The 72,089-nt window shown below is 27.2% G+C and overlaps 3 protein-coding genes across 3 annotated transcripts in view; 2 read left to right on the top strand and 1 right to left on the bottom strand.

Moving 5' to 3' along the window:
* LOC145829666 (uncharacterized) overlaps positions 1 to 2,107 on the top strand; it is a 4,128-nt gene extending 2,021 nt beyond the window's left edge. The window contains exons 4-5 of the mRNA XM_082937520.1: positions 462 to 576; positions 1,129 to 2,107. Coding sequence (XP_082793646.1) covers positions 462 to 576; positions 1,129 to 1,145 — 132 coding nt within the window. The 3' untranslated portion in view covers positions 1,146 to 2,107. The remainder of the gene's footprint in view (positions 1 to 461; positions 577 to 1,128) is intronic.
* Positions 2,108 to 23,118: 21,011 nt separating this feature from the next.
* LOC145828764 (periostin-like) lies at positions 23,119 to 33,168 on the bottom strand. Its single transcript, XM_082936515.1, has 13 exons — positions 32,807 to 33,168; positions 30,689 to 30,808; positions 28,836 to 28,948; positions 27,947 to 28,159; positions 27,382 to 27,485; positions 25,762 to 25,966; positions 25,408 to 25,587; positions 25,113 to 25,271; positions 24,855 to 24,994; positions 24,089 to 24,394; positions 23,829 to 23,930; positions 23,629 to 23,767; positions 23,119 to 23,395 (listed from the first exon to the last, which is right to left on the bottom strand). The coding sequence occupies exons 1-13, from the start codon at positions 33,166 to 33,168 to the stop codon at positions 23,157 to 23,159; spliced, it is 2,382 nt and encodes a 793-aa protein (XP_082792641.1). The 3' UTR covers positions 23,119 to 23,156.
* A 10,205-nt stretch (positions 33,169 to 43,373) lies between these two features.
* Positions 43,374 to 69,230, top strand: LOC145849826 (uncharacterized). Its single transcript, XM_082954900.1, has 19 exons — positions 43,374 to 43,533; positions 46,334 to 46,657; positions 47,693 to 47,832; positions 51,174 to 51,291; positions 52,098 to 52,176; positions 53,999 to 54,209; positions 56,503 to 56,603; positions 57,066 to 57,184; positions 57,765 to 57,912; positions 58,814 to 58,984; positions 60,520 to 60,701; positions 62,703 to 62,949; positions 63,072 to 63,154; positions 63,588 to 64,708; positions 65,159 to 65,265; positions 66,897 to 66,989; positions 67,054 to 67,473; positions 67,747 to 67,984; positions 68,617 to 69,230. The coding sequence occupies exons 1-19, from the start codon at positions 43,437 to 43,439 to the stop codon at positions 68,716 to 68,718; spliced, it is 4,101 nt and encodes a 1,366-aa protein (XP_082811026.1). The 5' UTR covers positions 43,374 to 43,436; the 3' UTR covers positions 68,719 to 69,230.
* Positions 69,231 to 72,089: the final 2,859 nt, after the last annotated feature.

Below are 72,089 nucleotides of genomic sequence, written 5' to 3'. Positions count from 1 at the left end.
ATGTCAAAAAACTAATAACATAGTTTTTATCAAAAAGCATATTTCATTTTTCCTATTTGTTATTTTTTTAAATGCTCATTTTGTTCAAAACCGAATATCTTGTTTAGATAGCTAAACTATTGACTAACAACAAAAAGTAAAATTTCATTATATAAATACGTGTTTGATGATATCGAAAAAAGACTTGCAAAAAAATATTTTTTTACAAACTAAAAGCAAAAGTTAGTACACTGTATATGTTTTTAAGGTGATAATTTGCAAATATTTCCCTTATACTTGATTTAACTTTTCTATACACGAAGAGCCGTCACAAAAAAAGGCTGTAAGTAAAAATAAAAAGAGTACTCAAAAATTAATAACATTTTATAAAAAACCTTTTTCTGTTAAAAGTTATCTTCATTGATAAAAATAAAACTACACATGACATTTAATTAAAACTACCAATTTATTTTTTATTTCAGCCAGCAGCAGGTCCGGGTTATCCACCTTCAGCTCCACCTAGCGGCCATTACCCTCCCAACAGTTACCCTGGTTACGGACCCCCTCCGCGTGGTTACGGACCCCCGAGACCCCAAGGTTTGTTTAGAATTAATTGTTGAATTTAATTGTTGGTATTTACAACTGTACATGATCAAAATTTTAAACAAAACATTTATTTTATATGTTAAAAATAATAATACATTTGTTTCTTTATTTCACAAAACTCAGCAGTCAGCACCGACTAAAACAGCGGTTTTAAAACCTTTTTTTCATGTTTTACCCCTTTCTGGAAGGTTATTACAAATTAACCCCCAATATATAAAACAGTGTTCAGTTTTGAGGAAAAAAAGATTTTTTGAACTTAGTTCTTTTGAAGTTTATAAAATCGTAAAATTTATAGAGTTTATTTAACTTTTAAACAATACATTTAAAAACTAACTTTTAAATTAATAAGATAACTAATGAAAATTTATTTACATAAAGTGTAATATAGAAAATTTACCCCCTAATACATGGGAAATTACCCCAGGTTAAGAATCGCTGGTCTAAAACAACTAAAATTAAAGTTGAAAAAAAAAAAAAAGTCTATCAAAAAATATTTTTAAAACTTTAATAATAAGCATTCAAAAGCTAAACATCATTTTACAGGTCCACCATACTACTAACTACAAGTACATGTCGGCGATAAAAATGAACATATGCCATATTTTATCAAATTTTTGCAATTTTAAATATAATTTTTTGATTTGTAAATTTTTATGATGAATAGTCTAAGTTACACCTTGTTTTCATAAATAATAATAAAAACTTTTAAAAATATATATGACATGTAATTTCGGGTTTCGAGTGCAATAAATGCTTTAACTTAAAATAGTTGAGCTAATACTTGTTAATATATTTTATAATGTGTTTCCACTTTTTTCACTTTTCAAATGCAAAATCTTGCAATTCGTTTTGGATTTTCTTGTACATATTTTAGCCTGCTGTATTCTTTTTAAACTTGGAATTTAAAGCCACATCTTAGAAGATATTGAACTTTTGTAAATACTTAAATAGCTTCTATATTTTTATACTAGTTTAAGTCTCTTAAAACTCTGTAAATTGTTTATGTGCATATATATATCTTTTTTTTAAACTACTATAACATCTCTATATTTTCTATATGTGTTTAATTTTTTACTTCGCAACTTTTTTGGGTCTCAGTGCAATAAATGCTACAACTTTAAATAGTTGAGCTAATACTTGTAAATAACTTTAAACTTGTGTAAATTGTTTTTTTATTTTTTCAATGGGTCTACTTTTTAAGAGTTGTTCATGTCGATAAAGAATTTTGCTAAAAAAGCAAGATTTCTTTTTGTAAATATTTTAAATTATGTATTTTGTGCTTCCATATTTTCACGTTGTGTTTTATTTTTCAATGTCAATTTTTCTTTCATTTTTTTTGTTAACTTTTATTTTCAATAAAATTATTAGCATAAATTTTTTAACTCTTTAATCTATCAGTTCTATTTTCTACAAAAAACAGCAAGTTATATTGCATTTTTATATCTTACTTTTGTTTTAGCTGAAAAGTTTTTTACTAAAAGTTGATTTTATCTTCAGAAGCCTTTTAAACTCATATTTGTGAAAGAACATTACAAACTGTACAAATTGTAAATAGCTTTTTTGTGTTTAATTTTGAGCGTTTTTTTTTTGTGCGATTACGATTGATTATAAACTTATTTCCAATAATGAACTTCGTTTAGTTATAATAAAGTTGATTTTTACTTGCTTCTCTTCTGACTAATTAATTATATACATGATAGGAAAGTTATACTAACAAACTTAAGCTATAATTATTATGCACAATAATAAGTTTTCTACATGATTTTTATATGTATTGTTTATTGACGATAAAAAAGGGCTCAAAAAGTTTGGTCTAAACTCCTGATGTACGAAAAAATCTTTCGGTTATCGATTCGTACACCACATGCTTTTACAATTTCTTTAAAGTAAAAAAAATATATTATATATTCTGAATCTTAAATCTTAATAAATAAAACAATCGAGAAAATGAACGAATAGCAAAGAAAATATTAAAGGAAAATTAACTAAGTTGTGTGTTTTCTTCAGAATGTTTTATTCATAATGTCCTCAAAAACTTGTTTAATAAGATAAAAATTGAAATAAAGTCTAATCTAAGCCTAAAACTTAAAAGAATAAGCATAGAAGTAGAGAACTTTTTTAGACTTAAAAAACAAACTTTAAATAAATTTATAAAACGAAATAAACAATACTAAAAGCAGACATGAAAATACTTTGAAAATGATCACAACATTTTAAATAAGGTAAAATTTTTATAAGCTGAAATACTTTTACCTTGAATTTTATCAGCAAATTATGCTAAAAGTTATTTTTTAGTTAATTGAAATATTTAAAGCATTTTATAATTTAATGAATAAATATAAATTATTATGTAGTTTTAGTTACTTTAAAAAAAGTGAATTTAACCATAAACTTTATTTAACTTCTTTAAATAATAATTTAAAAATAAATACTATAACATTTAAACACTATGCACTTAATGAGAAAAATACCAAAAAGTTGCTTTTAAAAATGTTTATCATTGCAGAATCTTAAAAACTGTGAAGCTAAGAGAGTATTTGAGGCAGATACAAAATAGTTATTTTTTTCTTTTTTTTTTGAATAAATGATATTCTATCTATAGCTTAAACTAAACAAACTTTTTAGAACAAGGTTTAAACAAAAATACGTTTTGCAAGAAAATATCAACTTTCCTATAAAAGCACAAAATTAAACTTTAAATTTTCTCTAATATTAAGAGATAACAGAATTTTAAATAAACAAGCATTTAATATGTTTTAACATTTAGGTAGTACTACTTATCTTTAAATATTAAAGTTATTATAGTAAGGTTTTAAATGTAAAAAAAACTAACTTCTTTTCAGTTGTAACATTTTATGGTAGTTGATAACTTCTTTTAGTGCTTAACTTAAAGTCCTTGTATTTTTTTACACGGATAAACAAGAAGTTTGTTTCAGTTTAATTAATATTACAATTAATACAGCTATTACTTTTGAGAAGCAAATTTTATATAAATTTACTTATGGTTTATTCTGCTACTGATAATTATGATAAATATATATCTCAAGTAAGTATTTATGGAGTTTGTTATCTTAGATTACTTGTTGTATGGTTTGATTAGGTTAATAAAAGACTAAAACTGTTTTAAACAATTTAATTTCAACTCTACACATACTATAAGTTAAACAACTTAACTAAAATGCAAAAAAATTGTCAGCAAGCAAATTTTAGTTTACTTTGGTTATAGTAGAAAAAAAAAACTTGAGCTTCATTTTTAAAGTTTGTTAACGAAATTTAAACAGTTTGGCGCAGCAAACTTTGAGTACAAAAACTTTAGTAAAAGGTGTAATTCTCTAAAGTATTTTAGGCAATAATAATACTTTAAGCTGTGGATATAAGTTTTGTTCATACTTTAAAACTCCTTTTACCAATAAATAATCAAATATTTTTACTAGTTCGATTAAAATCATTGCTTGATTTAGATAGGTGGTTAGTTAGTTTATGTAAACGAAATAATAAAATCATTTTGCTAAGTTTCAAAACAAATGTTAAAATTCAATTTCGGCTACCTACTGCCGATAATTATACCTACTTTCAATAATTGTTATCCATGAGATAACACTGTTTTATTTTCTACAGAAATTGATGGTATAAATAATTTGATTCAAATTATTTAATCAGAATAATATGTTTAGTATATGCTTGCATTTTGTGTGTTTTTCAATTACTTACTCACTCCAATTTTCAAAAAGCTGGAATTCATTTTAAATTGTCGTAATGTAGGGAACCCTATTAGAAATAAATAATACATTAGTATAGCTATTCAAATTTTTTTTTTAATCTTTAATTCAGGGTTGCCACACACTCAGGGAATTTTCAAATTATAGAAAATCTCAGGGAATTTTGACTTTTTTTCAACTCAAAGAAGTTTTAAGTTTTTTTTTTAAATCTCAAGGAATTTTTTTTTATATCTAGAATGAGATTTAGTTAATCCAGTTCAATATTTTGTTATAAAAGTTAATTTTAAATTAATTTTCAATAGCTTATTTAGATAATTTTTAGCCTTGCGGCCAGTTCGTCAATATTTTTACAATTAACATTATAATTTTTAACAAATAATAAAAATTTTAAGGATTTGAAAAAACTCAGGGAAGTTTAAGGTTATTAAGTGAAGTTACTGGTCACTCAGGGAAGACTTTTTTACTCAAAGAGTGGTAACCCTGATAATTGCTTTTGATGAGTTTATATATATTCATAAAAAATATCTTATCAAAGTGATTAATTTCACTAAAACTGCTTATAGTGTAACAATAAATTATATTGCTTATAAATATTAAATTCTTGTTTTTAAGCTGTTATAATAAATATTTAGCTATTTATTATAGTTATTTATTAAAATAAATACTTTTTGATTATTTTAAATCAACTTTTGACTGTAGACCTTGTTTAGTTGAAAAGTAAAATTATTTTCAAATAAACTTAAAGCGCAAAACAAGTACTTCTTTTTGTAGATATATTGCATACAAAAACCAGTGTGTACCTTTATAAAATATAACGTTTATTCACTTAGTTAAAAACGCATTTTTTAGAATAAAATAAAGTAAAACGATGATTAGCTAAAAAAGTGCTAGCTGGTTAGACTTGTTTTAAAATTGAGTTACTAGTTTAATAAGTTTTAGCATTAAAAAAAAGTAAACTTTAAATGTAAACATTATTAACGTATCAATTTAAATGTATAAAAAAGTTATTAAAAGAAAAAAGAAATAATTGAAACAAATTTGAATAATGAATACAAAATTATTTTTTTTAAAGTAGAGGCAGGTAGCTAGATAAAATTAAACAATTTTACACAATTATGTAAAAAAAGCCTTTAAGCAAAATATTTCAAAAATGCTTTTTTTTTTACTAAACTGTATATTTAGTTTAAACTTAAAATCTGCACTTTAAAATATAAAAACCTCAAAATAAAGTTATCTAAGCTGTACTCGTTTAAAATGTTAATTCTACTTAATGTGCTACAAACTAACATACCTCTTTTAAAACATTTGATTGTAACACGTAACTTAATAAAATCAAATGATATGTTACTTAAACAAAAAAATTCTAAATTACTGACAATAATTAACAAAATTACTGATGAAAAGTAGCACCTCAAAATAACAAATTTATTTGTACTATTAAAAAAATTCAAATGTTTAGTGACACCAATAATTATAGTGAGCTGTGATGTATAAACATGCTTTTAAAAAAACTTTATGTTTTAAAATTACTGGTAAAAATTTTAAATATTAAATCAGGCGGTAGCGCTATATTGAAAAAAAAACTTTAATTGAAGAACAGAGTTTTAATTTAGCCCAAAACGTCAGTCTCAGAAACAATGGATAAAAATCCTGTCAACAAAAAGTAAGTTTTTTTTTTCTAACAATGTAATTATAATATTTTAGAGACATCAAAAATTGGAGTGTATAGTATAATAAGCTTGTCTAAATAAAAACTAAAAGTTTTCATACTTTCCAAGGCAACCTGTAATAAATTTAAACATAATTTTAAACACCACAAAAACACAATTGCTTAAACATCAAATTAAAATGGTTCAAGGTAAAAAAATATTATTTTGCTTGAACACCTGCTGAGTAAGTTTGCTGCAAAGTAAGTACGAGAAAGTCAAGAACCAAAAAACTTATTACTATACTTCATCATTATTTTACTTTACTTCATCATTTTCACTCTGAGGAACGAGATCTAAAATATTGTCGCACCTCAGCCTCAGAGGCTTGTTTTCCTGCCTCTTCATGTGCCTGGTCAGCTCGTACTTGCAGCTGAACTGCCTCCCGCACAGCCGACACACAAACACAATGCGCCTCCCCTTGCACTTTCTAGTGTTGCCGCACGATTTGTTGAGGCATACCTGGCACACTTGACCGCCGAAGGAGGCCATGTGCGTGTGCATGTGGTTCACCAGGTTTGAAAGGCGGTTGAACGGTTTGCAGCATAGCAGGCACCTGTTTGAATAAAGTTTCTAAAAGCTGGTATGTTATAATTTTTATGTGTCAATTACTTTCTGTTATTTTTCCTTTCAGAAATGAAGAATTGGGTGATTAGTCATGAAGTTATCATATCAAATTACCAAAATGTATTTTTACAAAATAACTTTAATAGTTTATCAGGTATAATTTATTGAGTTTAATAATTTATTGAACAATGATAAAAAAAGTTTTTTTGTATATATAAAATTTGAATAAAATTCAACAAACCTTGTAATGAAACAAAATTTGAAGAGAACCTTAAGACATTCGAATAATATTAATAATAATTATTATTATTATTATTATGTACTAGTTTTTTTTTTTAATTAAGCAACCGAAACAAAGCTGTTATAGAATACAATACAAAACCTCATTTGTTTCCCAACAAAACTAAAGTTAGAAAAGAAACAAATTATAATCTGACTGAAAACCAATTTATATAAGTAAATATATAACAATTCATCTAACTAAAATGTAAATTATATAACTTATTTCAAATTAATTACCATTCTGTTATTAGAATAAAAATATTATGTTTAAGACATCTGTTAAAATTTTACCTCAAAAAAATATATGAGTTTTCAAATAAATGTATGTCCTAATAAAAAATGTAACAAAAGAATCTAAATTATCAATAGGTTTTGCTTTATTGTAGTTAATAAATATAAAACTGAGCAACTAATGCTTACTTTGTTTTTTGGGCATCACAGTGGTTTTTAAGCATGTGTTCTTTCAAAACTTCAGCAGAGTCAAAGTAGTTCGCAGAACAAGCCAAGCACACATACTTTTTGCTTTTTAATATTGGGACATGTACATTTTTAATGTGATCTAACTTTTGCCCGCCTACATCAATTGATTTTCGTTGAACCTCTTTTTCCGGGCTAACATGGCAATCAGCTCTTGTATTTACCTGAGGTAGGAGGTTCCAATAAAGTTTTGGATAAAGGCTGACACTATCTTCCTTTTTTTGTTTTATGACATACGTTTTGACAAAGTCATGGCTATTATCATTATTATTGCTTGCAATTTTTTTCTTACCAAACAAAATCATATTTCTTGATTTCTATTCTTTTACTTGAAAACTTTTTTGCAGTTAATCTGTAAAATAAATTTAAGTTACAATGTTGATTCATAATTCACTTTACAAAAACTAAACAACCAAAAAATGTCTTAACAAATCTAAATTTTTTTCATCAATGATAGTTATAAAATATATTTGGACAATTTATAAATAGTATTTAAGAAAGTTCTTTGAACAAATAGTTAAAACTTTATTTACTGACTATAGTTTATAATTACAAATATACACAATTAATTGAGCCTAAAAAATAGTTAATCTTAAATTTAAGTTATAATTGATAAGAATTTTTGTACAGATTTGCAACTGTTTTAAGCAAAAAATCCTGACTGGGTGACCAAAAACTAGCCTGAATATGTGGAAAATTAAAAAACATTATAGGCAAATTCTAATTATCTTTTTATTAATCAATTTCCTTTACTTAAAAAATTAAATGCTTTGAGTACAACTTAAATATTTAGCAGAAAAATTGAAATATGGGTTTAAAGCAGAGTTTCCCAAACTTTTTTTGAAATTGCCCCCTTTGAAGAAATTAAAAAGGCTATTGCCACCTCCAACAAGACTACCATTTAATACACCTAAGACCTTTTTTTCTTTTTTTTTTTGCTCTTCATGTGCAACTCAAGAATATCTAGTCTAAGTTTAAACATTACTAATAAAAACACGTAAGACCTTTTTTTGCTCTTCATGTGCAACTCAAGAATATCTAGTCTAAGTTTAAACATTACTAATAAAAACACGTAAGACCTTTTTTTGCTCTTCATGTGCAACTCAAGAATATCTAGTCCTAGTGTAAGTTTCAAAATTTTTAATTTCCCAAATTTCAATATTGCACCCCCCGCCTTTCGCCCCTTTACTAATTATTGCCCCCCAACTTACTAAAACTGCCCACTTTGGGGAAACCCTGGTTTAAAGTCATTAAAACTAGCCTGAGATTTAGGAAAAATATTATACTAGCTTGAGTTTTGCAAAAACTGCAAACAAAGTAGTTTTAAAGTAGTCTGAAAAAGATTTGTATAAGCGTAAGTTTGCCTGAAAAGTCTAAGTGTGTGGTAACCCTGATAGCTAGCCAGACATTTTTTGATATCAGTCTTTGCAAACTTTTCAAAAGTTATAATTCAAATAAAAGTTTATTACACTTATTTTTACTATAGCTAAGTACGAAATTTAATGTCTTTTCAATACAAGTTACCAGTTGTAAAATTACTTCTGTTTTATAACTTTATACAATAAGATATACAAGACACACAACTTCAATAAAACTAGATATATTTCGAGCAATTCTCATCAGTAGAATACAAGGCTAACAAGAGATAAGGTTTTACAAACTTATATAGTAATCAAGAGATTAATAAAAGCAAAAGCAATTGTAACATTTAACAGTAACATTGAAATCATTTTAGTTTACTTACGCTATAATTGATTTGCAGTAAAACTATACATAAATAAAATGAAAACAACACTTATAAAGTATTACAAAAATAAAGAAACAGTATAGTCAAAATTGTTTTGTTTACATAAAACAGGTTTCTTTTACAAAATACAAATGGCTTCTAATTTAATCAAAGTGAAAACATTACTACAAATTTTTATAGTTTCAAATCTATTTAGATCAGGGTTTCCCAAAGTGGGCCAAGTGGCCCCCTTGAGGGCCATTTGAGGAAGCCAGGGGGCCATAAGCCGTAAAGGGGCCAAAGGGGGGGCCATGACTAGAAAAGGGGCCATAAGGGAGCCTTTTCAATTTTTTGCCGTCTTTGAAAATTACGTAAATTTTTGCAACAGCAATTTTAGAATTTTAGTTTTTGGCCCTGGGTTTAGATTTAAAATCCACTTTGTGTAAGTATGTTCTAGAAATAGCTTTAATGCAAAGGTCAGATAACTCAATGTAAAGTTCAATCTATTGCCAATTTTATTTACAGTATATGTTTACATTACAGTTTCAAGCAATTAAATTGAGAAATTTACAGTCTAAAGATGTTGCTTAAAACAATGTTAAACATCAGCTGCTCAGTTTTTAAGTAATTTAAAACAGTTCAATTTTATAAGGTAATGTGAATTATTAGATTATTAACTTATCTTATATAGAGAGATAGTTATTTGTGTATCAAAACTGCAACTCCTACTTGATTCAATATGCCAACCAGGCAATCTCATCAAATGTATATCAAGTATGTTTTCATATATTTATACTCATGTTTTAGCAAACAATATTTTATTAAAACTAATTGTATTTAAAGGTTATTCTGAATTTACAATATGATGAATCAGCCAAAATAAAAGTTGTTTTTTATATTATTTTTTATTTTATTTATTAAAGCTTTATTCTTTGATTAATTTCTAATATGTATGGGTAAAGTGGGATAGGGATAAGGGTATAAAAGTCATATGGTACAAGTCATATGGTGAAATTGAATGTTTTTTAATTACTTCTCAGTTTACTTTACATTACACTTAACATTTTACATACAGGGTTGCCAAATAACTGGTACACTCAGAATAAATCAGGACATTTTAAAACTTTTGAAAATCTAAGAATGACTCAGGACAGCTTAGGATAACTCAGGATTTTTTTCTAACTCAGACTGATTTAAGATAAGTTTAAGTAGAATAATAGACTGAACTATTATTTTGAATTATTTAAAAAAATTTAAGATGCTATTTTTCAAATTATAATACTTTTTGGAAAAGTAAAGTTGCTCTTGTAAACTTATAAATTACCCATGGATGGCTCTTTTTATTCTTCATACAAAGTTGTTTAAAACTTTTCAAGATATGGCTAAAGTAAATTTTAAATTATAGTATTTTTGAAAATAGTTAAAAAAAAGATTTTTATTCAATGCTTTTTTACTATAATATTCTATCATTTACATATGACCCCTACAACCACATTTTAGTTTTTTTCCAGTGTATGTTACATTTTAAAATGTGGTCTCTTAAACATTTTTTTAACTTAAATTCTTCTACTCATGTAACCTGTTCTCAGACAATAATTAATACTTAATAATTGTTAATTACTTCAGTAAATTAAAGTCTCTTATTATGCTAACTTTTATAAATCATTAGTTTTTAAAATTTGCAATTTTGTCAATAATAAAGAATTATAAATGACATTTAATCAGTATAATTAAACTTGTCATAACCGCTTAATTTTTGAATTTGGGCATAAAAAAGTAATAACCTTGAATTGTGACTAAAAGTCATTGGACAGTATCAAAACACCAGAATTAAAAAAAAATCTAAAAATATGTAAAATGGTATTTAGTATTTTAAACATTATTTATTAGGTAGTTTTGCATTATATTAATATTTGACATATATATATTTTTTTAATTTATAAACAAATTTTAACTTATTCTTTATTGAATTTTATTCTTAAATTTATAATTTAAAATACCATTCATTGCTGAATATATTTTATATTTAGCTTTGCTTTTATAGTTGAAAAGTGTTAATTAACTTATTATGCTTTTTTAGTCTTGAACTAGCGAGTTTTATAGTTTTGTACAATTTTATTTATAAAATTTTTTATACAAGTTAATTTATTGGGTAGGGTTTCTTTTAGTGTTTTTTTAATCAATACAAGTTTTATGTTTGCCACACATTTAAGGTACTCAGTAGTCAGGATAATTCAAGCTATTTTAAACTTTTTTTCAATCTTAAGGTGACTCAGTCAATTTGATTTATAAATTAAAAAAAATCAGGCCAACTTATACTAGTTAAGTTTTTTGTAAAAATCTCAACCTAGTGATAATATTTTTAAGTGCACTGGCCAGTTTTTGAATGACTTTTAGTAGGTCCAGTTTCAATTTTTTGATACTTTTATTATTATTGTTAATATTATTATTATTATTATATTGTTTATTGTGCAATGTTGGACTCAGGCATCGAAACCTGAGCCAATTAAACAAGACACTCAATGATAATATTGAAAATAAAATATTTATATTCAACACAAAATAAACATTTTAACTAAATTTGTTCAAAAACTTGATTTGTATTAGTAAAACAATTCAGTTTTAGCCCTGCAGCTAGCTCTTCTAAATGAATTGGATAGTTTTATCCTACTTTTATATTTAGAATTAAGTTTTATTTTAAAGAATTTTTTTAAGTCCACAACTGGTTATTTTGCAGAAAATGAGGTATAAATAAAAATCTTTTTAATGATTTTTAATACTCAGCCTGGCTCTTGAGATTTTTATTTGACTTAGCCTAGTCTAGTTTTAGTTAGCCATAAAGTTAACTTTTTTTTAAATTTTTTTAGTTAATGGTTCTAGATTAGATTTATATTTTTCCAAGTTAAAGATCACAAAATTCAGTTTGTTTTTAAAAGTTATCTATTAAATTTTGATAGGCACTATAGATATGAGCAGAATTTTTATAAATATAATATTAATAAGATCTGTTGAAAAAATTTCAGAATTAAATTTATTAGTAATGAGTAACACACCTAAAAAAGTTAGATTTTACCAACCTGACTACCTCAAGTACGGTTTTGTTAAAGCAGTAGGTGACGATACACGTCCACAGTGTTTGCTTTGTAGTAAAAGTTTGTCAAATGATTCTATGAGACCTTCAAAGCTCAAATATAACCTTAACAAAATGCATTCAGAACACAAAGATAAGGATGAAGCGTTTTTTAGAAAACTCCGCTTTTTTTATTAGCTTAAAATATTTCAATCTGGTTTAAAAAAGTTAGACAAAAGTTACAGCATAGTTGTCTAAAAATTATAAAAATGTTATTATATACAGAGGGATTTGTCATTATATATATAACATTGATTAAAGTATTCTAACCAAGCAAACATTTTTTTTTGATTTTATTACACATTACTTAGTTTACTTGTTGAAATGTAAAAAGTTTTTTTTTTTGATTATTTATTTTCAAGTACAAATTAAATCAGATTTTAATTGTTTTTTGACTTATTCTAAAAATAATTTTTATATTGATTTTATATAATTATAGCACTATTAATATATAAGACCACATAGAATGTTTACTTATAAATTTAAATAGAATTGTTTTTTACAGTTTTAGTTCAGCTTTTATTTAACTAGTATGGTTGCCACACAATCAGACCACCTCAAATGTTTTGAAATAAAAAAATTAACTCAAGCTGGTTTGAACTTGAAAGTTTTATTTCAAATTTTATTATTTGTCACATTTTTTCTTATTTTTATACTTTTAAGCATTATTTTTCAAATTTTGGCTGTTAGTTTTTTTTTCAAATAATGACCAGGTCAGTTTTTTATCAGTCGTGATGATTTTACTTTATTTTCAAGAGTGGCAACCCTGACTTAATTAAGACCAGTTTTTTTCTTGTTAAGTTATCTTAATTAGGTATTTAAAATAGCTAGATTTATAAACTAAGTACAAATTCAAGAGTCTTTAGCAACCGAACTAGCCACATCAACCAGTCTACAGCAACGTAACTAGACAATCCAGCAATCAACACCCTAACAAGCAGTTTGCCTATCCAGAAAATTGTGTCATCTAATTATATAACTCGATTATGTTTTATGTTTGTTAAATAAACTAATCATTTCATTGTCCTGGACAAGACGTTAAACTGTAATCAAGTAGTGTACAACGAGATTACCGAAAGGTTTTTTCAAATACTAGGTCATTGGACAAAGTATTTTTGAGTACTTTTTTTTTTCATTCCATAGAATATTAATTTCTTTGCAACTTTTATGTTACAACCATTAAAAATATCAAAATGTTTTTGATTAACGTTTCATTTTCTAAATTTGATATATAAGGTACGAATTAAATTATTTAATTTGTTGCAACTGACATTTACAAAGACATTTCAAATTAATAAATTGTATTTATTCCAAGTTTTTATTGTGATAGAGTGGCTTTTATTTAAACAACATTTTTGTTACTATGAAAATTATTTATTACAACCAGATGTAATGGCAGCGCTAAAAGCTAATTAAAAATTTGAATGAGTCACCTTAAAAATTCAAAAATATAGTCTTTAAGTAACAGTGGTATTACGCTGAACTTATTAGAATGCACCCATTCGTTTTTAAACGAATAAAAAAATGTGCACAATATAATTTTGTGAAGCCATATTGTAGGGGGGCCATGGCCTTTTAAATTTCCTCGAAGGGGGCCATTAGAAAAAAAGTTTGGAAAACCCTGATTTAGATTATAACTGTTTGAACAAGATGGATTATTAACCAAATGTTCTACAATAGATGAACGTTTAGATACATTTAAAATCTTGACCTGTATATCATCTTTCTTATCTGAAAAGCAAAAATTCTTTACACTCTTTGGTACATGCTTTTTTATCCTTTTCCTTAGATGCCTTGTTGTAAATCCAACATAGCTTGCTTTACAACAGCAGCTGTATTGGTAATTTACCTTACTTTTATTTAAGTTTGATGTTGGATCCGTACCACCTGGTGTTAATAGTGGTTTAGAGGTAAAGAGATTCTAGGGTTTGCTGCATAATAAGTATTTTTTATATCAATTGTCTAATTTTCTTTTCTAACATTTCTAAGCTTTTATTTATGAATGAAATTTTTAAAGTAACTACACATTTTTCAGGTCCTAATGCCTTTATTCTATCCAAATGTTTCAAATGTAAATGAATTGTTTTGTTCACTAACTCTTGTGGGTAACCGCTTTTGTTTAATAGTAACTTGATCTGTTTGATTTCACTTAGTAGCAAATCTAGGGAAGACATTTTATGTGCACAATGACACAAAATTCTAATTAGATTTACTTTTCTCTTTAAACTACAGTTGGATTAAAAGTTCAAATGCTAACCTGTATAAGTTTTTCCCCAAAGTGGGCTCCCTGGGGGCGAAAGTTGGAGAGGCAATTTTTAAAATTTTAAACTTTCACTAGATACTCTTGAGTTGCAGATGAAGAGCAAAAAAAGGTCTTAGGTGTTTTTATTAGTAATTTTGAAACTTACACTAGATATTCTTGAGTTGCAGAAGAACAGAAAAAATAAATAAAAAAAGGTCTTAGGTGTTTTAAATGGTAGTCTTGTTGGAGGGGGCAAAAACCTTTTTTATTTCTTCAAAGGGGGCCTTTTGAAAATAAAAGTTTTGGAAACCCTGCTATACACAGATGTTTAAAATCTAACTTCTTCTTGTTTAACTTGTACATCTAAAAACACAAGTTCGTTATCATTTTCCATTGTGAAATTAATAGTTATAAGAATTATTCAAAAAATAGTTATATTAATCCATAATTTTGTCTCGTCTAACCAACACAAAAAAATCAATATACCTTAGGTACAATAAATCATTTTTGGAAATAGGAATAACTTTTAATTCAATATAACCCATATATATACATTAGCCAATTTTGTTTGAAGGGGGAAACCATGGCTACCCTGTCTTGTTGTGAAGAAACTAAGGAATTAAAACTAAACTTAATGCCAAAAGTTTCAAAGTGTTTTTTAAATTCATTCCGTTAATTGTAGGTTTACTTATCTTATACAATGTACCTGTACAAATTCCAATGACCTCTTCCAACGGTACATTAGTAAAAAGAATTACATCAAACAACGCAATGAACGTGTTATTTGCTTTCATATTTTTAATTTCTCAGCAAACGTAAAAGAATCTATTAAACAATATGCCAAAAAGTGTTTCAAAACCGGTTCAAGACTCAACTTTGCCAATTTATGCTGTGTGAACTTACCATTGATAAAATGGGCCTCAAAGGAATGTTTTCTTTATAAATTTTCTGTAACCCATATACACGTGGGGTAAGTGTTAAAAAAAAGCTACCAACCAAGGGTAAAGGTTAGGGGTAACAGTGGTAGTAAAAAAAATAATTAAAAAGTAAATAAAATTAAAAATTAAAAAAAAATTAAAAAAATGAAATAAATAAAATAAAAAGTAACTTACCAACAGAGAGTAAGGGTTAGGGGTAACAGTGATAGTAAAAAAAAATAAATAAAAAACAAAAATTAAAACTAATAAAAAAATTCAACCTGTGCAAAAATGTCTTTGTGCATAATTGTCTGCTTGTGCAAAAGTGTCTTCGTGCAATTTTATCCCCTCATGGAAAAGTGTTTTTGTGCAAAAGTATCTTTGTGCAATTTTGTCCCCTTGTGAAATTTTGTACTCTTGTGCAAATTTTACAGCTACCCATTTCAGCCAGCATAAGACTATATTTTCCCTATGTAGTCCACCAACTAAAAACCTTGCCCACCCCTAAAATAGATTGTTAATACTTGGTTCCAACTATTTAAAAAAATCCAATTTGAAAATCAAAAATCAGGAGTAAAAATTTTCTTATTAGAAGGCCCTGATATTTAGAAGGTATTGGTTTTTTGAAACTAAGTTTTATATAAAAAAAAATCATTAGCATAAAAAACTCAAAGGCATAGAAAGTTGTTTTTTTCTTTTGCTTATCTTTCTTTTTTTTTATGTAAAGTTTCCTTCACTACAGATATATTTTTCTAAATTAAAAAAAAAATTAAAAAATTTTTAGAAGGATTTAAAAAAACTTTAATGGAGATAGATTTTTAGTTGCAGTTATTGGTTTACACCAGGTTTTCTGCCATGAGCAGTAAAGGAGTCACCAGGGGGTCAAGAGGTCATAATTTGAAACTTAAACTAGATATTTTGGAGTTGCTGATGAAGAGAAAAAAATTAAAAAGTTCTTAAGTGTTTTATATGGTAGTTTTGAAACTTACACTAGATATTCTGGAGTTACTGATGAAGATCAAAAGAAAACAGGTCTTAAGTGTTTTATTTGGTAGTTTTGAAACTTACACTAGATATTCTGGAGTTGCTGATGAGAAGCAAAAAAAAAGGTTTTAAGTGTTTGTTATGGTATTTTTTGAGTAACCTTGGTAGAAGGGGGCCATAGCTTTTTAATTTCTTTAAAGGTTATTAAAAAAAAAGTTAGGGAAACCCTGGTTTACACCTTTCATTAGGAACCTATTGAGTTCACAGACTTTCATATTGCTTATATCTCAAAAGTTTAAGATGAGTTCTTTAAGCAGTTGAACATGTATGAGATAAAATTCTACAAAATTCCCTTAAAAAGTTATTCAATACCTTTAAAAATTATAAAATTTAACTGGTAGCCTAGTTATTTATGCAAAATTAAGATTAAAAGTTATTTACCCATTATTTTCTTAATAAAGTTACCCTACAGCTTCTACAAAAAATGTAGTTTTTAACAATCTGATGTGCAGAGCATATGACTTTCCCTTTATTTATCTACTGTGCACTAAATTTTAAGAGTTAGAGAACCAATGTATTAAGATACAGATCATATACATCATTAACTTACCTTTTAAAGCACTTTATAAGATGATATTTTTGTACTTTATTTGTCAGTTATTTGGAAGAATGTTTGCTCTTAAAAACTTATGCGATTATATTATTTAGTTTTAGTATATCTACAAATTGATAAAAGTAAACTGCTATAAAAATTTACTAAAAGTATATTAGTAGCATTCTAGTTGATCAATATAATAGAAATGTATTTAAAAGGTATGTGTTATTTAAAGTCTTTTAAAAATTTACAAAAATTAAATACAATTGTATATGTACAGGACTGCCACTGGTTTTTGAGAAATTTCTTCCAGCTTTTTGAAGGTATACATTTTTGGGTCTATTTTTAGTTTAAAGTTAAGTTGAAGCTTTAAAACTGTGTTAAGTAGTATAATAACATTAAAAAGATAAATAATGCTACTTTAAATGTGGTATTTAAAAATAAATTTTTGATGAAGACAAAACAATTTTATTACTTAAGATGTTAAAATTTTTAAAATTCTGCGTTTTTTTAGTAATTTTTGTCCAAAATTTTGTTCCCCAGAAAACGTTTATTGTTGCAAGGGGTAGTTTGAGACTGATGTTTTTTACCATAAAAAAAAATCCAGGTTTGTTTCTAACAATCAATAATTAATATCATATATCACTAAAAAGCTGTTATATGTCATTTGATTCCTATTAATGTCAGATATAAATCTATAATTTTTGCACAATGCAACCAATCATAAATAAAACTGGTATGTAAGATGTACCAAAGAATACTTTTATATGATCAAACATATGGAAAGATCATAACAATACTTTAACTAGATTATTTTTAAAGTACTAAACTTCGTATACATTTATATTTATCATAATTAGTTACTCTACAAGTATTCAAAATATTTTTTTTCATATTGCCATACATAATATTTATTACAATAAGTATGCCAAATCACAAACACTTGAAAACACTTGAAAAAATTTAGAATAATGAGAAAGTATACAAAAAACTGAATTTTTAATAATGTTTCAAAACAGTTAAAACAAACTTTATTTAGCAAAGCAAATGCATGGTGTTTTAATCCTAGGAAAGTAGTACTTGTACTGAATAAAATTTCATTTATAAATAAATTTTAAACTTGTTAATTGAATCGATAAAAGCAGCTATTTTTTTAATATTTATATTTTTTTCTACAAATATGCAGCGGACCAACGAAAATTTTTAATAACAAATTTAGAATAAATGATACATAAAATTATGAGTTGATGTTCGCCTCATAGGTTACAAAATTTGTAAGGAATCACGTTTATAAAAGCGAAACTTTCATTATGGAAACTTAAAAGTTAAGTTTGTTAATAGTTAGTTGAAGTGAAAGCGATATTGAAGTTATTATTTTAAAACGATCAACTTCTTTGTAACTTAAAAGTTTAATGACTTGTCAATACGGGTAACATATATTCATATATTTTCATAAATTATTTATTTTTTCAACAAAAATTTCTAAGCTTAAAACTTGTATTTTATTTAAAATGACTGAACTTTTAAAAAGTAATCTACTTACTTGTTTCAAAGAATCGTGTATTATCCTCCTACAAAACAAAATCGCTTTTATTGAAAACATTTAACAAAAACTTAAAATTGACTTTTTTTGTTTTAAAATTATAAACATAATTTTTAACTTTCAGTTTTAAAAAAGATAAAATTGTATTATAAACACTGTATGAACCCTAATCATTTATTACAAGGTTTCTAGAAAAAAAAGCAACACTGACCCTATTAAGCGATTTCACCAGACCAGTGAGCATTACAGCAGTACAAATTTAAATGGACAAAATAGGGATTAACTTTTTCTAAAGTTTTTTTACAAAACAAAACAATGCATAAGCTTCCTATTCAATATTTATTGTTTTAGGTAAAATATATTAATAGAAAATAGTATTACACTTAAATTTTTAAATGATGGTTTTAGTTAGTGAGTATAACATTATTACTACATTTAAAAAAGCTAGTTGGAAATTAAAATGCTTGTGACTCCGTTTTTTTGTTGTAGTTTTGTAATAGTTCACTAAACTTAATATGTTTTAAGTTTTGTTTTCTGTTATAGTTTGAGATTTTTCATAGTAGTTGAAATTATCTTATTTAATATAATTTATACTTATTTTCTGTTGAGATTGCTACACTTTATAGTCGTTTAAGCAAACTCAAAACCTTTATATATAGGCTACATTTTATAACTACTAGTTTGCTGAGCACACGCTCTAAATTAGTTTTAAATTATAAATACGTTTGTTTTCTTAATTAAATTTTTATAAGTTCTATATTTTAGGCCTTTTGAAATAGATTTTAAAAGCTTAAAAGTATTTAGATTTGAGTTGAATTGTATATATCACTAAATAGTAGTAATACATATAAAAAGTTAAATGTAAAATAGAAAATATAGTTACATCCATAATCTTAGCTAAAAATAAGTTCGATATGGGAATGATTTATATTTTTTGAGTTAAAAGTAGGTTGTATTAATCGAACTATTTAGTAACTTTATTGTGTACAAAACTGACTTAATTTTTCGTATGTATATAACTTATCAATACCATATTTTACAAATTGATTACAAAGTAAACACGAAACTAACGACTACAAATAAAGTGTAATTTATTAAAAATAATTTTAACAATTATTTATGAATTATTAAAAAAGCACAAATGCTTATACAAATAAACAATGTTAGTCAAAGACAGTTTATTGTCTTTGACAAATAGATTCAGTCATGTTAAAAATAATTAAAAAATTGCACAGGATATTTAGCATAGGTTATAAAGTTTTCTAAATAAAATATATCTCTTTATTCACAGATTTGTTTACAAAATGTTTTCACAAACTTTTTAATGGTTTTGTGCCTTTTAAGTTCCTACATTAATTTCACTTGATATTATATTGTACAACTTTTTAACTGTTTCATTCTGAATAACTGAAGCCTCTTTTTCAGAACAATCGAGTGAAACAGTGCAATTCTTTTTAGTTTTTATGTAGATAACAAAACATTTAAGTGCTTCAATTACTTCATCTTTTTTGTATCTTGATAATTCTTAATCGTACTTTAAAACTCAAGTTTTGTCATTCTTTTATTCGTAACAAAGTTTGTATTTTTAAACCATATTTGTTTCTGGAAGTTTTGCTTTGTTTTTGGCATTAAACTTCCTTTTAAGATTAAATTTGCATTTGATTTAGCTAGTTTTTCCTGGCAAGTTTTTTCTTGATGTTTTTTGAGATTGATCATAATGATATTATCTTTTTTATCAGGAATAGAGCCGAACAATATAGTTACATTGTTATTATTATCAATGATATTAACTAATTTAAAGAGCCCCTTTTACTACATTATCAGTACCAAATGGAGCTTAAGTACAAAGGACTCCCTATTTTGCCCTTCTCTGTCGTCAGGTCTTTCTAAAAGGACTTCCTCTGCAAATATCAGAGCACGGCTTTCATTCCACAACTTTTTAGCTTTATTGTACAGCTCTGAATGTTTGTTTGGCAACATTATTGGTTGATGTTCAGGGTTTTGAATCAAATACCCATCTGTTCTATCAAGTAGTCGGTAGTATTTTCTGTAGAAAACTATATGTGGGTGAGTTGGTTTTGTTGTTCATAAGAGGAAATTTCGATATATTTCTGCTTACTACAGAACAAAATAAGATACTATTACAGTTTCGATAGATAGTTTGCTATCGTGTGTAACTACATAGTTTCAAAAACCTTTAAAGCAACCTAGAAGTAATAAAATATAGAAGTTATCAGAGCAATAAAAGTTTTAAGTAATATGGTTAACATGATTGCTCTTCTTCTTAAAACACAAATTAATACTTTATTACGATATTAATTTTGTTAGATTTTTACAAAATGTTGTTTAAGTAGTCCTTTTTAACTAACTGAACATACTTTGTCATTTAATTACGCTTTTTCTTTCCTTTTATCTAAAACATATCATTAATGATGTTATTGCTGTAAAACCATGCAAAACTTGAGTATCAATTATAATATTTTATGTTGTTAATTCCTTGTTATAAGCTAAAAACTAATTTAATTTTTTTTAACTTTGTAAGTTTTCTATTCTTAAAATATCAAAACTAGGATTTAGAAACTTTTTTATCCAATGCATAACTGAAATCAAAAAAATTTCAAACTTAAAAAAATGCTTTTAAATAAGTTTAAGTTGTTTTCCTTATTTCGTTTATAATTTAATTAAAATCAAAATGTTACAAAACAACAACTATTTTTTTAACAATTACCATAATAGTTTATATATACTTCTTACGGGGACGGGTCAAACATGCACGAAGGCTCATTTTAGCACGGGTGGTTAACTTTGCACAAGAAAAAAAAAATAAAATAAATAAAAATAAAATTAGTAATACACGAGTTACCGACTAAGTAAGGGTTAGGGGTAATAATGATATTAGAAAAAAATATTAAAATAAATAAAAAACAAAAACGATTTTAATATAAAATAAAAACTTATCAAAAGTAAGGGTTAAGGGTAACAGTGATAGTAAAAAACAATAATACGTTTTCAACCCCAGCAACAGTGTCCTTTTGTGCTTTTTCGACACCTACCCACTTTTTATAGACAATATTTTTATTGACACTGTACCATTTAAGCAATAAAGTTAGAATTAGAGTTTTAAATATTAAGTTAGAATTTAGTGTAATATTTTTTAATATTTTCTTATTTCCAAGATAAATTTCTAATAACTAAATTCATCAAATTTAGTAGTTTATAAAATTTTAAAATTTTTTGCCTAGACTACTTTAAAATAAGTAAAGTCTGGTACTGTAATATTTATACAAGCAAGGATAACATTTGTACTTTGCTACAACTGATGACTATTTTTCTGTTAATTCTTAATTTCTACAGGGTTTTTTGATGAAGCTAATAGTGTTTAGACAAAAGATTTGATACAACTTACCTTACCTAAAGTTTAATATTAATCAAAGATTGTCAACTTATTGTAATTTTGGAATAACTGATCTGTAATAAAAATTAAGTACATGAAGCTAAGTGACAGTATGATAAATTTAATTATGATAATTTAAGTTGATAAAACTATCTTAATAAAACAATTTAAGAAAGATAATAGTTGTAAATTTCTTACAAACGTCAAGAACTCCTTCCAGATTTTAGTGTGTGTTAAACATACTAATCACATTTAATTAACACAATTAAAAGGATAAATATTTCAAATTTGTAATGTTTAAAAAAATAAAACTCTCTGCGCACTCATCTGTTAACACCCAGATGCGCAGGTGGAGCGGTAGAACAGATGCTTCACCTCGAAAATCTCAAAAGGTTTTACGATAATATATATCTGTTAATTTTTTATGAATAAACTTCACTTTACAAACGATTTGTTGTGATTGTATTATTTTAATCCTACTAATTTAGATTTTAGCAATACCAAATTGGGGTTTTCTTAAACTACTCTGAACTTTCCGCACCCCCTAAAATAAAACCGCGCGTCGCCACTGGTTGTCAGTAAAAGTTGCGTGAACATTTAAAACTATTTGATTTATACAACAGGTGCTACTTAGAACACATTTTTTAACTTTTCTAGCCAAGTATTGTAGAGAAATGTTGTAAACAATTTTTATTAAACCAAACAAAATTCAAAAGCGACTTCAGTTTAATTTATTTATTTAATTTTGTACAGTAATAACAAAATATGTTTTAGGCCGTATCTGAGTTAATAACAAATAAAAGTAAAAAAATTGATTAGCCACTATAATAACTTAGTGAGTTTTAAGTAGCTAATTTTTCTATTAGTAAACCTTAACACTGTTTAATGTATACTAATAATTTTAAAAAATAAAATAAACGCTTTTATTTTAATAAAAACAAAGTTATTCAAATAAAGAAAGATTTAAACCATTATAACAAAAAATAAAACTAAGTTTTAGACACTGAATAAAAAACCGTTTGAAATACAAAACAGCACCATTTATTTCCACACTTTTGAGGTTCAATTACAAAATACAACAATAAAAAGAAAGCAAAACATACTTTATTTAGTTCAAGTATAAAGAAATCATTTACAAAACTGACGAAACACTAAAAACTAGATATAATAATATTTAGTTTGTTAAGGCATAAAGTTACTGTTAAAAAACCACTCGAGACTAAAAACCTTGTGTGTTAGTCGGGGCATCAATATGATTAAAACTCAAATGCAAAACTCAAAATTCAACATCAGGAGTTTTTGGAGTTTTTGGCGAGGAAGCTGCGGTACAAGAGGACGTTGTCCACGCCGTGAACGATCCCGTTGTCCGCGATCAGGTCGGCCGCGACCACCTTGGTTCGAAGCCGCTTCCGGTTGCGGCCCACCATCAGCTTGGATTTTTTGGGGCAGGTGACCAGGGGGAATTTTCGGCTGAGGCGGGTCGGGTGGGAAATTGAGAACTGGTTGAGCTGGTCGTGGCATTTGAACCCTGCGAAGTTTGATTGTTCGGTTGTTTTAACTTTACGTATTTTTTTGTATTTAGTAATTTTTTGTGAAAATAAAGTATCTTTTAGAGTAAGTTATGGTATGCTCACACCTTTTAAAATATTTTTTGATAAATCTACAATGAAAACAGTTTTGTTTGTAAAATGTATTTTGTCTTCATAGAGTAGTAAGAGGTTTTCAAGTAATCATGTACTCAAGAAACAAGTAAAAATTAACCTGGTATAATATGGTACAGCATTATGTTCCTTGCTATGTTTCTATTACCAAACAATCTCGACATTACAACTGGTTTGAGTTTTTCAAAAACAGAGTTTACCGGGGCAAAAAGAGTCAACTCTTCAGGTTGGGTAAGTAGCTGTAATTAAAACGTGATTAAAATTCTTTCTATCAGATGTTAAAAAAGAAAAAAGTATAACCTGTTCAAGACTAAATTTTTTAACGAGTTTCAAAAAGTAGGAAAAGTTTTGTGGATTTTGTTCGAGAACCTCTAAAACTGTTGGTTGTGAGTAATTTGAAACCTGAAAACACACAAAAAAATCCTTAAAAATAGATTTCTAACTTTTTTTAAGTTTACTAGTAAGTCATATTTTTATGTCTAAACGTTATGAAGTAAGATCAATTGTCAAACTTATATTATAATAAATTTTACACTGCAAATAAAAAAATTTCAACAAACTTCGTTTAGCACGTACAAGTTTCCCGCGCAATTTTCAACCGCGTGCTGGCGCCAGTTCGCGCGTTTGCACTGAAAAGCAAACGCAGGTACTTTGGAGACTTTCCCCTGCTTGTTTGCGCGCCTCACGCTGTACCTGGTCATGTGAGCGACCCCCGCTCCGTCCCAAGTGGTCAGTCGCTGCAGGGCTCGGCTCGAGTTGAAGAGCTTGTAGCGGTCCAGCGTTCCGCGGACGATGTAGTAACGGAGCTGGGAGCGCAGTTGGTCTTGTTGAATTTTCGAAAAGCTTCTCTCGTCTTTCGGTATCAGCTGTTGATGTAGTTTGTGAGCTTTTGTTTGAAAAGCTTTAATCGAGTAAGCACGATTGAAAGAGTTTTGAGTAAACGTAAAATATTGTTTTAGGTGTTTTGTGTAGAATTAAGACAGTTTTTTGATGATTTTACCATAAGTAGTATGTTATCTTGTAAAAAAGCTTTTCGTGTTGTGCTCACAAGAAAATGTATTAGTCAACAGTTAAAATATTTAAAAAGCGTCCAATCTTTAATTATTTGTTAGGTTTAAACTCTTTTATTTACAAAATAATCAGCAAAAAATCTTGTTCCGATTAATAATAAATAACACGTAGTTGTAGTTTATTATTAAAATTAATTCTATTTGTGCTCAATACTTATCAATAAAAATAGTATCTCTCTTCGTTTCGGAAAATAAACATTTTTTTAATATTTCACTGTATTAAAGTTTTATTTCTGTGTACATTATTTTTGTTAACCTGATATGCTGCGTTCGTGGGAGCAATAATTGTGATATTCCGAAGTTTTAGGAGCCGATCAAACATTTTGACTTCTTGTATTACTTGGTTAAATGCACTTAGTTCTGGATTCTTTGATAGCGAGGTTGTTAGACCTCTCACTAAGATGTATTTTAAGTAGTTCAATGTTTTAAAGTAATTAGAAACGTTTGTAATTTAAAAAACTAAGATATTTTTGATAAGTAAATACTTTGAATAAATATTACTTTAATAAACAACCTGAAGACAGAAGTGCTGATACAGAGTGCACCACCCCGCTCAAAGTCATTTTGTCCTTCTCTACAATTTCCTGGTTGTTCGCGTAGGCAGTTTTGAACATGAAATCGTATGACGTCACAATCGATTTGTTGCTCCTCGTCGTTAGAACCATGCCGTTTTCTTATTTGTTTTTTAGTGCTTATTTTAATTTTTTTTTTAAAGACAAAAAACTTAACTACGTTAAAATAATTATTTCTAATGCCTTTTAATTAGATATCTTTTAATTTAGGTCACAAGTACAAGTTTTTAAGTTTACCAGCCGCAGAAGAGCAAAATATTTCATTCACAAGATGGTCATTCACGAGCTCCTTCAAACAGGCTTTATTTTCATTTTCCAAGTTCACAGCTAGCTGGTCGAAAGCGTAGTTTGTTGGAGCAAATACGGTCAGTTCATTAGAGTTTTCTATGTCTTCTTCCATTTCAGCTTTCCTTACAGCTGTTGTTGTTTTTTTTTACTATTTTCGTAACAAGTAACAGCAGTTCATAATGAAGCTGCACTGTACAAAAGAAAATTATAAATATCGTTTAAATAAATATTTACTTGTTTATTTTAAAATATTGAATGTTTAGTTTTTAATTTAAATTCCAAGAAATATGTTTAAAAATAAACCTCTGATGAAGGTAGAATGAACTCCGTCTTCGTTCGACAAGTACTCCGTCGTGGACGCGGTGACGTGGAAAATAATTCCGTCGATGACGTGCAGGCACTCGTTGCTGTTGGTGATGACGTCACGTGACGTCACTTTCACGCAGTTGGCCGTCATCAGCGACCTCTCGTAGAAGAAGTTGAACCTCACAGGAGTTCCCGACAACGCCTGCGTTTAGAAATTGTTAAGTTAAATGAATTAAGTGTTTTAATAGTGTACCTTTTAAGAATTTATTAGTTGATTGTTTTCGAACTTAATTTTTTGACTGGAAGTCCGGTTAAGGCCTAAGTTTAGAAATATTTAAATTATACAGTCTAAACTGTTTCCAAAGTTACTTTTTTTTTTAAGTTTAAAAGTAATTTATATGTCAGGAAGATTAATTCAGAAAACACTTTTTGTCTAGTTTATATTAAAAAAAATGTAGGTATCAAAAAGCTTTGTTTAAAAGTTCAAAACAAAAAAATTTTTGAAAAAATGAATAATAAACTAGAAACAAATTATTTTAACCATTTTTATAAATTATTGTTTTTTTTAACATTTTAGTTTTTCTACTTACGTTTAATAACAAGAAAATACACTTTAGATCAATCTAAAAAATGTAGTTGTAAAATAAAAATTCTTGATACATGATAAAACAAAAAAAAAAATTTTTTTGAAATAGATATAGTTACTTTATTTTTTACTTCTCTTTAACTTTACCTCACATACTCAAATATTTTATAAAAAAAAAAGTTAATCTAGTGCAAAAAAATCGTAAAGGGTAAACAAACAAAAATAGCGTTAACAATAAAAAAGTATATATCTGGTTTTAGATTTATCTATACGCAAAAATTCTACCAAAAATTTTAAAACATTAAAATTCAATTAAAACTGTGTTAACCATGTTTAAATGTAAGTTTTAAATAACAAAGCTATACCGAGGTTATCTAATGGTATAAATAAACCCTTATAAACTAATTAATTAAAACGAAATCGGTGTAAAAGTACTAAAAATTAGAGGAAGTTAGTGGTTTAATAATTATTTTAGTGGCAAAATTTTCAGTTAGTCTTCATCGACTAGAACACGTAAACAAATAATTATTGCTTTGTATACAATCGTGGCTTTTAATACAAAAAATAGCTTTTAATTTTTTTTTTAAAGAACACAATAAACCATTAAATGTTAATTAAAATCAATATTTAACTTAAGAATATGGTAGACACAGAAACTACTCGAAAAAATGAGACAGCTAAATTATAAACTTATATATAATTGATAAGCCTATCATAACATAACTATCGTAACAAAATAGAAAAGTATGACGTTATTTTTATTTGTAAAACAAACAGGGAAGCAATGCTTCAAAAAATTCGACGTAGACACATTACTCGACCACATAAGTGATAAACATACAGCATAAACTCAGTCTGTACGTTGAAATTTTATTTTGATTTTAGCCTGTGAAAACAAGACGTCATACTTTATTATTGTTGAGATTGTTTTGTGCAAACACTAATGTCTTATGGTATAAATCTATTCAAATTATCATAATCGATTTTAAACAAGACAAAAAAAAAATTTCAAACTTTTTCGCACAGAAAACCTGGTATATGTCGTTATTTTTGAGCTGGTCCGAAATCAAAAGATGGTCCTCAACTACCAAGTTGTCAAAAATATCTTCCTGCAAACTGAACCCCGGTTCCAAGTCTGTCGTGAAGTATTTTTAGAATACTCATTATGTTTTAATACTTAAAGTGCTAGATTTTAAATTGTATAATTTAAAAACAGAAAACATTAACTAAAATTCTTTTTTTTTTGTTTTAGCTTTAATAGCTAGTTTTTAGGGAAACAAAGTTTTAGTAAAAGTGATGTTGTACTAAATTTGATTTAAATATTTTAATTCAAACAAAATGAACTTATCATCCAACTTAATCTTTTTGTTTATGTTGTTGATGGTGCTACAAAAATGTTCAAAACAGATTATAAGCTGAGTGAAAACACAGAAAACACGTTGATTTAATTATTAACGTAAACAAGCCTCACCAAAATAAAAAATATTTAGAAGATATTTTTCAAACAGGTTTTACTTTTGTGCCTATGATTTATGCATGTATAAACATTTAACACACTAGTATACTTAATTTTATTTTTTTTAAATCAATACTGACATTTTTCCAGCACATCTTCATTGGGCACAAATAGGGTGTGGTTGCTTTGTATTTTCGACCCGAAAAGTTTTTTGTCAATCACCGAGGGTTCCAACTTCTTGAACTTTATTTTCTTCACCTTCGGCCTGAATTTAAGCCGGCCGCCCATTTTTCGGTGCTTCTTCAAGTTTGCCGAGTCGGTTTTCGTGAAGCGGTGGCCTTTGTTCGTTGGTGCTGGAAATTGATTAGTGTTTTAGTTTATTTAACAATACCAACACAAACTTAACATATTTATAAGCAATTAGTAATCAATCGGCTTAAAATTTTTACAATATTCTAAGTTTTTTTACTTTTAAAATACTTTTTTCTTTATTGTCGTAAGTTTTTTGAGTAAACTAAACAATTAAAAAACTTATTCGTTTTTTACGAATATTATTTATGTTTTTTAACATTAATAACTATATCAAAATTAGCTATTATAGAAATTATTGTTTGAGGCTTGAAAAAAAACTTAAATAAACTACTTCAAAATGCAATAAAAACTAAGTTTTAGTTCTTATGAATATATTTAGGTCACTTTAACACCAATGAAAAATATAACTTAATTCTTAATTGTACTAAAACGTTTTTTTCTTGGAGTAGGTTTAAGGACCATAAGAGTTTTTGGTTGATATAATCGTTGGACGTGAGCTAAAATTTATGTAATACTAAAAACATTATAAGACTTAGGTCATGAATAAAAAACAACTTATGTGCTTTAACATGGTTCTAATACTTGTACTTTATTAAATCATTATAGTTTGAATTATTTTTAGCAAACAATAAAAAACTAGCTAAACGTGGAAGGTTGAAAGTAATTCTGTGTGTTATCACTGTAAGTAAACAGCAATTATTTGTTTGTTGGTTTTACCTCTGTCTCTTTTGAACACTCTGCGGCAGATTTGTCTGCCGGCATCCAAATGAAATCCCCTGCAGCATCCGTAAAAAGTTACTTTGTGCGGAGAGTACTTGTTTGTTCCGAACCTAAAAGTTTTGTAATTATCCTTTTTTATTAATTTAATAATATTAATAATAATAAATAAGTTTATTGTGTGGTTTGGTTAATTCTTATAAAAATATCCTCTTGCGTTCACATATATAAAGCATAACAACTTTTTGCTTTGTAAGTAGTCTATAAATTGTACATTAAGCTTCATCAAAAATTAATAACTAACTTTACTTTTTTCAAATAAAACTCATTACTACATATATTTATTTAATGTTTTGAAAATGTTTTTTTGGGAAACACCTATGAGTTGTAAAAAACATTGTAATACAAAAAGTATTTTTACGCATTTATTGAAATATTTGATTTGAATTACATTATCATGAGTAAATTAGAAAACTTTACACTTAATTCCTTTTTTGGGGCTTGAACGTCAATCAAAAAAGTTCAGTTTTGCGAGGATGATTAATGTAAACATTTTAAAATTGCTTTACGCATCGCACAGCTGTTGCTCTTTCCCATGCTAATTAAGTCCATCAATAAGTCTTAAAAGCAATATTGAAACAATAAAAGTCCTAAATTTACTCTATTAATTTACTTTATTCTTTAATTTACTTTTATTTCCTGGCGCAAAAACAAAACAACAACCGCTTTGTGAGAAGTTTGGGCTTAATGTTAAATTCTCACAGATCAGACATCAAAAGTTCAAATGCCAAATTAAAATAATAGTTGAAAAAAAGCAGCGCGTTAAAACACTTAGGTGGAAAAATATATTCTCTTGTATAGATTAATCATCGTTTAAGTTTTAAGTCAATTTAAGTTTAAGCCAATCAAGAAGTCATTAACGGAATATTAAATCAGTAAATATACTTTACTTACTTTTATTCCCTGGCGTAAAATTAAAAAACATCAATTTGTGATAAATTTCAACTTTATTTTCAGTTCCCACAAATCAGGCATCAAAAGTTCAAACACCTAATTAAGTTATAAGATATAAAAAAACAGCGCGTCAAAAATTTTAGATTAAAGAAATATAATTTCATCTAGATTTAAACTTTATATTAAGTTTTCACAAATTAGACATTAAAAGTTCAATTACAAAATTTAACAATCTGCCAAAAAAAAAATTTAGGTTAGAAAACAATATTTTCATGAAAAGATAAATCATCGTTTACTTTTCCCTTCATCAACATCTCCGAGCCGCCAATAATTCTTAACCAGAAAATTTTTGTTGTTCATTGATCACCAAAGGAAACAACTTGTACACCGGAGACGCTTTATTATATCGGAGATACCGATCAGACCTGCTTTTTATTCTGATTGATTTCAAACTTTTTTGTTGTTGCGAACGTTTCGGGTTAATCAAGCTCGCGCAGCAAAAGTCGAGGCGATAAATGATGGTTTGCATTAAGTACCAGCTTCGCGCAAACAAAAGTCGAAAGCTCAAAGGGCTGAGAAAAATAAACAAATTGAGAATTAAGCTGGTATTTTTCTAAAACAAGTTTTTTTTTCTGACGGCTGAGACAAGTTTGCTTTTGTTCAAAAGATAAAAAACTACAAAATAAAAGTTTAGTTATGTCATTTATACCCAATGCATCTACACAGGGCTTAGCTTAAAGCGGCTTTTATTGTAATTTGCTCTGCAGTTCACTTTTTTATTTTAAGTTCAAATGACAGTATAAAGTTGCCAACAAGCTTAACCTTTATTTTAAAATTTGCATCTATCGCTTTTGTATTTATCACATTAAATCGGAAAATTGGATTTTAAACTTTCTCACCTTTCCACGCAGAAAAATCGCTTGGGCGTGGAGTGACAGGTTCGGTTTGAGGCGAGCAAGCTGATGAAAGTGTTCGAAAGTCCGTAGTAGCTTTTCTGTACTCTCTTGCACACATTCTTTCTGCAATTTATTTGCATAATAAATATAACTGGTTGTTAAGAGTATGTTAAGTACGTTGAATAAATCATATTATTCAAATTACACTAAAGAATTGTTGTGTAAACGGTATCAAAAAAAAAAAAATAGATAAATAAGTTATCAAGCTAAAAACAAATATATTGTAAATTTTTATGTTATTTATATTGCGTTTGTGGTACTGTTTTAAATAATTTCACCTTTCCAATAACTTTAACAATCTTAATATTCTAAAGTCGACGTTTTAGTCTTGTTGTTTTCACCTTTCAAGGTCAAATTAGTTTTGCTTTCACACATAACTAGGTGATAACCTGGTTACAATGTAAATTAGAGCTCAGCTGTCCGCGCTGGTGTCAGATGCAAGCGGCTGATGAAAGCTTGTACGCGGTGTAGTGTGTCAATTTACCCGTTCCTACTTGCCTTGTTACGCACATGTAAAACAATTACTGACTTTTTTGATGTCTTTGCTCAAGCTGCTTTGGTTTTTGCTAGAGTGTTTCGTTAGCCTTTTGCTTTTTTGGTACTTATGCAGGTTAAATCAAACTTTGTTGAGGTTAAAAAAATCAGACTTTTGTAATAAAATTAATTAGTATCACATCAATTGATATTTTTTAAATTACAATAAACTGCTTACATATCAAGTTAGTTCTAAACTTGTATGCACAAATTTTTATTAAAGTTTAAAATACAACACAGCTGTGTTTTATTTATGCCAAAACTTTTGTGACAAGAAGCAAATACAATATAAGGAAACAAATCTTTAAAGTCAACATCTTAAGTTGCATGAGCGGCTTTTCAACAAATGAATATCACAATAAAAGGCTAAAGGCGCTGATGAAAGATTAAACAAAGCTTTTTACTCATAAAAAATGCAGTTGTTTTGGTTCTACTGTCAAGCGAATTGTTTTGCTTTCAAAGCTGAAGTCGAGCGCGAGCGTTTCACACTGTATAAGTTAATGCTTGCAACGCGCGATGATGTTTATGCTAGGCAGTTTGTTGGTAAACATATTTACAAGCGAGCAGCTCTCCACTACTTGTGTGAAGGCTGCATTTACTTGCAAAGAATTGTTTAGCTCGACTTGACATGCAGCTGTTTATCGGCGTTTCAAAAACTATTAAACAGTTTGTGCAGAAAAATTTGAAGTAACAGTCTGTTAAATGTATTGAGTTTTTACACCGGTAGAAACAAAAGTGTAAAATTGCTTGTAGCTCAAAGTTTTGTTAAATTTTTTATTTAACTGTTTCTGTGTATAGCCAGTTTTTCATATAAGCTAGTTTATATATCTTCACTAAAAAAAACGTATTTGCATAAGTCTGTGACGAATTTTTATAGAAAATTTAAACCTGTACATCAACAGCTTAAAGGTGTTTCTTAGGTAATTATAAGTTTTAACAAAAATATTTTCATTACATCAATTTTATTTGATCTTTGATCTTTTTCTAACGACTTTATTAAATTAAATATGACATGGAATGTCTTAAACCTGATTAAAGACTTAATGTTTATTAGATGTGAAAATCTTCAAAAAGTTTAAAAATAGATAAATATAAATTGAAAAAAAAAGCTTCATCAAGTATCCTACTAGCTTTATCAATAAAGCATAGATAAAAGACTCAATCTGAATTTTATAATTGGCTTAATGCATTAAGTAAATCAACCTGTCATAATGTTAGCCAAATGCAAATAGTAACCTGATTAATGCATAAAGCAAATAAGGCTAATTAATAGAAGTCTAAATTGATGTTTTGGCTTTACGCTTAACGTTATTAATTTAAAAACTAAGCGAAAAGTATGCGAAAGTGTTTTATTAAGAGCTTTAAGTGCTCAAAGCTGCAAAAACAAAAATAAAAGTCTCAAGCAGCTTGAAATTTTGTGAGAAACTTAGCAGCTTTTCGTCATAACAATCGACGCGTCAGACGACGAAGTCATGACGAAGCTTGAAGGAATGCAATTTTTCAAGTGGAACAAAAATAAAAAATAACCTTTTCACCCAGCCAGGTGTCCGCTGCCCTTCTTCCTTGTCACACGTCTCCTTTCGAGTCACTGTCGACGCTTCGCCTCCTTTCAAGTCCATCCTGACCCCTTCCCGGGTCACCCACGCCTCGTACGACCCGTTCAAGCTCGCCAGGACCTTCGCGGCGTCCTCGAAGCTGGCCAGCCGGACGTGCAGCACCGGAATCTCGGAACCGGTGCTGTTTTCCGCTTGCTTTGAAACGCAGTTTGAGTCTTCAGGATGACATTTCGAGTGCTCTGATCCGCTGACCGCAAAAATAAAACTCAACAAAATTTTCAGGCAAATAATTTTTGACGAGCGGAATGTGAGTTTCTTCTCGTTTTGAGCCATGCTCCAATTTAAAATAGTTGCAATTGCTTTAGTTGCACTAGATCTAAGTGACCTTTATACGGCCGGCTTTTCGAGAGAAAGGCGAAAAAAGACTTGCCTTGCACGGTTCGATGTAGATTTGAAGACGTTTGAAGCTTTTGTGCTACTTTTGATGATGGATTTTATTAACCGACATCAAAATGTTAAAGTTTTTAAACGGATGTATCAAACGTGTTTTGGATTGTGTTTGTTGTGTTGGTTTTGTAATTAATGCGTCATAAAACAAAGCTAATATTTGCTTAAAACATTAAACGTTGGTGTTACATGTCATAAATAAAATGTTTAAATGGGTCGACTTAAAAGTAAAGTGTACCGGCGTTTATTTTTAAACCCATTAATCAAAATTCTTTAGTTATATATAGGTCTATTGCTTTTTAATTAACCTAAATACCATATAAACAATTTTGTCAATGCTAGTAATGCTTCTCCTAATCATCTGCTTAGTAAATCTATTATAAAAACAGTATTTTAATGGTTTTAAATTTTTTATTAAGTTTCTGATTACTTTAAAATAGAAAGATATTAACTATATATACTAAAATTTATTAAAAACAAATTCTTTTTTTTTTAAGTTAATTCTTTATATCAAACTTTGATGTACTCAAAAAGCACTATGCTCCTAAAATAAATAACTTTTCTCGTCTATGTTTCAAAATAGTTTCACATAAGTATAAACTTAATAGTGCTTTAGAAGTTATTAATGACTTTATTTTTAGCATATTTAAGATTTCAAGTTTTTTTTCGAACTTTCTACTTAGCTTCCTTACTTTAACTTTAATTTCAGTTTAAAATGTATAAAAACAAGATGTAAAGTAAACTGTTAGCTACTTAAACTTTTAAACCTTGTCTCTTAATTGTCTAGAATAAATGGCTTGTTTAGGGCTAACAAACAAAAAGTGTCTAGCCATTTCTATTGTTTGATTAGTGGCACTTAATAATTGTTTGGTGAACTCTTGGAGCTGAAGCGATAATGAAAACTATATTTCGCTTTAATTATCCTCTAAAGTTGATTTTTAATTTGCTAAAAAGTTCGTATTTAATTACAGAAGTACTTTTGATTTGAGTAAAAAAAAACTATTGATTTTGAATTATAGTAATTTTGAATGTTGGTGTGAACTTAATCATACAATTCTATGCCTTACAAAACCGAGGTTTGTTATTTTAAAATAACATATTGTAAAATCGAGTTTCATTCAAAATGGCAATGGTCTACAAAACAATTGTTATCAAATAGAATTAGGTTTTGCCATAATTTCTCGAACAATACTTCTAATACACTATCTTGTACGTTTAAGCTGAGAAAATGAACAGTTTACCTTAAAGTCAAAAGTGAAATAATAATAAATACACTTGAACTTGTAAGCAGCGTTTTGTAAATAAATTCACTTCGAGCATGTTTGTTTTCAGCCAGTCAACCCAACAGTTCAAAAATATCATCGTGTTTGTCTTTTGTAATACTGTAAGACAACCAATGTAAGTTTATAATCAAGCAGAAGAATTTTATTACAATTATTGATCTTAAAAATAGATTATAAGATTTCTTTTTTTAAAGCTAAGGTCTCAAGTAGTTTTAATCTCGATGTAAGCGCATTTTAACTATCGTTTTAATTAAAACTACCATTTAGTTTGTTTTAATGTAAATGATTATAAGTAACTTTTTTATTTAACATTCATTTATTAGTCTTTTTTGAATGTTTATGTTACACAATGAACTGTCCCATAAATGTAGTGTAAACAGTAAAGTTTAGTGGCACAAACTCTAAATAGACCAAACAAAAAACTTTTCTTAAGGGTTTTCAATTATGAAAGAATAAAACTTTTATTAAAAAGCAATCCAAGTAGCATGAGTGTACCTAAAATATTTTAATAAAAAAAAGTTTAGTATAAGCAATGAAAACTATTTAAAAACAGTTTTTTTCTATTTTTTAACCGGATATACCCACTTAAGTTGTTTATTTAATCATTTCATGTTGTATGTTTACTCTTTATTTTAAAGACTCAAAAAACATATTTGTTAGCTAAAACTTTACAGCTAAATAAATAGAAATTATTTACGATATATCATAAAAACGTCTATTTAATTTTAAATTCGAGTTACCTCAATAAATATAGTTTGACATGTTAAAAAACCAAGAATAAATAAACTGTATAATTAAAATTATTTCTTTTTTATTAATAATGTAAAAAACTAAACAGTATACAAACAAGTATTGACATTATAACTACTGAACTTATATTTAATTAATCGTTAATTTTAGTAGGAGGCTTTATCTGTTTCCTCCTACTAATTTTTTATAAGTTACGAAACTTCTGATTATGTCCGTACTCCGTACTACATTATAGGTCAATTAAACTTTAATTTTAAGTTATTCTAATATGCTTGAACTTAAAATAAAATTATGTACTCTTCTTTTTGTTTTTTCAATCGATATAGTAGCCTTAAAGGGAAGCAATACTTGTAATTAGTTGCGACAAACTATACCACAAATATTATTTAGTTGTAAATAATGACTTATAAAATAATTCACATATTTATACAAAAATAGGCACGTTTTATTACATTACAGCTTAAAAATTAATAATCAGAAAGTAATTGTGATAAAAAATGATTATTTAGATCTAATCAGAGTCGACCTTAATCTATTGATTTGTGGTAGTATTGGTTATTTTTTTACACAAAAAAGGTTAACAATTATCATTTATCATACTTTGTTTGATGTAAATTTAACAGTTAAAGCCTTTAGAAATAGCCTGTAAAGATGTGAATACTTTTCAAACAAAATAATCTACAAATAATGCCTTATCTTGAATTAAAAATTTTAAAAGTTTTTTTTTGAGGATATAGTGTTAATGAACCCCATATTTTGGGTTCATCAAAAAGAAAACAGTTAAAAAATATTTAGAAACAGTTAGTTGCTAATCTACCTTAATAAAAGATAAATATAAAACTGTAAAAATCGCAGTTTGAATTAGTTGCTTAAGTTTTAAAAGGATTGAGGTAAACTTGCTAGCAAAATTTAAACGTAGAAACCAAAATTACATTTCTTTGATTTGGAAAAATAAAATATTCATGCAGTAAATTTTCCTTCTTGTCTTGAAAATTGAGCAGTATAATGTTTTTATAATTAATTTCGCAGCTCTACTCATGTTTATTTTGCTTTTAATTAATCCTATACTAATTTTTTAACTAAAGCTGTTTTTTTAAATTTCTAGGCAACTAACAATTCTAGTTTTAAAATAAATTTGCATTTGTAACAACTTTATGATTAATTTTTATTTTTGGATGTATCTGTTACGCTGACTATAGACCCTTAGATTTGTTAAGCAGATGATTTAGAATTAATAAGATGCCACTTTTGCTCGTTTGACTATTTTCTGCCTTTTATTTTTACGATTTACATTTAATTTTGTACAATCGTCACTACTTTTTAGAACAGTTAGTTATTACTACACCCAACCAGTGGCGTCGCGTGGTCTTTTTGTTAGGGGGTGCTGCAGATTGACATTATCAAATTAAAAAATCCCCTTATTTGAAACATTTATATTAAAATCATTATGGTAATTGTAATATGAATGAATAGCAATTTTTTTTAGAAAATAAGTTGAACCTACTTGTTTAATTAAATAATATATAAAATTTAAAAAAATAAATATTAAAAAAACATATCTTATACCTTTGTATATCATCACCCTTTCCTAACAACTATGGCTACTTTTATTTTTACTTATGTTAATGTAAGTTTTTGTACTTGCACAATAATAAATTTACTAACTTAATTTTATGACTTGTCTAACTAGTAATAAAAAACAAAAAAAAGAATGCAAGTAACTTAAAAAACGAGGTTGCCCCTGCTAGAGTTGCTCCTGCTCGAGTTTTCCCTGCTCGATTTTTTTCCTGATCAAGTTTTTCCTGCTCGAGTTTTTTCCTGCTCGAGTATTCCCTGCTCAAGTTGTTCCTGCTCGAGTTTTCCCTTATCGAGTTGCTCCTGCTCGAGTTTTTCTTGCTCGAGTTTTCCCTGATCAAGTTTTCCCTGATCGAGTTTTCCCTGATCGAGTTGCTCCTGCTCGAGTTTTCCCTGCTCAAGTTTTCCCTGATCGAGTTTTCCCTGATCGAGTTGCTCCTGATCGAGTTTTCCCTGATCGAGTTGCTCCTGCTCGAAGTGGTCTTGCTCGAGTTGCCTCTGCTTGAATATTACCTCCTCGAGTTTCTTCTGTTCGAGTTCAACTTGTTTTATTGTTCTTGCGTTGTAGTAAACTTTAAACAACGATCATGATTTAATTCACATGGTGCTGAAAGTTCATGCAGCTCCAGAATTCAACTTTTCAACATTTTTTTGGATTAAAAACTCGTATACGTTTAAGATGCAGCTGACACAGATTGAGCTTGCAGCTCCAAATTGACGAACATTTTGAACATTAAATATAGATAAATAAAAATTTGATAAAAATTAATTCGGCAGGGAATTAACGTAACAACGTTCATATACACAATTGGCTGTATTTTTGTACAAATTTATGATATTATAACTTTCTTATTTTTTTAAGTTATTATAAAAAGTTTTATATCATTTTAAAACTCAATTCCTCAAATTTAAAATAAAGTTACTTTGACGTAGTTTGGGGTTGTACAGCTGAAGCGGGGACCCATTTAAATCAGCGTGTTTAAAGGCTTAAACTCTAAGATCAAAAAAAACAAGAGCATAATTTTTGTTTTTTTTAGGTGGAGCTACAGCTCCAGCGTTCCACTCCACGCGACGCTCCTCTCTAATCAAAAACCTTTAAAATCCAACTCATAGCTACTAAGAAATTTTAAAAGTAAACAGCTTGTACAAAACTTTTGATTAGAGTTAAGAACATAAGAATTATAAAACTCTATTATTTGTTTAAAAAAACTAACTACTTTTTTAGACCGTTAAAACTTTGTTAAAAAAGTTAGGTAGAGTTTTAGCTTTAATTTAAATTACCATCAAATAAATTTTCGTAGTTGGGTGTGGTAATTTGAACTGGAGGTTTTTAAGATTCAGAAAATTAATTGTAGAGAAAATGGTAATTGTCTTATAAGGTTTGAAGTTAAAAAATACTATATTTGAGTTTAACTTGAAATAAGAAAAATCCATCCCTTAACCTAAATAAAACTTATTATTAAGTTTTAATACTCGTTAAAGTAAATAAGTTTTGTATTTGATTGATAAAAGACTGAACTTCTTTAAAACAGAAGTTGTATGTAAGATAGTCAAATCAAAAAGATATATGTTCTTGGCTGGAAAGAGATTTAAAAAGTATTTAATCTGATGGGAGTTTATTTAGATAAGTAATAGTCTGCAGAGAAGTTTATCACAGAATAGGACATAAGTTATATACATGAAATAACTTGGATTGTTGTTGTTATACAATGTGTAAAACACTGGGGTAGGAATTAAGCGGGTGGAAATTGGTTGGATGGAAAAACACTAGATGGCAGGTTGTACGCAGGTTGAAAAAGAGCGGTTCCTGTAAGTTTTAACTTTTGGCTAGGATGACGGTTTTTGTTTAAAAATATCTTGTTGGTTAGAATATTTTCAGACTACCACTACATATAGTTGTAGCTGTTTATACAAAAAGTACTTTTAGTTTTTTTAAGTTAGTATTCACTTTATTAAACTAAAAGCTTCTGAAACTCCTAGCTATGCTTAAGTTATAATATGAAAATATTTAACACCTCTAATATTATAAGGCTGAACATTTTGTCATCAGCATTTTCTTTTTGTAAATATTACTGATAAACTTGTTTAAATTAAAATTTCAATTGTAGTATCGTTTTGTATGTTTACAATAGTGTCCTAATAGAGACTACTTGGTATAAATTATTAATAATGCTGTCAATAAAATCTGTTTTTTGTTGTTTTATCTTTCTATTATGTATTTCGTTTATCGGTTGAATATTGTCAATTCATCAATATAACTTTTTTATTTTTATCTGTAAAACATTAAGATGTTAATTTTAACTATTTAAAAATATAACTTGAAGCGTTTGTTAACAAAGATCCGAGCGAAAAAAGTTCACAGGAATATATAAAAATAACAAATTAAATAGTACTCTTCCTTTATCACACTAACACATGTTTCGGTGTGTTTACGGATCAACACACTTCAATGGAGGTAGCTGTCTAAATTGCACGAGCGTAAAAAATTGAACGAGGGAAAAAAATTGCACAAAAGGTCACTTTTGCACGAAAATACCTTTTCACGAGCAGACAATTTTGCATTTAAAAGCTGTAAATTTTTATATTTGCTTGATATCTATAAGTTTTTAACTTATTTTTAAAAAAAGGATTAGTTACTAACATAATATTGATAACTAGTTTATCTTAAATGACATAAAAAAATTGATATCGGGAGCGTAATAAATAGTGGAATAAATTTTTCACTAAGAAAACTGTCATACAAGTGCACATTAGTGTACAAGGAAAATTTTATAAAAGTAGGTGTGCATAATATATATATATATATTTTTTTTAATTTTATTTTCTAATATCTAACTGATAGATCTAAACTAGTTTTACCATATTATTTAAAACAAATACCACTTAACAATAATAACATGGTTTAGTAGCTTAAAGAAAATACTAAATTATTAAGTGCGCATATAATCTTTTAAAATAAGTTTAATGTGCATTACAGTGCATTGCACATACTTTGAAAGGGAAACTTCTTAGGTTATATCTGACATTTTTCAAGCAGTACATTTTAAAGCCATTCATTAACAACATATCAAAAAACACCGAAAGTACTTAAATACGTTTTATTATAAAAAAAAAAATCTTTGCTTATATTTTATTATTTTGGTTTTTACATATTATATTGCTTTATATTTAACAATAATTAATAAGTGGAATGATAATTTGAAATATCATAAAAAATCATTAACTGAAAATAAGACTTTTTGTGAATTACCTTTAGTTTTACCTATTTAAAATATTATATCAATACATTAAATGCTTAATATAGTAATAAATTTAGAATTTAACGTTTATAAACTTATAGTCTTATTTTTTTGCAAAACAACTCATTACATGAAAAATGTTAAAAACATCCTCTTATTTCTTGCAAAGTTTTGTCCTTTCGTTATGTCATTAAACTTTAGCCACAAACTTTTCAGGACATAATTAACTGACGCGTATAAATACCAAGCTTATAGTCATAACTAACAGCTGGAACTTTAGCAGGCGCCTGTAATCCAACTACTAGGAAAAAAGCAACGTAATTGACCAAACATACTTTTATCATGAATTTTCTTTTCATTTGAAGGCCAATTAGGCTCTGTTGACAAGGCCATATTCTGTCGACAGTGTCACAAGAACAGTCAGATCTACTTAAAAGTAAGGGGGTTTTTACAAGTTTGATTGCATTGAACCTTTTTATGATTTTGAAATAAAATCAGTTTGGTTTTAAGAAAATTTAAACAGTGTTATAAGAATTATCATAGCTCTTGTCAAAATTTAAATTATATGTTCAAATGTAAATATTTAAATATGGTTTATTAAAAATATAAAACCATGAAAAATATGTTTTGCTATGTTAAAAGGTAAATATTACTACAAAAAAGGATTTTTATGCATCTTTTTGTTTGTTTTACACAGAAAAAATTTACAAAATTAAATGTTAAAGATTTAAAGTTTTTGATAAACTTTATAAACTCTTTAAAAATGTAACAACTTTGACAAAACTTAGCTTATTTTAGTTTTTTGATGGAGAAGAAAATAAATGCACTGCAGTAATAAACGTTTAAAGTTAGAAAAGAGCCAATAGATTTTATAAAACAGGTTTTTTTTTAAGTTTAATAATTTTATAATTTGATGTCTATTCTCACCTTTTCGCACATTACGTGGTTTAGTTTTACTCTCACATTGTTATGGTTGATATAGCATGAGGTATTGTAGCTACTTTCTAAATTAACTTTAAACTCTCTAATCTAATTCTAATAAGCTCTTAGTTACAAATAAGCTGAGATTTTTGATCGTTTTTTAAACCTAATAACGTAGTATTTAACCTTTAACGTAATAATGCTTAAATAAGTGGTGTGTTGCTAGTAAAAAAGTGTGGTGTGTTGTTGGAACAGGTATTTCTCAACACCAGTCCATTGATCATAAATGTTGCTCACAACTTGAGAGCATCCACACTTTTATTTCAATAATAAAAATAGTTTGATAAATAAATGTAACTATTATATTATATGTCCATAAAGAACACTCAAATAAATTTATATTAAGAGAAATTTTAAAAGTTTAAGAAGCAAAAAAACAAAAAAAAAAAGTATAATGTTGATAGTTTGTTTTAATTAAACATTTTTAGAAACTCAAATAACTTAAAATCTTCAATTTATATTTATAATCTGGTTAATAAATAGAATTTTTCTATAAAGTTTTTATAAATCTGTTGTTTTTGTTTGTTTATCTTAATTTGTTGTTTTTTCTTTAAAACTTAAGATTTACACTTTTATATTAAATTTCATTCATAATAAATGAAATTTAATATAAATATGTTTAGCATAAATTAAATATGTTTAGTATAATGATCAAAAACTTTTCTCCACACCAGGTCTATTGTTTGTAGTTATTTCATTTAGTTTGTTTTACTCTTGTTTTTGTTGAAATAGTTTTTTTTGTTTGATAAGCATAAGTACAATTAGTTTCTTCAGCTATTTATATATGAGTTTTAAAGTTGTTATTGTATGAAGTAGCTTACTTTCCATTCTGAAGCAAAATATAATCTACATATTGTCTGTATTTCATCATTTACTCTGTTAGGAGTTAAAATTTATACAAACAAAGATAAAGGTGTTCTCTTCAAACAAAAATTTTAGTTGTTTTCACTTTGTAAACAACACTAGTTTTAAACAATACTAATGCAAAGATTGCAAATTTCTGCAATTTGTGCTGCTAACTAATACAACAACATATTTTCAATTTAAAAAGGTTAGTTTAAAAGTTAAGAGTAATAAATTTTAAAATTAATAAGAATATTGCATAATTATATTTGTTATAACCAAAGAAGTTTTGTAGAGATATTAATTTTTTATCCACTTTAATATCTGAAAGGTTTGACTTAACTAAATATTATGTTAATAAAAGATCTGTTTTATTTCTAAACTTAAAATAAAAGGTTATATTTTTTCATTTAAGTCCTATTTTTGTGTAATAATTCAACTTATATATATTTAAAATTTAATTGTGTTTGAAGGTTTCTGTAAAAATATATATAATTGCTTTTAAAGTTATCTGACTTAAATAAAGTTATTAAAAAGTAGTTTTTAATTTTTTTAAAGCTAGAAAGCTTATTTTTCAATAACATTTCTTAAATAAAATTCTTTAAGATATTTTTTGAAAACATGTTGTTTTTAAACTTATATGATTGAAAGTTCTGTAATATTAAACAAGGATTGCTTAAAAAAATAAAATATTGTTTTTTACATTGTGATGTTGTAACTTTCATAAGAAAGCTTATTTAGATAAAAATTTGATATACTGGATTAAAAAAACTCCAAATAATACGAATCCACAAAACTTAATTAGTACTTCAAAATCTACAAAAGTTACAATATAAGATTCCTTGAAAACTAGCTCAATTGAGACAATTTTGGTCCGCCCAAAACTTTGCTATTCTTATTTGTGAAAAAAAAACAGTTTTCAAAATGGCAATGTTGATCTATTCCAATGAAAAAACTTAAAAAGTTTTACTACTGTATAAGATAGTTCATTGAGTTTTTATAAGAAATATTAAAGTGCTTATTAAAATGACTAAATCTGTTTTTATAAATGTGATTAAAAAAGGTGTTAATAACTTGTAAATGTATCATTAAAAATTAAATAGAAGAAAATTAAAATAGTTCTACAAGTTTATTTCATAAACACAAATAACCAAAAGTATAAGAAAATTTTACTCAAAAATTATTACTTTCTTAAATGTTATTATTCAAAAATAAAAATCAGGTCGTTTTATGCTTTACTGCAAGAAAATAAATTTATTATAAATGAAATATCGAAAATAAATATTCAAGTTAAAAAGTACGTTAAAATGACTGTTTTTATTATATTACAAAAACAAAGCAATAGTTTAGTTTTTTTTGATTCAATAGTTGTTACTCTATTATGATTTTGACTTTAATTTAAAATTATTTTGAAGTACATTAGATTTTAAGATATTAAAAAACGAAAAGTTCTTAGAAATATAAAAGTACACATGAGAGCTGTATGATGCCTAAGCCTTGGAAACTAAAAAAGATATTTAAAAAGAATGATGCAAACCCTACCAAGGTTTCAGCAGAAGATAATTCCAAATGTTTAGAAGGTGAACAAGTTAAAATGTTTTAAAGTTTAAGTATAAATTTTCTTAAAGCTTTAAAATGTAACATTAAATTGAAAAAGGTTTATAAAAAAAATTGTATTAATGAAATATTTCAGGTACTTATTTATTGTAATTTGTAGCTTGTTATAAAGTTATAAAATGTGTTTTAAAATAGTTAAAACTGTTATACAAAAAACAATTACAAATAAATATAATTGATAGCCAATACCAATATTAAAAATAAATAATAGAAAGAGTAGTTTTTTTAATAATTACAAGTCTTGCAAAAACATAGTAGTTTCTTACATTTATGAAACAGATTTAAAATATGTTTTTTAACATAAGTGTTATGTATGCATACATCAAAAGTTTATTTTCAAAATAAGTTGTTTATAAAACTTAATAACAAAGTTTCAAAAAGAAAGTAGTAATTTATTTATTAAAAACCACATAAGTAGTTATTATATTTTGTTGAAATAAACAAAATGTAAAGGTATGTAGATATAAATTTAACTAAATTAGTTTTAATTTAAGATGGATAACTTGTTTGATTATGTATGATTTATACTTACTTGAAAAAATTAATTGTAAATAACTGAAAAAAGGTACTGAGAATTTTTTTTCTCTTGATATAATTCTGATACAGTTTTCCTAGGATTTCTTTGCTAAGATTTTATTGTATACTATTTTAAAAAAATTATTAAAATTGATTAAACTTCTTTAACTCAAAGTTTTGATGACATTTAAATTTTTTTTATATTACTTCCATTGTAAATTATTAAAATAACAATAAATAAATGTAGTCTAATTTTTAAAAGTAAAAGGTGGTATTGTGCAGTTTTATTTAACTTTATTTTTAATATTTAAAGAAGTATGTATCAAAATAAAATTTTAAAAACTTTTTTTTTATACTACAGTTTTGCTAGTTAACCTAAAAATTCATAAAATTAGTATTTGTATGAACTATAAGTGCTAAAATTTACTATTGCTTCCATGTAGTATAACTTAGTGGACCGTTATCATTAAATGGTTTATTATATTTACTAATGATAATGAATTTAACAGTTTTTTAATGTTCTTGGGTAGATTAAAATGCAATAGTTTTCAGTTAATAAAGCATTTTTAATTAACTCCATACAACATTTTAATCTATATGTTTATCTTTTGCTGATAATAAAAATTCTTAGAAAATGAATAAAAAAATTTATAGATTGTAGCTTTTCTAACAATGCTTAATAACAATGATAACTTCACTTAAAATATCTTGAAATTATTACAAAAGAATACTAAATGGATAAAGTTGTGGTTTGATTTACAAAAAAAGCCCTTATATTAGAGTTTTTATTGTATTTATAATAGTACTAATTTTTATCAAACTTATAGATTTATAATACTGCTTTACACCTCCCTAAGTTATATTAAAATAAGTTTGATTTTTTGCACTAATACTTAGTTGTGTTATTAATAGAAGCAAAAACAAATTGAGTTGGTCAGAAATTAGTTTTAATATAAAATTATTTTTCATGTGGCTTGATGAAATTATTTGTGTCTTGCATGATTAATAACTGTTTTCTATGTAATAAGAAAAAAATTAATAAAATACAAAAAATATAATTATTTAACTCTGTTGGTTTTACTTCACATCAAATATAGTTTTGTAGTAAATTAAAAGGCAGAGGTAATAATTGTAATTTTCTTTTAAACTTTTCTGAAGAGCCCATTCTGAAGGGTGCTTGAAACAGCAGCTTTGTATTGCATTTATTGTGACTTTATTTACTGAAAATTGTTTTTGTTCACGAAAACCCTTTGTTGCTTATGTGGTTTCAATTAATTTTTATTTTTATTTTAAACAAGTGGCTTTTATAACAATAGTTTTGTCAAGTTTTTTTGGTTTCAATTAGTTTTGCTTGTTGGTTTGTCAGTTACACTTTGTTGCAAATTTATTTTGTGTTTAGGTATTTGATTATAATTTTTAGTTTTGTTTGTAACTTTTAATATTAGATATCAGTTTTTAAGTTGATTAGTAGTAATTTTTAAAAGCTTAAATATAAATAACAACTGTTGTTACAGTGCTTTAAAATTAGATAGACAAAATTAAATTGCAAAGTTACATGAAATTTTTCGAATTTTTTTGTAACAACTATAAAGATACATCATATTTACTTTTCAAAACTCTTTTTTCAACTTTTTTCAAAAGTTTTTTTGGTAAGTTTAAAGTTTTGATATTTATCTAATAAGCAAAGTATTGACTAACCTAAACCTAAAAAATATTTAAATATTTTTTAAATAGACTATTGATTGTATGTTTAACTTTTTTTTCACTTAAAATTTATTGAAATGCACTTTTTCTTTGAAAAAAATTTATTCTCTAAATACAATAACATGTTCTTAAGCATATGATGTTTTACAAATACTTAACTTTGTAATAAGTTACTTGTAGAAAAAGGTAAATTAACTTATGTTTTTATTTTTTGTCGAATTTAATAAATTTAATTATTACAGATTAGAGAAAACCATAAAGTAATTGTTTTTGGTTTTTGATTTCTATCAATCTTACAATTTCAGTTGTAAGTAGGAAAAAATAGTTGCTTTAACGCAAGCTCTTAAAAGTAAACTTTCAACTGATAATTTTTTGGTCTAGTAATATATTTACTAGACTTCAAATTTGTTAAAAAATATGCAAGTAATTTACATAAATTCTTTTAGCTGTTGTAAACCTTGTAGTATAAGTAAAGTATTCTTTTCACTCATTTTACAATCTCAACAACACTACTTTTACATAACAACATTGTTTATTTTTTAGACCAACCCAACATGGCAGAAGCAAACCAATGTGACATCACACAAGAAAGCATCGCAATCACTGATGACGCTGAGATCTTCGGCCAGTCTCCTCACAAAATCAGCAGCTACGTAGAGCAGGCCGTGGCGTCACAAACGAAATTCAATGCCAATTACGTCACAATGGACTATATAGACAAGTTTAATGACGTGTCAACTGGCAATGACGTCACTTGTAACCAGGGAAGCATCAACGACCTCTACGACAAGTATGTGACGTCACAGAACGCAAACAACTGCAACAATAACGGCAACCAGAAAGTTTCTGAAAACATAAATTGTGCAGGTTTGTTAAGAAATTTACACTTAAAAATTACAAATATAAAAAATTTATACGTCAAAAATATCAACAATTTTTAAACTAAATATTATTGTTTTATGAATCAGTTGTACATCAAATGCTCAAGTTTGCTTTATTAGTTGTCTGTTTTAATGATATTTTGAGAAATTAAATATATCAGTTTATAATTTGCTTAGTTGCTTTTTGACACATTTTTATCTGAAGTTGATGTTGAAAATAAACGATGCATCACTTAAAGTCATTAAAAAAGTTAAAATACTACACGTATTTAAACCCATAAAAAAGTTCTTTTTACTCGATTGAAAATATAATGATGCGTGTTATATAAAGTAGCGTGAAACACTAATGTTCAATCTTTATATCGAACTACTGAGCATATAACTTGCTGAAAATCGTCTAAAACGAACCTCATTGACTTGTAAAACTTCAATTGATATTACGTTTTTGGCAATTAATTAGATTGTTCAAACGATTGTGAAGATCAATTGATGAGGAATATTAAAAACATATTTGTTTACATATCTTCAACAGCAAGCGAGTTTTTATTTAAGCAGATACAATAAATATAGAAATGTTTATTTTTCATTTACTTTGTTTTAACATAGAAAAGGTATGTTACAGACTGTTGGTAAATGTCTAGAAGCTAAATGTTAGTAAGCTTTTGATACTGTATCTTTAAAATATCAATTTGTTATGTTTTATAAGCCATCTTATTTGACTAAGAATCAATAAAAACAATAAAGTGAAATTAGTATTTAGGAAATATCGATAATGCAATATGCTTTTGAATAGGTTCTAAAACATAATTTAATTAAAGCAGTTTGAATTTTAAAAGCGATAAAATCATTCATTTTTAAAACTCTAAGTAATTTTAATTCAAAATTAGTTTTTACAGTAATCATACTATCAAAATTAGTTAAATATAAGTTGTAGAGAAGTTAAAGCACTTAAATAGTTAGTTATTGTTATTATAATTTTTATTTTTATACGTACAAAAAGTTTAAAAAGTACAATTTGCAGGCGAGTATAGTGACGCGACAATGAGCGAAATAGACTTGTGCGCGTCCAACCTGGAAGAAATTCCTGATGAAGTGTATCAGTACAAACAAGTCGTTAAAAAATTACTTCTCGAATCCAACTCTCTGACACATCTATCTAAAGTTAGTTTGTGAAAAAGTATGTCTATCTTGTTTGATTTTTTTTAAATACAGTCATTCTGGTGAGAATGTGATCGAGTTTGAAAGATTTTAAGTAAGTGAGTGTGTTTTATTCAACATATGCTTTTCCTTAGTATATTTTTAAATATAATAAACTAAGTAACAAATTTAAAATAAAACACCATTGTTATCGTCTTGTTCGAGATAGCAGTAAGAATTTTATCTTAATTTCAAGTTACTAAGTTTTTATTGAGTTATATCTTAACAGTGCACGCAGTACAACCTTATGCAATATTTTATCAATTACCAGTTTTTTGTTATCAGTATTATCACTTAGATTGTAATGTGTCGGTAGATAAGATTATTTTCCAGTGTTAAAAATATTCTTAGCTTTTGATCATTTTTCAGTTTGTTGGCTTGTCATAATAAAGTTTGCTAAGTTTTTTTACAAAACTAATTTAAAATTGAATCATATCTACTTTTAGAAAGTTAATATTTTTAAAAGTATAACAAATATGTGTCTGAAATTTAAATTAGTAAACATAATTATAAAGACATTTTTTTTGTAAGAAAGGATTCAATTTTAAAAAATAAAACTACAATTAAAAAAAATATGTTTCAATTTATGCCATTAATCTGCTACTCAACTAAATTTTGTTTTATGAAACAAAATTAACGTTAGTAGTAAGTTTTAAGTCATTTTTGTTCATTGCATTAGAATATATATATATATTCTTAGAAAATAGTTTTGTTTTGAAATTTTTTTTGTTTACGTTTGCCTTAAAATAATTTTTTTTAAACATTGTATTACTGCACGTATATCGTGGCAGATAGCAATATTAAACTGCCTGCTTATAAAAACCACAGTAAAAATGAATTTACATAAAAACTCTCTCAACACACTTTTGTTTGAATGAGAAAAAAATAAACAGATTTGCGTGTGTAATTTTTTTTTAAGGAATTGCTTTACTTTTTTTAAATTAAAAAGTCGATAAAACTTTTAGGTAATATTTGTTTCTTGAGATAAAAAAACAAAAATGAAAAGTACTACAAACTGTTTATTTTTAAAGTAAACAGTTTTTAAAACCTGTTATCAAAATAACAGAGTAAAATAAAATTATGATATTTAATAATTTAATTTTGATTACTTTTAAAGCTTCTGGTATAAAATTTTATATGTTATTTTTATTAATATAACTTTTAGTACTGTTTTCACATTGTAAACTTTTAACAATAAGTTCTATTCAACAATTTTTTAAAGAAGCCTTTGAAAATGACCATAATAAATAGGTTATAAACTTGATAATATAATTTAATTCTCTATACTAAAAAGTATTATTATTTTAGTCTACAAAACTTTTAAGTATTTGCTTTGTGATAAAAAACACATTGAAGTTAAACAAACCGTGTTTGATAAAATATTTTGTCTGTATAATTGTCAATGCAAAAAAAAGTTTATGTTTTAACATAGTATTTTGTACTTACTAAAACTGTAAACTTAGTAATATTTTAAAATAAACATGTAGTAACACTAAGTTTAATCTCAAGTTTCTTTTGATCTATATTCGTTTAAATATAAACAAAAGTATTTATTTATTTAAAAATTTAATGAATTTTTTTAGAATTGATTGACACAACGTTTTTATTTTCTATATGCAGTTTTATAGATAAAATTTATTGCCCACAAACAATTTCATTGATTTAAAATGAAATATTTATTTTTACATATAAAAAATATTGATTTTTCGTTTTAAATTTACCGAGCTGTCTAGCGCGCGTTTAATTTGAATTTAGTTGTCTCACAAGCGACCTGGTTAGACAAATATTAATCAATTTAAATTCATAATACTTTTATTGTTCGGTATGTTTTGTAACTAATGGTAGAATTAAAGTTTTTATTAACTATAGTTAGAGAATTTTTAAATTCAATTGTTTTGTTTTATCAATAAAATAAACACTCACAAACAAAATTGAGTTATAACTCTTGTTACTACTTAATTTTGATTTCAATAAATTCTAATTTGATTGAAATGCTTTCTTTTATTTTAAAGTAACGATTGTAACTTTTCCATATATAAGTAGAATTGCTTAAAAATATTTGGGTAAATAACTGAACTTGCTACTTATCGAAACATTAAACAAATTCTTAACTGTTTTTTGACATATATGAAATGTTAATGAACTGAATTAGTTTTTTTTTCAGTAAACTTATAAACTTTTTATGATAATGCCGAGTTTAATTTTTGTTTTACCTTAAATTTGATAAAAAAAAATTATCACCATAAAAACTAATTTGACTTCCGATAATTTTTAATACTTAAAAAAAAAGTAATTTCTTCTAAAGTTCATATTTAAGTCTCAGAGCTAACCTGTCTTAAGGTCAACTTAATAAAGTTTCACATATTAATTTTTTTCTCTTTGTTATAAAGTTTTGTTTTGTCTACTTGAAAGTATTAAACTATTGATAACTTTCCAAAGCTTGTAGTTCGAACTTTTAAACAAAATATAAAACAAAACTAATTGATCAAATTTTAGGTTCATAAGTAGTTTGTTTTCATTAAACATCATAAAAGGTCGAAAATTTAACATAAACTCTGGAAAGATCATTTTTTATAACCATATGAGAAAAATGATAAATGTAATTACGTTAATTGTGTTAAGTTAAATAAGGGTAAAACAGTTATATTTTATTAAAAAAATCACACAAACGCTTAGTTTTTTATCAACCAATAAATTTAAAACAAATGTTCCATAGACTTTGTTACGAAATTTAAGTAAGACTAGTCAATCGAAACAGCTACAAAAATAATTAATTATAACTAAAAAGTAAAATTTGTTCTACCTGCAAACAATTCCAAACAAAAAAACCAGACATTTTTCACAAAACCGATTTTATTATTTTTTTCGTCTGAAAACCTTTTTGCAGCTGAGTTGAAAATGTGTTTAAAGTTTACGTGGGATCAACAGGCTGCTCTTCACCTGCCAACTTTGCTTCGCTTCTGTGACGTCATAACTGTTTGCGTTATTCACCAGCGAACTCGCGCTTGAGTTGAACATAAAAATGCAAAATTGTTATTGATATAATAAGATGAATAAAATCAAGTTATAAAAAATGTATTGGTGGGAAAATTTCGTTTAATATACATTGTTTAATGTAACTGTTACTTCTTTAGCTTACTTGTAGTTGTAATCTTCAGGTATTTCGCCGAAAACCACTTGAAAACGAATCTTTGGTTTTTTGTTTGATGTTTATTTTTAGCCCGCGGCCATACTTGATTGCATCGGCACTCAATTTTTGAACAAAATAACATTCGGTGTCATTTAATTTGCAAATATTTCCACAGGAGCTGTTCGAACTGTCGAAGTTGGAGTTTTTGTCGGTGAGCGACAACGAAATAAGGGACATCCCCGTCGAGTTGGCGAAGTTGTCGAATCTCGAACATCTGGATGTTTCGAAAAACAGTTGGTTTTCATGTGTTTATGTTGTTTGGTGAATTTTAATAATTCATCTTAAAGTGCGGTTTAAAGTGCACCGTGCTTATTGCTGGTTTGCCGCAAGCTTGAATGTTCAATGTATGTAATTTTTATTCTGTTTAGCACATTTTCATGTAAGTAGTGTTTCATTCTGATTTTTTACCACTTACTTTTTAATATAATTTTTACACTTTTATTAATTTAAAATAATACATTAAGATATTGTTAATGTATAGTTTTTTTCAAAATTGGAATAACAAATTTTAAGTTAATTTGAAAACTTAAATGTGAAGTTGTAGTAAGCTTGAAAGTATTATGTTGTAAATGTTGAACAGATTATTGAATACTAATGTGTTGCATTTTGTTTCAAACTACGTTTATGTTTTAACGAAAGCTTTAACTTAAACCTACTAGGTAGACTAATGTAAAATTATGATAGCTTAAGTAAGGCCAAAAGCAAATGATAAAAAATGTTTAAAAACTTAAGTAGACTTTTTTTTAGAATCATTAACATTGGAACGTGATTAACGGGTTTTACTAATGTTTTTTCGTTGATTTATTAGTCGTTTTTGTCTCATATGAGTTTTTAGTTATGATTTTTCAAGTACTACTCTCAAGTTTTTAAAATAACAACTTCTGCTTCTGATTCTCACATTTGCAGTAGATCTTTACAACGATATTTACGATTTATGATAATGTTTACTTCTGTGATTAAAAAATTGTATTGTAATATTAAATCTATTTAGCAAGTCTTTGAAAACTTTTGTAATTTGTTAATATTTATTATTTCGCAGTGTTACCCAGCATACCAGAAAGTATAAAGCACTTGAAGAAGTTAACCAGTCTCGACGCTAGCATCAACAACTTTGAAAGGTTTTATTTAGTTCTATTAATGTTTGTACTGATTACTTTTGAAATATTAAAACATTGATGGTAAAGTTTATCAAAATTTTCATCGAATTTATAATAAGAAAAAAATAGTTCGATCAAATTCAAAATAATTTGTTTAAAAATATTTGAATCCTGTTTGAAATCAACGCGGCATTTAACTTGTGTGTTTTCAACAAGGGGAGTGAAGTTTTGGCAAATATTGATCAAATTATTTCCAATCGATGTTTTGCTGTTCAACAACCTTTTGTTTTCACCTCGCTTTATCCCAAAAATTACTTTTAATTTTTTTCTTTTGATGTCGCTTCTACGCGGTGCAGTTTTTATAAATTGTTTTTTTTTCTAAATTTTCAACAGCTGTTAGTTTCAATATTAAAAGTTTATTAATAAACTGATTTTTTATTTTGAATGCCATAGTATCTTCTGAACTAAGTTTTTTATTTTCCAGTCAAATGTTTAAAACACATTATTTCTATAACTCAACACAAGCTGATAAGATTCAGTTAATATTTGTGCCAACTTCTTTCTAGAATTTTAAACAAAGTTAAAAATTATTAACGCATCACCGGTCAAGCGATCACGGGGTGCATGAGTATTCAATTAAATCCGTATAAGTCATAACATTTCTCATCTCAAATTAAGTAATACTAGACTAGATCTTAAATGGATTACTTACTCGGATTTAGCTTTCTGCTATTTCGATTGGATTCAAAAAAAAATATTTGATTAAGTAATTTTTTATTTGAAAATAAGTCTTAACATCTGCAAGGGTGATACAGAGTTAGTTTTAATTATAAAATTTAATAGTTTTTCTCTCCATACTAGTTTACCTTTTTTTAAGGTGTTTTGTGATAAATTTTACGAGTTGAAGTTTTATAAACAAAATTTGCGTTTTAGTTTTGATTAAATAAACAGTTTTTAATAACACATTTTAGATACATGATATGTATTTGAAAAGTATTCCTACTTTTATAAATCATAAAAATAACAAAATACATTATATTTTAATAAAGTGAGGCATAAGTAAATATAAAACTAAATACCAAAAAATAACTTTTTTTTTAACTTTAAACTGTTTGTTGTTAAAAACAGTTATTTAAAGTATTTTTGTTATTTAGTTTTGTACACAATTCAAATAAAACCTTTTTGAAAACTTAGTTTTATTAAGCCTTTAAAAAATTTTTACTTCGAAATATTTGAACTATTCTTTTTTAAACTTATATCACATCTTAAATTAGCACATTCTCTGTGATGACAGTTCTATTGTGACGTCACACATCATCGCGGATTATAATTTCATCCCCGGATTTAAAGCTGTTGAAAGAAGGCACTATCTACAACACATTTCGTTACTGATATTCGAAATATTTCAAGCCGTGAAAGTTTGCGCATTAAACTTTCAGCTAAAAATATATTTGACTTTGAGGCGGAAATTGAGATTAGTAGTTATGATAATTATTGCTACCAAGTAAAAGTTTGGTTAAATATATCTCTAAAAGTAGACATCGTTCTTGAAAAAACCGGCTGCTGCTGCAAATTTTAAGTTAACTCCACCATAGTGTTGATTAAATCAAAATATCTAAATCTTTTAACCTTTCCATCGAAATCAAATAGAGTCTTCCCATCCTACCGCTTTATTCTTTATACTCTTACATGTTGCACAAATTTAAAAACCACATGAAACGCGATAGATTTTTTTATTAATTGAAAAACACACCACAGCATTACTCATTCTATTTTACAACTTCAAACCCAAGTACAACATTTTTATTTAATCAAACACCAATGTTATTAATACTTTCCGCAGGGTTCCGGACTGCATCACGCAAGTCAACTCGCTCACCCACCTGTACATAATAGACTGCTACCTGGAGTTCGTCCCGTCCACCGTCGGCAGGATGACCAACTTGCGGGTGCTCGAGGTCAGGGACAACCAGCTGCAGGGGCTGCCCAAGTCCATGAGGCAGCTGCTCAGGCTGGAGAAGCTGGACTGCGGCGGCAACAATATTTGCGAATGGGTCGGTCTTCGTTGGAGTTATATTTTTGATATTCATGAAAAAGTGCTTGTTACATTACAAAATTTTAAACTAATTTGTAGTTATAAGTTTAGCTCATTTCAAATAAGTTTGCGAATGGGTCAAAATGATAGTTGTTTTGATATTTAAAAATTGATACTATTTATGTTTAACAATTCAGAAATTTGTTTATTGAAATGTATAAGCTGTGTATTTAATTATTTGAAATTTAATTATTTAAAATTAAATTACTAAAACTATTTAAAATATTTACTTTACTTGTAACTCCTTAGTACCTAACACGCATGGATTATAATGAAATAGAATGTTTATATATGTGAATGGTTTCTTTATGATTAATAGTTGTCTTAGTATCTGACCACACGCATTGGTTGCAAATGCGCATTGTGTATTAAATTTTTATTAATTTAAGATTTTTGTGTTTAATAAGCGAAATGAATAAAAACATTTGTGAATGAGTGCGTTTTAATTTTATATAAGTCAAAGTTTTTTTCTTGCTGAAGACAAATTAAAAATTCTTCAAGCAAAAATATTGAGCTAGTCTAAATTTTTTGTAGGTTTTTATGACTTGTTTTATATTTTTTCTAATGTTATTGATGAACAGAATAGCAGTTGTTGTGATAACTAACATACAATGATTATTATTAAATTTAATAAGACGTTTGTTGTTGTAAAAATTTTTAAATAACTTTAGGAATGTTGCAATTTATTAGACGTTGAAGTTTTTTAGTTCTTCACTTACAAATTAATGAGTAATTATAATGCAAAAAGTTTAAGTACAGCCGTAGTAAAAGATCAAGTAGAAAATAAAACATTAAACCTACAAAGAATGTCCATGACTTATTTTTTTTTTACAACAGTATAAATTGTTGTTAAACTTACGAAAGCTAATTTAGGAAGTATTTTTATACGTTTTATATTAAACTGTAGGACTTATTCTAATTTTGTTATTGCAAACACGTTAACTTTTTTTATAACCTGTAGAATAAAAGTTTTCGTTGAAGGTAGAACTTTTGCATTCACTTTAAAACATTCGTTTTATCTATGTACAATGCTTCATTTTTATTATTTATGCAACTGCTTATTTATGTATTTTTATCACTTCTCCAAAAATTACTTTTAAAAAGATTTAACTGCATTTCACATCATTGTATTTGTTTGTCGAGAAAAAACTGTGTTTTGGTTTCTATAAATATATGCTTGTTTGATTTCACATAAGTGTATGTCGCTGTAAATTTAAACATGCTCCGACAGAAAATAAACAAACGTTAAAAATGCACTTTCTATGTTTGCATGTAAACACCATAAACAAGCAAATGTTTTTTTTTCTGCAATTTTGAAATTACACACTCTAGAGAAAGTTTGTGAAACCTATGGGCTTTGGAAAAAATATACGAAACAATCTATATGTATATATATATATTAATGTCGCATATAGCAAGTTTGCAGTGAAGCCATAAAAAGCTTAAAAAAACAACAAAAAACTTTGCGGTTTTTCTAAATGCCACACGGCGCTAGTTTTTGCAGATTTATACAACTTTTTCATCGTGTTGTTTCAAGCTTAATGTTTTATTATTATTCGCCAACTGCTTGATAATGAATTGTTGGACCTGTATGGTTGAGAATGCGTTAGTTCAAAGCGTTGACTTTGTAAATAATAAACTTATCAGCAGTTAATCGATCAACGTGTTGTACCTGCGGCAATACTGTTAATGTTGATTGATTTGACTGGAGTAAATGTGTTAATTTTTAAATAAATGGCTTTTTTGTGCCAAACTGAAAAATATTGTATCTTTTCTGAAATCTATACAAGTAAGTTAGTTTTTGAAAATTTTTTTTTGTTAATGTGTACCATGCATGAATAATCTATAAAACTGCTTTATAAATAGTTAGTATTGTGTATACAAAAGTTATACTTTTTTCCGAGACTTTTCAGAATAATAGTTTAACTTTTTGTAGTGCAACGTCTTACTAAATTAATATGTTTTTTAAACAAGTTAACGTGACTTTTGATTAAAAGTATAACTCGTTTTGAACGCCATTAGGTCAAGTAAATTGCTTAGAACTTAGCTTTGATGGTTTACATTAAGATTAAATCAAAGCTTTTTAATTTTTTTAATGTAAATACACTTTAGTTTTTAGCTTGATGTGTTTTTAGATTTGTGTTTGTTTTAATTTCCGGAATTATAAATGGATATCTCTAATAGAGTGAAAAATTACTTACAGCAGAAATCTTTGAAAAATAATACTCATGTATATTTATATTTATTTACAGCCAGAAGTGATATGTTCACTGGGAAGCTTGCAAGAATTGTGGGTGGATTCCAATGAATTGTGCCAATTATCAAGTGGAATCCAGAGTCTTACTGGCATGAGGTTCGAATATTTATTAAATTGTGTTTCGTATTTAAAACTGTTTTTAAACTTTTTTTTTACTTGAAAAATTTAAGTTCTTTTTCAATATAAAACAATATTGTTTTGTGTATTATGTAAAGTTATATATAAAATGTAAAATAAAACAAATTCAACAGTAATCTTCCTTTATTGTACCAACATATGTTTCTGTGTGTTAACGAATCAACACACTTCAACTGGGTTGTTAAATGGGAAGGATAACTCTGGGCTGTTAAAGGATAACCCAGTTGAAGTGTGTTGACTCGTTAACACACAGAAACATATGTTGGTACAATAAAGGAAGATTACTGTACAATTTGTTTTATTTATATTCCAGTGAAGTTATTTCACTAGGATCTTTTGTTAGCAAACGATTAAACCTATATTTTTGAACAATTATATAAAATGTAACTATTTAAAGAATGTGATTATAAAATTCAACAGGTATTTCGATGCAAGTAAAAACATTCTGGACACAATTCCAGTACAAATATGCCAAATGACCAGCCTGAGAACATTGATATTATCAGAAAATCAAATAACTAAACTTCCCGATACCATTGGTTTGCATTTTGTTTGTTTACTGTTTTGGTTTTTAACAAATTTTTATTTTATACAGACTTATAAATTTCGTTGACAAACTTTTCAATTGCATGTTCAATTCAAAAACAAATATTGTTAAAACTAAACTAACATATTTTTTACATTCTTCTAAAAATATTTCATTCTTAAGCATTCAATAGACAATTTTACAACTGAATAGTTATGCTAAATAAGGTTATTTGATATGCATTTAGTTATTTTAAGCACTCTTTAAGTACTTCGAATTTAGTTTTAAGCTGCTTGAGTACATCAAGTGTTTTAATCTATTTTCTCTTCAGATTAGTTCGAAGTATGAAAATAAACTGACGATTGTTCTTAGTTATTGACAAAATAAGTCGTATTCTGTTTTATGAATTGTAAAAAGCAATACAATTTTTAATTTAAGAAGAAATTTCCAACTGTAATTTTACTTTTAGATACAAAAAAAGTAATCTACAAGTAATATTAAAAACTTTTTGCTTGTTACAAAAACAAATTAAAGAAACAAATACGTGATTTTGCAGAGTAGTAACATTTTAAAATGAAATAAACAACCAACAGGGTTCTGCAGTCAGCTGGAACATCTCACTCTTAACAACAACAAACTGTCAGAAGTACCCGCTTCAATAGGAAAGCTGAAGAAATTGCAGGAGCTCGACATTTCTGAGAACAACCTCAACCTGGTTCCTGCCTCCATCGGAAACCTCAAGTTTATTATTTATATTTTATATTATATTTTGTCTGTTTTTTAAACTACTTGTTAGTTTTTTGATACAAGTATTTTTGAAACTTTTTAGCAGCCTTAGCTCAATAACAACAAAAAACTTACTCTTAATTGTTGTAGTAAATATTAAAGTACTTTGTATTAAAAAATTAATAAGTTTTAATGTTTTTGTTTTATGTGTCAAATTTTTTAACCACTACTTAAGCAGCATAAAAACTAGAATAAGCTTAACTACAAAGGAAATTAGTTTTATTGCTCGATTAAGCATTTAAAAACGTTATTTATTGATACAGTCATATAATAAATGTTTAAACTGTAGTAAATGTTTACTACTAAACAAATAAACCTATCAAAACAAAGGGAGTTTTTGTACACTAATGGTCTCTTTTATTTACAACTAAATTAAAAGCACAAGTAGATTGTTTTAACTTTTCACAGCTGCTTAGTTAAATAAAAACAAAAAGAGACAGTCTGACTTTTGAATAATAAATTAAATGTCTGCATTATGATTGCAATATGCCTACTGTCAATAATACTTACATAATCGTGTGGTGTTTTGTCGAAGTGACGTAAATATTAGATTTATTTCTGTGCGTTTTAATAATTAAATTATTAAAATGTATGTATTATAATACATTAAGCACTCAAATAAAACAGTATTTTTTTTAGTAAAGAAACCAAACTTTTTTTCAAAAACTTTTAAGAATGAGTTTTATGTTTGTGTTTCAATACTAAAAAGCTGTGACACGCCGCAAGTTAAAGTTTAAAATTACATAAAAAGCTCATTTAAAAAATTAACATTTAATAGTTTTCTTACAACCTTTTTTTCCTACCTGAGTTTACAACAAGTTAACTAACATGCATATGAACCAACACATTTTCACAGGAATCTTCAGACGCTGCTGCTTCACAGGAACAATTTGGAGAGAATTCCAGACGAAATAGGAAGTTGCACTAGTCTTCAGTTGCTGCAAATCAGCAAGAACAACCTGAAAAAAATACCTGATTCCATCGGCAACCTGCAAAATTTGAGGGTTCTCAACGTTTCAGATAACAAGTTGGTTTTTTGTTACTTTGCTTTAATAGAAAGTCATTTTAATTCTTTTGAAAGGTCAATTACTATCTTTTTTAAAGTTACATTACTTTTAAAATAATTTACATTAAGTAAAAACAAAGCTAACCAAAAATTTCTATGGTTTAAGTATGTTAATGATGGTTTTATAAAAAAATTTTTGCACAAAGATATTTTTAATAAACTTTAATTAAAAGCGTTTCATCTACAAAAATTTGCCACGAGTTATTGGTACACGTATGTTAATGATGTTTTCAAAAGTTGTTTTGTATATCTAATTAAAAACAGGAAGACACGTGTTTTTTAATGTAATTAGCTTCCATCTGTTTAGCATCTATTATAAGTATTTAAAAAATTTGTACGCACATTAATTAATAATTATTTTGTGGATGTATTCTAAGTTCACATTAGTTCGCCCAACCACATTATCTACAATAATTTATTGTGTTTTATAAAAGCTTTTAACACACAAATGTTGTTAAGATTTTAAATACTTTGTTTTTGTTTTTCCTAGAGTGTTATAAAACTAGCAAATCATATATGTATGTATATATTTATTTATTTACTTGATTATATAAAAAAACAATAGGTTTATACGACCGTTTCGTATATGAGATATATAACCTAATATTCTCATCAGTAAAGCTAAAGTTTATTAACAATGTTTTACATAAATTTAGAATTTGAAAATTTTATAATTATTATGACGTAATAATAATGAAGGTTTTTGTACTAAAATAACTATTAATATGTATATATATATATATATATAGAATTAAGTTATTTAACTTAATAAATTAAATTTTTCACACTGAGCCCACCATAAGGGCTTTATTAATAAAAAGGTTTATTTAAAGATGTAAAACTTGAGTCCTTTGAGTTTTACATCTTTAAATAAACCTTTATATATATATATATATATATATATATATATATATATATATATATGTATATATATATGTATATATATTATCAAAACACTAAGTTTTGAAATACAGTTATTTCACTAATCTGTTAAACAGAAAAGATCTTCAGTTTGTTTATTGTGATAATATCTTAAAACATAAGTCAAAGTGTACATGAAATTAAGCAAAAACGTAAAGGATTGTAACGTCACTAAATAAATCATTAAAAAATGTAAAACACATTTAGTTTGCATAATGTTAAAATTATTTAAAATAAAAGCTTGAAAAATGTTTACAATTACTAAAAAGTTCTTTTCTTTTATTTAGAGCTTATTTAGATTTAAGTTTAATTTTGAGATCTTGTGTTTTTCCATATTGCAGAGAGTGCAGCCATGTTTTAAATTGAGTTTGTTTTTTTTCGTGCTAAAATTCCCAGTTAATGCTAAAATCTTCATTTCTATCCTTCAAATCCCAGATATATTTCGAAAGTGTAGTTTTTAGTCTGTCATTATATATATATTATGTTGATAACAAAATGAAACTTTTTTACTTTCATCTTTTATACTAACACTTTTTGATTTTAATTTTTCTGAGTATTTTTCAACTTTTATTCAGTCTCCCTTATTTGCCCGCGTCGATGTCACGGTTAACTAATTTACAAGCCTTGTGGATGAGCAGCAACCAATCGCAGCCTTGCTTCCCACTACGCACACACTATGACGTCACAACCGACAAAAACGTGATGACCAATGAGCTATTTCCTCAGCAGCAGTACAAAGCTAATCTTAACAATCCAGGTATGTTTAGTTTTTTTTCTCAGTTTTTTTATGTAACAATTATTTTTGAGTATATTTTGTACAATTTATTTCTTCCTGCTTAAAATAATGCGAGTTTTGAGAAAAAAAAGTATTACTAAACTAGTTTATAATAATGGTATGAAATAAATAATGGTATGAAACTTAAAATCTCAACACCCTTTTTACACTTCGATTTGTTCCTGCTCAATAAAACTAAAGTAGCTAAACATATAAAAATTCAAAAAAGTCATACTAAAGTATCTAATAATTAGTTGACAGTAATAGCTTTAGATGTTCACCACTTTTGATATAAAATTTAGATTGTTAATTTATGTAAACCCTAGAACTGCAAGAACAGATAGTTTTTTTCAGTGTAGTGTTTAGTATATTACATACATTAAGTGTATTCTCATTTTTGAATATTTTGTATTACAAAAACTTTAAATTACATTTTTTTATTTTAATTTGTTCCAGATAAAAAACTCACCTTGTTTAGTTACATCGTTGTTACTTATGTGTTAAATAAATTTAAAAGTTATAAAACGTGTTATAAAATTTAAGCTTTTACCGTAGAGAACATTCCACTTAAATTGCTATTTTTTAGTTACTTAGATTTTCTTCGTATCGTGTTCCAGTCAAAAAAAGACTTTACCATTATGTCAAAATAAATTCTGTAACGCTTTTTTGTTTATTTAATTTCATTTTCGAGCAACGTTGGTATATAGGTCAAGCTCGTATTGACTAAATGTTAAATGGTTGTTATCTTTACATTAACGTATAACCTTACGTGTTACAACTCGCGTTGTTAAATTAAACAAAAAAAAACGTCTTCGAACACAAAATACTTCTTTTACCTTTCAATTACTATCTCATGTTTTGCATTTATTTTTCTTTTCCAACGTACAAATATTTAAAACGTGGTTTAAAGATTTATATAAGGTTTTGTTTTATATTTTAATTTTTTTACTTTTGGTTTAATTTATTTTATTCCAAATTTTTTAAATTCACTGCTGAGTTTATTTAACTTTTATTTTCTCAAAACAGCTGTTGTTGCATACAAACTTCCACGCAAACGAACCTTTTCAACCTCAAAATTTCACTATAATCAAAGCACTTAGAATGAAAATTGAAAACAAAACGCTACTAATTTTAAATCTAATTTTTTCAAAATTTCAAACTGTGATAAAATTTCTTAATTTTAGTAATTTCCTCTAGTATATATAAATTCTCTAATTTTTCTAATAAGTTCTAATAGCTGTATTTTTTTATTCGAAACAGCTGTTGTGCCTAAAACTTCCACAAACTTTTACTACGAACCCTTTGAACCTCAAAAGCCTGCGGTCGCACGTAACATAACGAAAGCGTGATTTGCACTTGAGGGAGAATTGAAACAAAACACCGTTCAGTGCCAAAACAACTGACTTAAAATATAGTCTTCTTCCTACTTTATTTTCTCATCAAAAGCGGCGCACATTTTCAAAGCACGCTGTTGTTCTGTGATTATTCATAATTTTTTTATACAAAGCTTTCAGGATAGAAGAAAGCTCAATTATGCGGTCAGCCTCAGCTTGAGGTTTGAAGCCAAAAGTCTTTAAAATTGTCTGAAAATTTAGTTTTTTACGGAAATTACAGTTTTGACAAAGACATTGGTTGAAAAGTACAGCGGTGGAAATAAAGCTTTTGCATGAGATTTTTTGCTAAAATATTAAAAACTGTTTGTTTTACAGTTAAAAATTATTTCACGTTGTTGGTATGTGTATTTTGTATATTTTTATTTTTTTTGAATAGTAACAATCACAGTTCTCAACTTGCTATCAAAAAAATAATATTTAATGATTCGTAAGTTTGTTTGTAAAACAATATTTTACTCAATAATATTAACATCAATGAGACCCTCGACATAAACATCTTGTTCAAATAGTATTACTATTTTAGAATTCTTATCAATAAATTTCCATTGTTTATATTAAAAAAAATTGAATGTTTGTTATTTTATTCCAGGTCAGTACGCATGCATCAACGAAGTCAACAACTCCTACGAGCAACTGTTGATGACGTCATCAAAAGAAAAGGACCGCGCCGACGACAAAAAGTCCGTGGTGACGTCACGATGCAACAAGGTGACGTTCCGCCTCGAGAGGAACACTACGCACGGAAGCCGCGTCGACGTGAATTGTGACGTCACAAAGAAATTCTCAGACCTGATAGTGGAAGAGGTTTCGATGAAGCGGCTCGAAGTTGCTCAGGAGTTGGTTTTGTTAAAAAATTTTTGTCGTGTGGTAATTAGCTTATTGATCATAAAACCATATAATAAGTTCACTAACTTGTACAGCTTTGTTACATTTCATGAAAAAAAAACTTTGTTTACAGAAGCTCATTTGATGAAAATGATACAATTGTTGTCGGTTCCGGATCTGAACTAAATGTTGATGATGATCTCACATCTTCAAAAGGTTTATAATTTGATACTTTGATATTATTTCATGTACTTACAGCCAACTAAACAAAGAATAGCCAACTAGAGGCTGGTGACTTTCAATTGTTCAAAGTAAACTTATCAATAAACAACCTTGTTTTTAAAATACAATTAATTTTTGTTACTGTTTTTATAAGAATTGTCTCAACTTAAAAAAGAGTTATTAAGCATTTTGTAGAACTTAAGTTTATGATTGGCTACCATTAGTTTTCCAAAATTTAACTTAATAAGCAGCTGTGAAATAATTTTATGTACTAAAAACTGTTTCTACTAATTTGTACCGCGTTTGCTTTTTATTTTGTTTATTTATTTATACAATTATTTTCTGATATTTTATCTACGTTTGTATTTTTATTTTGTCTATAAAAGTTTTTGGGTAATTTTTTATTAACTCAAGGTTTTGTCAACAGATTGCTCGTTCAACTTCGACGAGGACAATTATGACGTGGCGAGCGAAACCAACTTGGCGGTGACGTCACCAAACTTCACGTCGTCACTTTCTCCTCACGATTACGTCATCGGCAACCTGAAAGTTGTCACCCCGGAAAAATCACCGCAGAAATGCAAAGACGACATCACAATCGAATCTCCAGCAAAGTCGAATTGCGACGCAAAATTCTCCCCTCCAAAACCTGACTTTTATGACGTCACAAAAACCGATTTAGTCCCCACGTCGTCGCTGCTCGAGTTCGAGCCGTACAACAAAAACACCGACAGCTGCAGCGAACTTATGACGTCATCGCAGGATAGCGGCGTGTGCAGCAAATCTTCGAATGACGTCATCGCCTTCGTCGACCACAAGCCAGAAAGTTTCAGGAGAAGCGAACCACCGACACGAAGGACAGAAGCTCCCGTGAAATGTTTTAAGCCGGAAGTTCCCGCAAAACCGCGCAACTTGTTTGCCAAGAAGGTTGTGACGTCACAGAAAGACGAGCAGCGCAGCAACTTCCGGGAGAAACTGGAAAAGATGATGAAGCGCCAGGGCGGCAGCATGACAACACATCCTCCTCTGAGCAGGAGAAACTCGTCGGAGCTGAGGCGGAACGGCAGCGTGACGTCGTCTGATGTCAGCAACACGCCGACAAGCGAGCGGATACGTCAGAGGCTGCAGTCGATGCCGTCGACCAATTCCAGCGGCTCGTCCGTGGGCAGCACGTCCAATGAAAACCTGCAGGAAAAACTGGGTCAGCTTCTGCTGGACGGCGGCGACCGTTGTCGCGTCCCCAAAGCCCCCAAAGAAACCGTTCCCCAGCAACAGGTTTCCAAGCAACAGCCTGGTAAAATGCCCGACGATTGGAGGTGGCGCGTATTGGAGCACCTGCGTCACAAGAACGTCGTCCCGCCCCGCAACTGTGACGTCATACGGTCGAAAACGCCAGCAATGACGTCAATTTCCGCGTCGGCGCTCCCTCCCCAGATGAATTCAATGACGTCACTGAGGCCGAAAAGCGTGACGAACCACAGCATTATGACGTCATCGGCTTTCACGAGAAGCGCGAACGACGTTACGAGTATTCCGCAAAACGTTAAAGTATGTTTTTTAATGTTTTTTGTAACTGTTTAAAGTTTTGTAGGTATTTATTTAATATTGTTACTATTTTTTTAAAAATCGCAGCGGCTTTTCAAGTAATGTGAAATTACTAAAGCAGTTTTGAAATTTTTACATTCTAAGGGCAAGAGTGTCTTTTGAAGCTTATAAACTTATCTTATAATTTTATTAAAAAAAGCTTGCTCTTATACCTACATAGAAAAAGATACATTATCTTTCAATATCCAAAAATATTGCACATTACTAAAACTACATATTGTTGTAGCTAGTTTTATCAATATTTATTATTAAATTAAGCTGTGACTATTTTTTAGATATGTAAACACAAAATTTGAATAAAAACTACAGTGTATCTTTTAGTTCAATAGCTTTACAAAACTAATCAAATATACGTTTAAGAAAAATCTCATCTAAAGCATAATATAAATGCAGAAACCAATCAATGGTAGAAAGTTGCCTTCTTATGAGGACCACATGAAAATGAAGAGTAAAAAGTTGCCAACTTTGCCAAGAAGCGGTAGCCACGAATCTGTTCTTAAGTTTGTTTTACATTTGTTTTAAATGTATTGTTTGTAAATGCCTATTTAAACACATTCAAGCCAATTTTTGACTTTATCAAACTTTGTTCAGGGTTGCCACTTTACCTGTAAACGTGGAATTTGATAATTTAGGCTAAATAACCTGGAATTTGAGAAATTTTGAAAAAAAACCTGGAAAAATCTTGAAATTTGATCAAAAATCCTGGAAAAACCTGGAATTTTTAATAACTTAAACATTTTCAGTTGTAAAATTTTGATTTGACACAAAAAATCTATCATATAATTAAAATTTTTTGTCATCATCAAAATTTTTTTTTATTAAAAAACATATTTAAAGTAACTTTACAGTATCTTTTCTATGCTTTTGTTCTATTTAACACAGTTTCTTTAATAGAAATTAACTTAAAACTAAAAATAGACCCAAAAATGTGTACTTTTAAAAACCTGGAAGAAATTTGGAAAAAAAAATGATAAAATGAGTGGCAACCCTGTTTGTTGCTATTTATTTTAGAAAATTGTATCTCGACATACTTTAGTAATTTTCAAAAATAAAAAGTAATAAAAAGTAAAGCAACTTTAAAATACAATTTATGGTAACAAAAAAATAGTTTTTAATTACTTCGGTTTTGTTTGACATTAGCTTTTATTCAGTTAATAATATTTAAATTAAAAAAGAATTTTTTACTATGAATTCAATGTTGTTTTGTGTGTAAGTAAATTGTAAAATTAGTTTGGAATTGAAAATTTTTTTTTTCGTTAATTAAGAGCTCACATACATGTTTTAATTTCCTTGTTTGTTCAAATTATAAGGTTAATTGGACAAAACTATTAACCGCAATGAAAAATTCTTAAAAATGTCAGTTTTACCTAATTATGCTTTTAAACAGTTTGAAATTTTTCTTTAATTTTAAAAACATTCAAAATAAACAGTTATATTCGATTTAACTTTAACTTTAGTGCTAATTATAAGGCTTTGTACAAAAGGATTGAAAAATAAAAATGTTTTAACTTAAAAAGATCAATTAATTGTCAGCAGAGTTGTTTTTATTTTTTTAGTATATAGGCTAATTGATATCTTAGTTTTTTCATTTGAAATTGTTCATTCTCTACATGTGAATAAAATCTTATCTGTCAACTATGTTTCTTAAAATAAATATGACGAAGAAAATTAAATTGATGAGTAAATATTTCAACTAGATAAATTTAAATTACGCACACAAAATTTTACTGAATAAAAACAGTATTACCTCTTGACAATCAAAAATTAACACAAGTAAATTTAAATTTTTACAACCAAAATTTCTTTCATTAGAATTTAAGTTTATTTGTAAAAATAATTTTTCTACGAAGGAGAAATTTTATGCTGTTAATAACACTAAATGGATTTAGAACTTTTAAAGTAAAATTAAAATTTATGTTAATAGTTTTCTTTAAACATGAAGCCTCGTTTTCTCAATATCATCAATAAAATGTCTTAAAAAGAAATTATCAAAAAAAAGCAATGTTTTCAAAATTGGTCAAGGTCTCAACAAAAGTGCTTACATTGAATTAAAATATAATTTTTATGCCAGCTGTATAATGTAACTAATTTCTAAACTTTCGAGTCAACTTAATTATTTTTCTTCATTCAGTTTCGAAGGACCGGTCCACAATGCGACGAAGTTCAACAAAATGAGAACTTCCAATTCCCACGACTCGCTACTGGAAAGCGACTTGAACGAAAAGTTTGTCTGATTTATTTCAATAAAATATTTGTAAATTTATTTTTTAATTATTTTTCACAAACAGGTCTTCCGCCTTCAAGCCTTATTCCACAAACTTTTCGCCTAAACAGCAAACCTACTTCAACTACTCTCCCCAGCAACCAACCAACTTCCTGTATCACCAAGCAACCAGGCAGCCACCCTACCACCACCACCAAAACTACCCGCAGAACCAGTTCGTCCAAACGCCAAATTATCCGCCCGCCAACGTCAACCAGGGCCGCCAAAACTACCGCCGGGAAAGCACGCGGCGCAACCTGTTTCCCGCGGAAGCGCAGGAGCAGGTGTACTATCCAATCAGGAGCCAGGAGAGGAGCTTCCACCACCAAGTGGTCAACCCGCAGGTGAATCCCCAGTACCAGCACCCGAACTACGTGCAGAACAGAATATCTGCGGCGCCCACTGGCGGTGGAAGGATAAGCGAGAGAAATTACCACGACGACAAGTTGGTTGATTTTATTTTCATTGTGTTTGTGAGTGCATTTTGTGATCAATAAAAATATAGTGGTATTTAGGAAACATGTTATCGTACTCTTGTTTTAATTCAAAATTTAAATATTTTGATAACACATTATTAGTTTTAATTATGTAAGGTAAAAATTCAAAACCAATATTATCAAAATCTTGAATTTTAAACTTTTTTATTAAATTTTTATCCAATTTAATTTTTATTAAAAACAGATTATAACAGATGTATTATTATTGATTTTTTTTTTAGTTTCAGCCACCAGCAGCAGCTGATCGGCAAGATGAAGCAGAGGGTGCATCAAAACAGTGGTGTGACGTCACACAGGAAGGTGGAAGTGGTGCGAGTGCGGGTGAGGAGAAACCCGACGTTCGGCATCCACGTTCGCGAAACTGGGGAATACCCGGGAGAAAGTGGCGTTTACATAATGAAGGTTCAGAGGGGAGGAAGCGCGGATGGGAAGATAAAAGTCGGCGACAAAATACTCATGGTTTGAATTTGAATTTTTGAATTTATTTGTGTTTAAATTTATGAGTTTAAATTATTCAAAGTTTTGTTGGTAAATAATGTGTTGTGTGTTTGGTTTTTTTTTAATATTTTATTTTGCCATAAATAAACTAAGTACTAATAGAATGAATGTTATCAGAATTTTTAGCTGATTTTAATTAAAGACTAGATTTAGCACTTTTATTTGGTTAACAACTTACCTTACTTAAAAATTATCACTCAAAGTTTATTTTTTGAAAGTTATTTCTTCCTAGTGGGATTGTCATTTACAAGTTGAATTATTATCTACTTGAATACTTATTATTATGTTTAGTTAAGAATACTTTATATACTTTATAAGTAATATAATATATTATACTTTATAAGAATTAGTTAAGAATACTTATTATTCAAGTAGATTATTTTTATATGATAAGTATCATAACTGACAAAACAACCATGGAGAAACACTGAACTATAACAAACTTTTAAACCAATTAGTTCGTGTTTTTCTCCATTAAGCTTAAAACTCAAGGTAAAAACTTTTATTGTTCTGCTTAATGTTATAAGTATAAAATTTTTTCAAGTAGGCGAATAAAAACGCTTGTTATCAAGTATCCGATGTAATTTTATCAGGTGAACGGCAGAGATATTTTGGGTGTCGACCACAAAACGGCAGTAGAGATCCTCAAGCATTGCGGGCAGGTCGCAAATTTGGTGTTGGAGAGAAAAGTATGATGTGTGTTACGTCATAAATCCTCGAATTATTGTGAGTCAACTCGCATTAACAAACATATGTATCGACTTGTAAAATGACTTTAAAACACGAAAATCATACGCGGTGGAAATTTGGTTTGGAAAACTTGTTTGATACACTAATAGACTGCACTGTTTTCGAATCGTATTAAATAAGTATTAAAGAAAATTTCTTACAAAAAACGGCTGCGGCAATTGTTTTGAAGTACATCACGGTACACTTTTGTTAAAATTTCTGTGAATCTTAAGCTACATATAAGCTTGAAACTCTTGTGAGTGTTTTTAGATGAAACTAAGCTTAATTTAAAGAAATTAGTTTATTTTTTTTGCACAAAACAACAATTCTTTCTGCATACTGAAGAAAACTTTTAAAATGTTTCAATTTGAAAAGACTGTTTAATGTCATAACACTATAATATTATTAAAAACTGCCTTTTTTAATAAGTTTTTATAAAAAGTGTACAGTATTTTAAATAGAAGAGTCATTATTTTTTGTGGACAAATTGTTGTTTTTGTACATTTTATATCTTTTTATAATGAATACTTTATCTTGATTAGATGTTATTTTAACATAATTATATAGTAAAGAAATTTTATAAACACTTTTATTTTGTCTAGTAAGTGATTTTAACTTTTTTTTTTGAAAAGTTATTTATTATTTCAACTTAGTTATGTACTAATTTATGCGAAGTATGTGACTATACCTACGTTAAATATTTAAAACATTTTTTTATAAGTCTTCCATTTAAAGGTTTATAAACAAAATGTTTAGATATTTTTATCATTTTAACACACAAGCTATCTAAAGCTCAATTTTTTCATTTAATTAGTAAGTTTAATTTTTTATTGAAAGCCTTGACTTCTTTATTTGATGATTTTATTTGTCAAAAGGTACTCATTTTATCAAGTGCTTGAAGGTATAAAATAAATTGTCAATAAGTTTTTTATGATACTGCTTAAGCTCACGAAACAAAAAAAAAAAATTTTAATTGCTTTTTTTGTCAGTTATTTGAAAGCTTTAAATTTTTTAAAAGGCCTAGAAGAAATTTCTTGTGTTTATACGAAAGTTTCATTAAAACTATTTTCTTTAAAAAAAAAATATTCTTTATTGTTTGACTTGATTTTATTACAATATTAATATGATTTTAAGTGTTGCTTACATATTCTTTTAATTTGTCAAAATAAAAATATACCATGGCTGTAGTAATTTACAAACTAATTTCAACATTTGTACAATCATTTAATTTTTGCCAACTAATTTGAAGGCACCTACACAAGACAATAAAATTTCACTTATAACTGAGTTCCACTGTTTTTTATTTTCATCGTGATTTCGTTTGCAGTATTGACTCGTTTCATTATGAATAAATGTTTGCAAATAGTTTTTTGTTTGATTTATTTTTTCTTTTAAACATTTAAAGTTGTTAATCAGGCTGTATAAATTATATAAATTGAAAGAAATTTTTTAGTCATATTTATACCCTCATTAGCGTTTACTTTTTTTTTTTGAGATTTATAAATTCTAAATCTAAAGGTAAAAAAACATTTTGAGAAAGCCACACTATACATGTGGCTAAAAACGCGTGATTTTGTATATATATATTTTTTTTAAATGTATTTTTTTTTTTCTATAACTTACTTATACAATTATTTGTCTTGACTGTAAAAAATTTCTCAATTCATTTGGTAAATAGTTTATTCAGATAATAATAACAATACAAACTCGAATTAAGTATTCTATATATTACTAGGTTTCTGTGTTGAAAAACTCCTACCTTATAAATTATTTATAAAGTAGTATAAGTTACTTATAAATATATTTGCAAGGTTGACAACTTTGTATAGGTAACAAAAACTTACTCTTAAACAAAATAGAAATTTAAAGAGTAATCAGTAGTGTTTGAACGTGTTCCTAGTTTTATTAAATATATCAATTAAATGTTTGTTAAACTTGAAACCTTTAGAAAACTTATCAACCTGTTTGAATAGAAATTTTGACAAAAGAAAAGGTAAATAGATGAATAAATACCAAATGCAACAACTTTTTTCCATTTAATAAAAAAAAACTTTTAATGAGTTTCTTATTAAATCTCTTTTGCAAAGCTAAACAACTCCAAACCTTTAAAGTTTTGCTCACAGTTGCAACAATAAAATTCAATATAATAATATTTATAAAAATACTAAAGATATTTCTATTGTATTAAACGATTTAGTATGTATTGCTCTTTAAAAAAAAATCAATACATGATTACCAAAATTCGTACTAGTTATTAAGTAAAGATGATTTCGTGGTCTGTTATTTATCTTTCAGCTAAAAATATATTTTTAAAACAAAAAATAAAAAGATGTTTTATTAAAATTTTACAAAAGTATTCAATAACTAATCGTTACTACTGCTTTGTTATTGCTTATTTTATTAAATTTTTGCTGCACAAAGAACTTTCCGGCTATAGAGTCGCACACCACGGATACCTTTTAACGTCTTTTCAAGGACTGACCTAAACAAACCTAAGATATAAGGACCGGAGAAGTTCCCAGCAGTTTTGAAACTACCATATATTTGAGAAACATCGCGTGTGTATTAGTATAGAGTAATTAAATTATTAACAAATCAACTTACAATCAAGTTAATCAAAGAACCATATTTGTCTCAAAACCAGTATTAAAAGAGAAGATGAAAGATCTGATACCAGATTTAAACAAAAGTTGTATAGTATACAGTAACCTCTCGCTTATTTACGCACAATGTGTCCACAGAAAAAATGCACAAAGATACGAGAGGTACCAAATATACTTACTATAAGAGCTGTATTTTGATATTGCTTCTAGTTAAAAGCAGACTGGGGACTTTCCTACTTTTAACAATTTGTTTACTTTATTTATAAATATGAAAACAAAAGATAAAACTATACATAAAAAAAAAAAAAGGATTTAAATTTATATAAAATAATAATATTTGTAGAAAACTTTTACTAATTTTAATGATAAATAGATTTTATCTTTATTTATATGTGACTTATTTGATACTTAACATTTACGTTCTATTCTACTTAGCAAATTCAATTTATAATTAAGCATTTGTTTACACTTAACAAATGGTGTGGTATTCTATATTAAAGTTTGTTTTTATAGCCTTTTTCAAAAATATGCGTTTAGTGCTGTAATGGATTTCTGCTTTTAAACAAAAATATATAAAACATAAGAAAAACGTTTAATAAAAGTTGCTTATGTTACTACAACTTTTTTAATTTGACCTTTGCCCACATAAGGATAAACTTGTCTTGCATTGTATTAAAGATATATTAATGGATTTTTGATGAGTAATGAAATTTCATGCCATAAGAATTTGAGGA

This window comes from Thalia democratica, chromosome 2 (genome assembly GCF_965202585.1).
Source record: "Thalia democratica chromosome 2, ktThaDemo2.hap1.1, whole genome shotgun sequence".
In the NCBI taxonomy this organism is placed as follows: Eukaryota; Metazoa; Chordata; class Thaliacea; order Salpida; family Salpidae; genus Thalia; species Thalia democratica.
This window is presented reverse-complemented; position numbering and strand designations above follow the sequence as displayed.

Coding starts and splice junctions, on each gene's coding strand:
- LOC145849826 (XM_082954900.1), top strand. CDS start 43,437: ATGATGCCTAAGCCTTGGAAACTAAAAAAGATATTTAAAAAGAATGAT. Junction 57,913..58,813: donor GCCTCCATCGGAAACCTCAA/GTTTATTATTTA, acceptor ACATTTTCACAG/GAATCTTCAGACGCTGCTGC. Junction 65,266..66,896: donor AGCCACGAATCTGTTCTTAA/GTTTGTTTTACA, acceptor TTCTTCATTCAG/TTTCGAAGGACCGGTCCACA.
- LOC145828764 (XM_082936515.1), bottom strand. CDS start 33,168: ATGGCTCAAAACGAGAAGAAACTCACATTCCGCTCGTCAAAAATTATT. Junction 28,949..30,688: donor CGATTTTTCTGCGTGGAAAG/GTGAGAAAGTTT, acceptor CAAAACTTTTAG/GTTCGGAACAAACAAGTACT. Junction 23,768..23,828: donor AAAAATTTAGTCTTGAACAG/GTTATACTTTTT, acceptor TTTTAATTACAG/CTACTTACCCAACCTGAAGA.